This window comes from Silene latifolia, chromosome 11 (genome assembly GCF_048544455.1).
Source record: "Silene latifolia isolate original U9 population chromosome 11, ASM4854445v1, whole genome shotgun sequence".
NCBI lineage: Eukaryota > Viridiplantae > Streptophyta > Magnoliopsida > Caryophyllales > Caryophyllaceae > Silene > Silene latifolia.
In genome coordinates, this window is record NC_133536.1 from 133,444,273 (window position 1) to 133,516,361 (window position 72,089).

The window sequence follows — 72,089 nt, forward strand, 5'->3', positions numbered from 1 at the left end:
GCGCAAGTAGATGAGATAATAAAAAGATTATATAAAGGACTCATTAATTAAAAAAAATGATAGGTAAATCGTTAAAAGGCGAGGATATTTAACCTGAAACTTCTCAGTAGTTCTCATCTTTTTGAAAAGATCCCATTCTTCCTGCTTGATGGTGGGACACTTGTTTTCCGGTGGGCTCTTACGCATCTCCCCGTTGCCTTGTCCACATACAACCAATCCCTAGCAACGCCACACTTCCACCGCTCGTGGACATCCGCCGCCTTATGCATTAAATACTCATCATGGCTTATATCGGGTATAATAAAGCCTTCCTTTATACGAGCCAAGTATAACTCCGCCAATTTTGGATTCAAAGTTCTAACATCATCTAAATGGATAGGCACAAACTGTCTTGTGCAAGCACCAATCCAATTGGAGAAAAGACCCGCATTTGGACCAAAGAGGGAAACCCTTCTCACTCCATGTTATTTCGAACTACTGTTTAGCGGCTATAGCCGCAAGGACTCTCTTGCACTTCGTAGCACCCCTCTCACCAGGCTTATTATCACCAGGCTCATTATTCTTTTGACTTCTTTTACGTTTTTCACCCATGATAATCCTAAAACCCAAATATGAATGATATAAGAAATGAACAACTTAACAACGTACATGCAGAGTATTATCTAAAACCCTAAACCCTAATAGGAATGAAAATTTAAAACAACAGATTGAGCTTCTAAAATCCTAAACCCCGATAAGAGGAGTAAAGTAGATGATGCGGGATGATAAAGATAACAAAGAAAACGAAAAACAAACAGATGCATGAAAAAAGAAACAAGATGATCGTCTTAAAACCCTAATGACGAAACACAAAATTAAAGTGAACATACCTGTTGATGATGATGATAAAGAGAACGAGCAGGATGATAAGGGAAGGCAACGGAACTGGCTTTTAAATCGGGGGCGGCGCGGCGGCGACGAGAATGTAAAAAGCGAGGAAGAGAGAAGAATTAACACAGGATACCGACGGTTGGAGTAATAATGTTGTGTGTGTTTGTGTATGGCATCTTTGGATGGGTTTCTATATTAGTTTTTTTATTAAGACAAACTATTGACAACGGGTGCTCAAAACAAAACCGTTGTTGTATGTTAATTACAACGGGTCAATAAAAGTCAACCGTTGTCAAAAGTTTATTACAACGGGTAAAATATACCCGTTGTAATATATGTTCACCAAATTTGCGCCAAAATGAAATATGTCAAAAAAATAATTGACAACGGGTAGAGGTACTACACCGTTGTTGAAAGTATTAACAACGGGTAATTTAAATATAACCGTTGTTATTGTTGAACCTCTTTTTTTAAAAAATTATCAGTAATTCCATTACAGTCCAAACTGTAACAATACATACCGCAACATTATTCAAAGAATTTCAACACCAAAGATCCACATCTAATAATAAGATCAAGAAAATAAGACAACTTACACCAAAGATGCATGCATGCGTGTCCTCGATGAACTATCTCGGGATCGGGACGTTTCTTGGATGTCATAGTTTCTTCGTTAACCCAAATACCTTCACCATGGTCATCACGCATATAGATGCTTTCGGTGTCCTCATGATCAGTGTCAACATCGTCGAAATAAGATACGATGGTAGACTCGATCCATTCCCTCAAAAACGACATCCCGATCATCATCATCATTATCGGATGGACTACTCCTTCTTTTCCTTATAGACAAGACAATGACCACTTCTTATCCATAGGATCGGTGACATAGAACACTTGTTTAGCTTGGGATGCCATTATGAAAGGATCATCCTTATTATTGCCAACCTTACCAGATTGACCAACGTAAATCCCATCTTATCCTTTCGGACACAATGGATGTTGTTATCAACCCAGATACATCGAAACAAAGGCATTGTGAAATCAATGTAATCTAGTACCAATATTTCTTGAATAACACCATAATAAAGGCATTTTCCCCAAATAGGCTTTTTATCTTTTGAAGTAGCAAAGTGCATTGCCTCAAATTCAGAACTCACACCACTATTTTGCATTGTGCTCACCTCATCTTGCTCGCGGGTGTAAAAAGTATATCCATTAATGGCAAAACTGTTGTAAAAGGTGACCCTGGCATTTGGACCTAAACCAAGACGTAGTAACCTAGGAGAGATGTCATCACCAGTTTGATCAAGACAATCGTAAGACAATATTCCTAAACCACCACTGGAAACGTCTTCGTATGCTCGTTCGCAATCCACTTCTCGGTCTTGTTTTGGTGATCGTATTTGAGCTCATCTTTGTGTTGTTGAATATAAGGTTGCACCTCATCTTCGTTGTTTAGCACATACATGTGTGCTAAATGCAACATTTCACGTGTCACAATTTTTTCAACCCGGCCCCTAATACCTTTTCCGGTCATCCAGTCACTATGACGATTCTTAGAAACGCCAATCAACTCCTCAGGGAGAGATGAGCGTAACAATATGAAAGAGCTTCGTCTAAAATAGCGCGTTCAAAAATACAACCTTCCGGACGATACCGATTAGATGTATAGTCCTTGTAGACTTTCATCAATCTTTCGAAAGGATACGGGTATCTCAAGTACACGGGCCCAAGGTACAAAATCTCCCTAACCAAGTGAATGGTCAGATGAATCATGATAGTGAAGAAAGAGGGTGGAAAATACATTTCCAACCATGACAAAGAGAGGTTACAACGAGGTCCTGCAATGAATCCGCGTCATCGGGATCGATGGCTTTCTCGCATATGGACTGGAAGAAGAGACAGAATCTAGTTATAGCATATCTTACCTTTTCGGGTAAAATGGAACGAATAGCCACAGGTAGTAATTGTTGCATCAAAGTGTGACAATCATGTGACTTTAACCCGGTGAGTTTTAGGTCTTGCATCGACACTAGGCTTTTGATGTTCGACGAATAACCATGTGGCACTTTAATTCCATTCAAGCATGCACGTAACTCTTTTCTCTCATTCCGTGAAAGGGTAAAAAGCTGGCGGTAAAAATGTACGATTACTCTCTCTTCGTGGTGCCAACTCTAGCCTAATACCCATCATTTTCATATCTTCCCTAGCTGCGGCGTTATCCTTTGTTTTACCAGGAACATTGAGAAGGGTATTGATAATATTATCACAGACATTTTTCTCAATGTGCATGAAATCGAGGCAATGCTCGACCTCCGTGTCGGCCAATATGGAAGTTTATCAAAAAATATGGATCTTTTCTTATACCCACGAGTAGACAATTTAGAGCCGCTCTTCTTCCCATAATCTATCTCAATATGCTTTACTTTCGATAAACTTCATGCCTACTCAAAATTCTAGGAGGTTGACGAAGATCTTGTCTTCCATTGAATGCTTTCTGCATCTTGCGATAACAATGGTCATGAGACAAGAACCTCCTATTTCCCATATACACATACTTACGAGAAGACTTCAAGTATTCGGACTCGATATCCTCCCCACACAATGGACAAGCCTCTTTCCCATGAACTGTGTGCCCAGAAAGGTCGCCATAAGTCGGATAGTCAGTTATTGTACACAATAACATCGCTCTCAAATTGAAAGTTTCGTTCTTATATGCATCAAATACTTCTATCCCACTATCCCACAACAATCGCAAATCATCTAGAAGAGGTTCCAAATATACATCTATATCATTTCCAGGTTGTTTAGGGCCGGAAATTAACAACGACAACATCAAATACTTTCTTTTCATGCACACATATGGGGGTAAGTTATAAATAGCCAACACTACTGGCCAAGTACTATGTTGGCTACTCATGTTTCCGTGTGGGTTCATTCCATCAGTGGACAGCGCTAGACGTAAGTTTCTAGGTTCATTGCCGAACTCGGGATACTTAGCGTCGAACGATTTCCATTGCTTACCATCTGCCGGGTGTCTTAGCTTTCCATCATTTATTCTTCTGGTTTCATGCCAAGTTAACATTTTTGCATCATCGGGATTCGCATAAATCCTTATGACTCTTGGTATCAATGGAAAATACCACAACACCTTAGCCGGGATCCCTTCCTTATCCTTATAACGCCACTCCAAACATTTAGGGCAATTGGTTAAGTTTTGATATAATTTCCGATACAATATGCAATCATTTGGACATGCATGTATTTTCTCATATTTCATACCCACTCCTCTTATTAGTTTTTTCGCCTCATATGTCTTAACAGTTAGAACATTACCATCAGGAAGCAACTCCTTTATCAAGGCTAAAAAACTAGTGAAACACGTGTCACTCACCCCATTTGCCCCCTTGATATTATACAACTTCACCCACCGACATTTTTGTGAATTTACAACCAGGATAAAGAGGTGCTTCAGACTCACACAACTTCTCATACATGTTGTTAAGGTCATCCCAATTACTAGTGTCATCACCTACATCTTCAAAAGCAATGGACTCATCATCATTCTCTTCATTATCTATAGACCCAACATTCAACTTCTCTACTTCCAACTCTTCCAACTCAAAAAAACTCGGCAAACTCAGGATCATCAGTTAGCCTTTCGTGTACCTCAACATCATCTTCTTCAGAGTTATTCTCTTCCTCTAATGATTCCCCATGAAAAATCCAAAGTGTATAGGATCGACTAAATCTCCACTTTTCTAGGTGTATTTTAACGTCCGGAAAAGCCATATAGCTAATATTACCACATCTTTCACAAGGACATGCAATACTAGAAGAACCTTTCAAATTGTTCGAAACGAATTCATAAAATTCAGCTAAACCATCCTTGTAGGTGCGGTCACTCATATTTGCATCAATCATCCAAATTCGAGTCATTATTCTACATTCGTAATAATAGGCAACTAATTCATAAAATACAATAATAGGCAAACAAATAAACGAAATTCAGGAAAGCAATTAAGCTAAATTATCAACAAATTAGATAATAACCCAAAAAATCCTATATCTAGTTATAATAAGCGTTGCTAAGAAACATATATATACCTGATTGATAAACACGCGCGATGAGGGAGAGAAGACGTGACAACAGTGACGGAGATGAAGACAGAGAGACGATCAGGGAGGAATGGAGGATGATATAGTAGCAGTATTAGCTTGTGTTTGTGTTTGTAGTGTATAGCAGAATAAAGCAATATGTTGTTCTTAAGATTTTCATAATATTAATAACAACGGTTATTGAGTCTACAACCGTTGTTAAAACGTATTAAAAACGGGTTCTAATATAACCGTTGTGATTACTTTTCACTAATTTGGCGCCAAACCATTAACAACGGTTAAAATTTAACCGTTGTTATTAGTTTTTTCATTAACAACGGTTGTTTAAGTATGACCCGTTGTTAAAACCAATAACAACGGTTAGCAACACATAACCGTTGTCATTAAGTTTGGTAAAATTCGCGGAATAAATTCTACAACGTGTTTTGATGATTTTCGTGAATAAGCGTTGTTAAAGGGCCGTTGTGGTTGCCTGTATTTGTAGTAGTGAAGGGACTAAATGCAGTGCAATTTCATCATTGAAATACACCGTTCCGACTCAACCTAAATGCAAAAATGAACGTGAAATTTTTGATTTTTTGAAAATTATCTACTTTTTTTTATCTTTTTTTTATTTTTTGAAATAAATGAAAAACAATGCAAGCTAAAATGCAATAAACGTGAATGCAAAACAAATGCAAATGCAGACTCAAGTATGCATTACCCTCCCCAAACCAAAATGAACAATGCCCTCATTGTCCTTCAGCATACACCAGCAGAATAATAAGGAAAGGGAAATACAACCTCAAATGCAAAATAATATGAAACAAAGCTAGAGATAAAAAGAATAAAGAGTAAAAATACTTACAATGTAAAACTTCCTCAAACCAACTAGCAAACCGGGAAAATAAGTAGCCAGCAGCTACTTGTCAGCACCCTCCTCGTCAACCACCTGAAAGGTAAGGTCCTCCTCCTCCTCACCCCTCCTCCTAGAACGACCTTCAGCAGCAAGGTCCACTCTAATCGTCTCCTCTCTCTCGGCCGTTTCCTCCTCGCTCTCAGGCTGAGAGTACCCCTCCTCCGGGTACCTGTAAAATGAAGGATGTGACCACCCATCTGGCACCAGACGGCCTCGACGCATATGATACTTGTAGACGGAGAATAAGGCGAGAGCCTGATCCTTCTCCATCCGAGCTACCCTCCTGCACATATCCAAAAGCAGAGCATCATGACGCCCTTTTGATGCCTGTCGTTGTGTGCACCAAAAATAATATTTATAATCCAAACTACTACTATAGCTAGTGGTAGTCAGGGTCGAACCACAGGGAGGCGATGCAATCAATAGCTGTCTGATTTTAGTCTTTAAGGTAACAGGTATGGGGTTTGATTTGAGTTGGTCTATAGCTAAAGGCAATAAAATGAAAAATAAACGGATGAAATCAAATATTAAAAGGGTGCTAAGATGGTTGGTTCACTATAGTTTCGGCGGCAGTATAATAGGTAGGTCTAAAACAAACACGTGAGATGGGAAAATAAGAAGTCCTCTCGGTCCATTCTTACAGGTAGCATCTTTCGATATCGCTCCAGGTCCCTAATATCACTAATACTAACTTTCGTCCTGAAAAGTGACTAAAAAGGCTAAATTAACTCATCTCTCGATCTTATTAATCTAGTCGTCTTAATTAGATAGGCTATCTCCCTTCCCTATCTTTCGATCATTATTGGGTCGGTCAAATCCTAGGCATCCAACTAGTCGCGTGCACTCGATTCGTCAAATATATCAATTAAATTAATTAAAACGAAGGTGATCTCACGTGGCCGGTCGATCGACCAAGGCGCGATTCAGGTCTACTATTCTAATGCCGCCTACTTCTACAGATTCCCTACATCCTAGCACAAGGTATTTAGCTACTCATACTAGAAATAATAACAACAATAAACTTAACAATTAAAACATTCGAATTCATGCTTAAATTAACTAAACGAACAATTAACATAAAACAATAATTTGGCTTCGGGAGGTCTAACCTAGCAATCCTAAACTACGAACGAAAGCAATAAGACTGAATATAAGAACAGAAGAGTACCGTGTAAAGCACTTGTAAAGGAGAGATCAAAACCGATTGCCAAAAAGAACTTTATTAATGAAAGAACAATAAACTTAAGAACCCTAATTATCAATGATAAACTAAAAACTGAATAAAACTAGATGGTCATAGCATCAGGAATGAGTTACGTTATATAGGTAAACATACGTAACTTTATTCTAAAACCTAAAATACAATGGGCTTCCTAATTCTCGTTCTATTAATTCACGCAGGTTAGCGGTGTGGTCGATCGACCACTTTGACCGGTCGATCGACTGGACTGCAGTGTACAGGAGCTCCTGTAAGTCGTGCGTTGGTCGATCGACCATAGGCATCAGTCGATCGACTGAAGTAGCTGATACTTGACTTCTAACTTCTCGTGGACTTGTCTTTCGGGCCTCGAAATGCGCACGAAGCTCGTTCCTTGAGTAAATACTTCACGTCAAATGCAATGCAAGGTACTCGGGGACGGATTTAGCTTGATTTCCGCTGGATTCTTCACATTTCTGCAATAATGTACAAAAACGCGAAAGTAGACGGAAATAGGGAGAATAGTAGCATAAACTACATAAATGAGCTCTGAAATGCGTGTAAAATGAGGTGTAAAACATCATATAAATGACACGCATCAAACTTCCCCAAACCAAACCCTTGCTTGTCCCCAAGCAAGAACTAGACTCAATCCTAAAACCTAGTGGAACGAGTTCAATCTCATAGCGAAATGCAAACCGAATAGCCTAAACCAATTTAATGCAACTACTAACAATCAATTAGCAATATGAAACATGCAAACGAGTTATAAAGTCGTTAAAAACAGCTGAACCGTCAACTTTAGAGACTTTTCAAATTGGACTCTCACGGGTCGCTCGAATCACTCAATAAATACGGGTGAGTATATGTAAAAGATAGAAAGAAGTAATATTGTAATGACTCTCACCTAACTACGACCTATAAGAACATGCCTGCAATCTAATATGAAAATGATCTCTACAACCGTACATATGCATTCCAACCAAACAGAAGACCATGACACATGACGAGGTAAATATGGATATGTGAGGTAATGGGTAGAAGAGGCTAAAGTAAATTTGGATAAAAACAGAGTTAAAAGCCAAGCTAGTAACTAAGGGAACCAAATTAATAAATCATTCCAACTTCTTACTCAAGATTAAACGATAGAACGGTGCTAATAGTAAGCACAAATCTCACATTCTTCAATATAATCAACTCCCCAACAATTAGAAATAATACATAGGAGTACAAAATCACCAACTCATAACAATTGCAACATGTGATTTTGATTTTTCTCTTTTCTCGGGTTGCAGTCGATCGACCTGGTGTAACAGTCGATCGACCACCCTCTACAGTACATCACTCTTTGTTTTTCTCTTTTTTCGAAACATTTTTCTTCTTTTTTCTTTTCAATTCTATTTTTCTCTTCTTTCTTTCCTTCCTTTTTCATCTTCCCAACAACATCTCAAAATGAGCATATGCCACCAAAAAAATGAAGTAACAATCCCAAAAACTAAACTACTAGCTTGACAAGGGCAGGCTAAATGTAGGATGTAGTTAACGAGACAAAAAGGCTATTTTGGCTTTGTGAAGCTTATGGGCAAAATGAATAAGGAAACCTCTTCCACATGTGTCAACAAACCACAAACCGAATGCATACAGGTATTAAGCAGATTAAGTTCATATTTATGCAAATTTATGTAACATGTCTCATAAGGAGTAACTACTCACAATCCTAGATAAACTAGTCACAGATGACACCAGTTATAAGCTCTAAATCTCAGAAAATGATGTAGTTTGCCAAACTTTTAAGTCAAGTCTCAAGTTCAGCAAGCAATTTAACGAAAACTCGTAGACTATGCATATATGATTCTACTAATAACATGTCAATTAGCAAGGCTTAGGCATAAAACAGCCGAAAATGCAATGTCATCATTGAAATACCACCGTTCTGACTCGACCTATATGCTAAAAGAAACGTGCATTTTTTTGAAATTTTTTCAATTTTTTCAATTTTTTTTTTTGAAATTTCTGTATATATAAGAGAAAATAAACAACAATGCAAGACAAAATGTAAACGTGAATGCAAGCAAATGAAATGCAACGCAAAACCCTTCCCCAAACCAAATTGCACAATGTCCCCATTGTGCAAAATCATGTAATGAAGTAAAAGGAAAACGGGAATTTGCGTGAAATTAACTAAAAAAGACATGAAGTAAGGACTCGGAACTCACAAGACTTTAAGCGCAGCAAAAGGAAACCTCCCCAAACCAGCGTGAGCTAGGAGGTTTCAGTAGCTAGCAGTGCTACCATAAAGTACCTGAAAAGAACAAACAAAAGGACCGCGCATAAAACCGAGAAAACAATTGTTGAAACGCAAAATTATGTGTAAAATAAAGAAATGGAAGAAAACAGAAACGAAACGGAGAATAAAGTGGAGAAAAGACTCCCTCAACTCCGCAAATCGACCAAACTCAGCAGGGGAGTGATCGAAAACAGGTACATCAGCAAAATATGGTCGATCGACCATATCACCTAGTCGATCGACCAGGGTGAACAGGAACATAAGCTCCTGGAAGTCGCATCTCAGTCGATCGACCACACAGGCTAGTCGATCGACTGAAAAACCTGCTGTAAGTTCTGATTTCTTCGAATTAGCTCAATAAATTGAGCTATCAAGGTCTAAGAACCTGCAAATACACACAATAACGCGCCCAAAATTGCATAAAACCCAAAGCAATAGTCTAAAGTGTATAAAATCCTAAGCAAACTTATTAAAATGCGAAGTCTCGCGCACACGAAAAACGATAAATAGTCTTAAAAGCAATATAATGTTTGTAAAGTCTCAATCAACTAATAGTTGATCAAGAACGGCCACGGAATGGCCCACTTGCTCGGCTTCTGGCTACAAGAAGTAGCCTCTACAGTGCTCATCTTCTCAGCTGCACTCTTCTCAACTCCAACATCCGCAGAACTCAACGGATCAACGGCTTCAGCATCTCCCCAATCAATGACCTCATCCCGCTCATCAGAATCCAAATCGGACTCCGTCACTTTGACTGGCTCATCATCAAGCCCCTCATAAGTGCCATAGCTAAGACATCCTAGACCGTCTCTTTGAACGATTGGCTCCCTCACAGCTGGAGCAACATGCGGCTCTTTCTTCCCCAAACCAGCTCCTGCAACATCCAAAACAGAAGAATCTTCCTCCAGGTTGCTCCCAATCTGGGGTGGAGGTGTTACAGAAGAAACAGGCGTAGAGACAGGCATGTCAGAAAGCACAAAGTATGATTTCTTTTCAGAAACCGTATTATAAGTTACTGGCCACATGGGGTCTTTCTTTTTAGCTGTCTGGGCAAAGACAATGGAGTGTTTCCCTACCTTGAAGGTCAAAGTCCCTGAACCAACATCTATAACAGCACCAGCAGTGTGCAGAAATGGTCTACCCAATATGATAGGAATGTGGGCATCCTCGGGCATATCTAGTACAACGAAGTCAACAGGGAAAAAGAACTTTCCTATTTGCACAGGAATGTCCTCTAAGACTCCTATAGGCTGGACCGCAGATCGGTCAGCCATCTGTACTGTCATGCTGGTGACTACAAATCTAGTCAGTTTCAACTTCCTAGCAAGACTCAAGGGCATTACACTAATACTGACTCCTAGGTCACACAAGGCCTTCTCAATAGAAAAGGTGCCAATACTACATGGGACTGAAAAGCTACCTGGGTCTTCTAGCTTATGAGGTGCAGTATGGGTCAAATAAGAACATGACTCCTCAGTTAGTGTGACAGAATGCACAGTTTCAAGTGACTTCTTTTTAGACAACAATTGCTTCATAAATTTCATGTAAGCAGGCACTTGGTTAACTAACTCAAGAAAAGGAACTTGTACGTTTAAGCTACGAATAACATTTTCAAATTTATTAAACGATACATGTTCCTTCGTCGGCACTAATCTCTCTGGATAAGGGGATGAAAGAAGTAACTTAGCCCTCTCCTCTAAGTCTCTCATGCCGGCGTCGGTGGATTTAGGCTGAAAATCCACTACCTTCTCCTTGTTGAAGCTCGACCCTTCTTCAGACCGTCTTAAAATTGAACCATTAATCGTCATCGGGTCATATTTCGGAACTGGGACAGACCCATCAGCATTTGGGTCTTGCCTCTTTATTTTCGGAGTAGTCGTACCCCGAAACAAAGGGTCCCTCAAGTTATTTGGCATTGGAGGACGAAAAGATTCATGATCAGCAGCGCTGTCGGTCGATCGACCAGGCATGTCAGTCGATCGATCGACATCTGTGACGAAGCTATCAGAACTCGTGGACTGGTCGAACGACTGGGTATATCAGTCGATCGACTAATATACTTGGTAGACGTCTTTTTCTTGCCATTGTCCGTCACTGCTTTTGTCTTGCTCGGTTCCGCCTCATCTTTTTCAGCGACATCCTCGACCATAGCGGGTCCATCAAGGGTAAACCCACTCCTCAAAGTAATAGCATTAAGGGTCTCCTTTTGATTAGTCTGCGTCGGTAAATGTCCCGAAGCTCGAGTTGTATTCTTGCTTGCCAATTGAGCAATTTGGCTCTCCAACATTTTCTTCCTGGCCTCTCTAGCTTGAGACTCTTTCAACAACAAGTTTTTCAATTCGGCAAATTCGGAGCCTTGGGACTGCTGTTGCTGCTGAGGAACATACGGAGGCTTTTGATATGGATGCTGCTGCTTATGAGGGGGCACACATTTCCGCCTTTGTTCTTTGTGGAGCCGAGTCGGATTTAGGACATTTTGGCTACTCCACCTCAAGTTCGGATGGACATTCGGCTCAAAATAAGTGTTTGTCTGCCTATAATGTTGAAAGGCAGCACAAGACTCATAGGGATTAGGACAGTTGTCTGAAACATGTCCTTCTCCCCCACATCTCTTGCAGACAAAAGGACCGTCTGAAACAGCATTCACATGATAGATCCCTCCTTTTGAAGCTCCTCCCAACTCGTACTTATCAAATCTCGCCGTGAGAGCTTCTAATGAGGCTACAGAAGGGGATTCAACACTTCTCCTTTGATTTCCCCTGGAATTCCCATACTCAGCTTTATGGGTGGCCAAATCATCAATAATTTTTCACCCCTTAGTTTCTCCAACATTCTCCTGGAATCTGCCACTAGCTGCCGCATCCAGGATAGCCCTCTGATCGTCATAGACCCATTATAAAATTGATTGCATAAGGTCCACTTCTCAAACCCATGGTGCGGAATAGTTCGCACCAGCTTCTTGAAACGGACCCACGCCTCATGGAAATTCTCATCCGGACCCTGTTTAAAGCTCGTGATCTGAGCTCTAATGGCATTTGTCTTCGATGCAGAGAAATACTTCTTGTAGAATGCTAGGGCCAAAGAATTCCAGTCAGTGATCCCATTAGCAGCTCGATCCAGGTCACTGTACCACTCCCTTGCAGCATCACGAAGAGAGAATATGAACATAGTCTCCTTCACCTGGTCCTGGGTCACACCGGTTGGTGGAGGTATGGAGCAGCAGTAATCAATGAATGTCTCGATATGCTTGGTTTCATCTTCATTTGCAGCTCCCCCGAATTGGTTTCTCTCAACGAAGTTGATGTAAGACGGTTTCGGCTCGAATTTTCTGTCCTCCCCTGGTAATGCGAATCCCTTATAGAGATTCTCAGCTGTCGGCTCAGAGTGACTGGCTATTCTTGCTTCTTCAGCCATGTCTGGAGATGTGACGGTCTCAGCTGAAGAAGTAGAAATAGGTGACGAAGGTGGATCCTCCTCAAAAAGCCCGTTCTCGTAGTAACTAGACAGAGTACTCAGCTCTTCCTCTGATGGCAATACTCTCGATGATCGTCTCAACTCACGCAACGTCTTCTCAATCTCAGGATTGAACGGTAGTAGTTCACCACCCTGTGACCTGCGCATAAGAAGAAACTACAAGTAGAATATGAGAATAGTTTAAGGAACAGATGCCCCTTAAACTAAGAGAAAGACTAAAAATAGAAACAACTAAAAATTTTAAACAATTGCCTCCCCGGCAACGGCGCCAAAATTTGATGCCTGTCGTTGTGTGCACCAAAAATAATATTTATAATCCAAACTACTATTATAGCTAGTGGCAGTCAGGGTCGAACCACAGGGAGGCGATGCAATCAATAGCTGTCTGATTTTAGTCTTTAAGGTAACAGGTATGGGGTTTGATTTGATTTGGTCTATAGCTAAAGGCAACAAAATGAAAAATAAACTAAATAAACGGATGAAATCAAATATTAAAAGGGTGCTAAGATGGTCGGTTCACTATAGTTTCGGCGGAAGTATACTAGGTAGGTCTAAAACAAACACGTGAGACGGGAAAATAAGAAGTCCTCTCGGTCCATTCTTACAGGTAGCATCTTTCGATCTCGCTACAGGTCCCTAATATCACTAATACTAACTTTCGTCCTAAAAAGTGACTAAAAAGGCTAAATTAACTCATCTCTCGATCTTATTAATTTAGTCGTCTTAATTAGATAGGCTATCTCCCTTCCCTATCTTTCGATCTTTATTGGGTCGGTCAAATCCTAGGCATCCAACTAGTCGCGTGCACTCGATTCGTCAAATATAGCAATTAAATTAATTAAAACGAAGGTGATCTCACGTGGCCGGTCGATCGACCAGGTAGGCCGGTCGATCGACCAAGGCGCGATTCAGGTCTACTATTCTAATGCCGCCTACTTCTACAGATTCCCTACATCCTAGCACAAGGTATTTAGCTACTCACACTAGAAATAATAACTACAATAAACTTAACAATTAAAACATTCAAATTCATGCTTAAATTAACTAAACGAACAATTAACATAAAACAATAATTTGGCTTCAGGAGGTCTAACCTAGCAATCCTAAACTACAAACGAAAGCAATAAGACTGAATATAAGAACAGAAGAGTACCGTGTAAAGGAATTGTAAAGGAGAGATCAAAACCGATTGCCAAAAAGAACTTTATTAATGAAAGAACAATAAACTTAAGAACCCTAATTATCAATGATAAACTAAAAACTGAATAAAACTGGATGGTCGTAGCATCAGGAATGAGTTACGTTATACAGGTAAACATACGTAACTTTATTCTAAAACCTAAAATACAATGGGCTTCCTAATTCTCGTTCTATTAATTCACGCAGGTTAGCGGTGTGGTCGATCGACCACTTTGACCGGTCGATCGACTGGACTGCAGTGTACAGGAGCTCCTGTAAGTCGTGCGTTGGTCGATCGACCATAGGCATCAGTCGATCGACTGAAGTAGCTGATACTTGACTTCTAAATTCTCGTGGACTTGTCTTTTGGGCCTCGAAATACGCACCAAGCTTGTTCCTTGAGTAAATACTTCACGTCAAATGCAATGCAAGGTACTCGGGGACGGATTTGGCTTGATTTCCACTGGATTCTTCACATTTATGCAATAATGTACAAAAACACGAAAGTAGACGGAAATAGGGAGAATAATAGCATAAACTACATAAATGAGCTCTGAAATGCGTGTAAAATAAGGTGTAAAACATCATATAAATGACACGCATCACTCTTGGTCCATGACCTCAGGCACCTCAAAAATAGGAGGTGGAATAAAATTAGCCGGGAAAGCCGGCTGAGAGGTAAAGGGTGTAGGCATGGGCGTGGACATGGACGTGGGCATGGGCATGGGCGTGGGTATAGGCCCAGCCTATCGAGGTCCAGACCCCTCTCCAACCTCCCTAACAGCAGGGGAAAGCCTCTTCCGCTTCCTAGAAACGGGAGGAGAGAAGTCAAGGAGGTAAGAAGGTGGAGGTGGTGGTAATCAACCCGTCACAGTAGTCAAAGGTGAAAGACGGGGTAGAGAGGGTGAAGGTAAGCTCACGGAAGTGGAAGTGCCAATCTTCCACGTCCTATGGTCAGAAGCAAGCCAGTTCATTGAAAATATAACAGAAATGTCAATAACTTTGTCCTTATCAAAATATTTAAGACCACGGGAAAGTCAGGGAAAAGACGGCGGGCAATGCGATTCACTAGTCCACCAGACGCTATCGTACCCAATACTTTTACCCCAACAGTGTTAAAATGCTGAGCTGTCAAGTATGCAATGTTAAAAATAAGTGGGGTACCGCTATCAATGTTCAGGTACCTAGCTAGGATACACAACTCAGTAATATTAACATTGTTAGGTTCATGACGACCAAAAATAGTTTCTCCAAGCAGACGGAGAAAGTAACGGGCATGAGGTAGATGGACGTGGACACCACGACGCTGACCGTAGGGGATGTGTAAAAGTGTAGCCCAAATCTGAGGCATGAGCTTCCTAGGAGGCTCAAGGGAACCATCACTAACTAGACCTAAACGTTCCCCGAACTCAGCTAAAGTCTAGAAAAAGGTGGTGTTAAACATTCGAAAAGTGATGCAAGTGCTCCCATGGTCTGTCGCATAGGCCGCAGGGTAAAATTCGAAAGGGCTAAAAAACTCTAAGGTAAGTCCCATGTAAGTGAACTATTTTATAGAAGCTAATCCCTACGTTCCCGTCCCATTGAGCAGGTCAACAACGGGCGTTAAAATTCCTAGAGTCTCTAGGGCAGGTCGACACAAAAAATGGGTCGAGGTCATGTGACATTCCATTAAGTTTAAGAAACAAGTACGGTGGGACGGGGACAAAAATCTTACCTCCGGAAACTCAGGTAGAGATTCCGTAGAAGTATCAGCGACGTTCCTAGCAGGGACCCGTAGCACAGCAGCACGGTAACCCGTGCCCGTCCCAGACCGAGAACCAGCAACAGTAGTGACAGTAACCGTAATAGTAGCGGCAGCAGTGACGGGTGTCGACACAGCAAGGGTCGACTAGTAATAGCTGGCGTGGCAGTATCGGTAGTAGCAGTGAGAGTGGTGGCAGCAGGGACTACTTCCAGAGAAGGTGACGAAGTAGCAGCAGAAGCCGTCGACTGGGGCTTCTCGATTCCGGTGTCTTTACTTCTTTCCATAGTTAGATGATTACCCAACAATAAAATCATTAAAATCAAAGGAAACTCCAATTAATCGAGTTAAGTCGATTTTTTCGAAACCCTAGCTTGAAAATCTTCAAATTGCATCGAAAATTTGTGATGCAAATATGGGTAAAAGGGTTAAATTGATGCTTATAATGTATTTGGGTAATTAGGTTGGTAAATTTGGGGAAGAAATTGGGAGATTTAGGTTAGGGATTAAAGGGTGTCGAAGTAATTGGGGATGAAATAATAAAACAAGCAAATAAAACTAAAGTGAGGAAAATGAAACTCTCTTCTATGATATACGCCTGAATTGCTCGATTGAGTGGTTTGCAGTTGTTCGATCGAGAGCTTTCTTTCTCAATTTGCTCGATCGAGTGCTTTGACTACTCGATCGAGAACCCTTTAATTATGCTTGCTCGATCGAGTGTTTGGAACAGCTCGACCTAGAACTTCCACTTGGGTTTTTGCTCGATCGAGCACATAAAGTGGTCAATCGAGGACTTCTTTCTTGGAACGCTTCCCAATGATTCAAAATTCTCCCAAAACCTGTAATATACGCAATAATACTTCTCGGAAAAATACCAAACACAAAAATACGCAGTCTATATTCGTCCTAAGCTAATGAAATCTATCGAAGCTAATACTAAAGTCTATAGCTAATAACGAATTAAATGTCTAGCGAAAATTCAATTTACAAAATGTTTTCAAACGGGATATCGTCCCGTATCATCCTCTGAAGCAATTAAATAGCCCAAAGATGGGCTTCTGGCTCGACAAGGTCCCTTCAGCATTCGTGACCTCTGTCTTGATGTTTCAAACAACTGAGCCATCGGAAGGGGAATAGCACATCTCGTAGTCCGCAACCTTCCTCTTTGATTTATCAGGCTTCTTCTTTTCATGGCCCCCATGATCTTTAACGCCATCAGTGCTAGGCTCCAATTGCAATGCACCAAGTCCAGCAACGGGATCTCCACTATCCATTCCGCAAAGTTCTGTAGAAGAAAAAAACAGCATAATGGTCCTCCAATTTGCTCCCAGACTGGGGCGGAGGTGTCATAACAGCAATATATGACTCAATACTAGTACTAGAGAGATCCTTGCCGGGGTCTATAGAGGGAATAGCGTTGCAGGGCATGACTTGCATGGCCGCCCTGCGAACGCTGGACTGGGTGAATGTCAAATCCTCCCCACCCACCTAAAAGGTCAAAGTCTTAGCCCAGACATCAATTATTGCATGAGCAGTATGCAAAAATGGTCTTCCCAAAATAATGGGAGTTTATGAGTCCTCGGGTATGTCGAAGACTACAAAATCAATGGGAATAAAGAATTTCCCGATCCTAACAAGGATGTCCTCTAAGACTCCTAACGGCCGTGATAATGAGCGATCAACCATCTGTACGGTCATGTTTGTGGATTGAAATTTTGTCAAACCAAGTCTCTTTGCAAGAGACATAGGTACGACGCTTACGCTAGCTTCTAGATCACAAAGCGCACTATCAATCAAGTGAGTCCCAATATGGCAGGGAATTGAAAAACTACCTAGATCAGCTAATTTCGGTGGAGTCTTATTCAGACGAAGTGTGGAGCACTCCTCAGTCAAAGCCACCGTTTCAAATTCATCTACATTCCTCTTACGTAAAAGAATTTCTTTCATAAATTTTGAGTAAGAGGGTACCTGGGTGAGTAACTCGGCAAACGGCACATTAACTTTAAGACTTTGCAAAAAATCGAAAAATATGCCAAATTGTTGTTCCGTCTTTGTCCTCTGTAGCCTCCCTGGAAATGAAACTTGGGGTTATAGGAATTATCTTCCTTCGTAGATTTATCGTCCAAATTAGATTTAGACGACAATTCATCACTCTTAGCATTAATATTACTCAATCGAGCAACTTCACTACTCGATCGAGAGGTTTTCTCAGAAATGTTGCTCGATCGAGTAGTTTGGGATGCCCGATCGAGAAGCCTATTTTCCTCGATGCTCGATCGAGCACTTCTTCAGTAAACTTACTCGTTCGACCATCAGAAATCGGTCGATCGAGTACACCAGGTGAATCCGTTAATTTTTCGTCAAAAGACGCCTTCTTATGAACAGTAGCTTTAACCTCCGAGTCTGAATATTCAGCATTCCCCTTTGGCATTTTGGGTCCCTCATAGGAAAGACCACTCCTTAAACTGATCAGGTTTACCGTCTCATGTGGTTTCTTATCAGGTTGTGACAGTAATTGGCCCGGTTGTCGTGAAGCTTGCTTAGTAGCCAATTGAGCTAACTGGGACTCAGGCAATTTAATAGAAGCATCTTTTGCTTGGTCACTTTTTTGCATTTGAAGTGCAAGCGATTGCACCATCGATTTCAACTCAGCTATTTCATTATTACCACTAGAAGAGGCACCTTGCTGATGCGGCGGTGGGAAAGAAGGAGGCTTTTGTAAGCCTTATTGTTGATTCCGATGGGGTGGAACATAGGTTTGTTGTTGCTGCGGTGGAGGTGTTGGATTCAAGAAATTTTTGCTAGACCACCTCAAATTGGGATGAACTCCAGCTTTATTGTTAAAATAAGAGCCTCCTTGTCTAAATTGTTGAAAGGCATAGACTTAGTCCTTCTCAACTAAACAATCCACTGCAGTATGACCATCAGCACCACATCTCTCACATGAATCGGTCTCTTGTCTAGACAACAAGTGAATTCCTGTTGGTTTCCCGTAGCCTATCATTCTAACTTATCAAATCTTGCATTCATGGCTTCCAGTTGAGCCACAAGTGCACTATTATCTCCAGAAACTGTTCTAGTACCACTCCTTGGATTCTCATATTCAGCGCAATGGGTAGGCATCTCCTCTATAATATGACAGCCCTTAGCATCATCGATATTCTTCTGAAATATTTCATTGGCTGCACCATCTAAAACAGCACAGTGGTCATCATACAACCCATTGTAGAACTGGTTGCACAAAAACCAATGGTCAAACCCGTGATGTGGGACAGACCTAACCAGCTTCTCAAACCTACTTCATGCTTCATACAAGTTCTCAGTCAGATTTTGTTTAAAACTTGTAATCTGCCCTCGCAATGCATTAGTTCTCCGCGGAGGGTAGTACTTGTAGAAAGCAAGGGTTAGGTTGTCCCAATCAGTAATCTCTGTTGTAGTCCTATCCAAGTCAGTCAACCACGTTCGGGCTCCATCAGTAAGAGAAAAAGGAAACAAGACTTCCTTAATCTTCTCTTGGGTCATTCCCTTAGTAGCGGGAATGGTAGAACAATAATCTGTGAAGATCTCCATATGCATCCTTGGATCCTCACCAGCTACTCCTCTAAACAGGTTTCTCTCCACCAGATTAATATAAGAAGGGCGAATATCAAAGTTACTCCCCTCATTAGTTAAAAGCTTGAAACCCTTAGGAATAGAATCAGCTGTCGGCTCAGAATGACTAGCAATGTTGGGCATCTTCGCGGATTTAGTAACGGTTGCAGAAATAGAATTGTCGTCCTCTAAAGACTGGGCTTCTGCAAAGGTGAAATTTTCTAGAACTGGTTCAAGACTACTCAAGTCTTCCTCTCGACGAATCTCCCTCAATAAGTTCTATCTATGGCGAAATGCCCTCTCTGGTTCAGGATCAGCTGGTACTAACTCTGTCCTGTTGGACCTGGGCATAAACAAAACTAAGAGAAGAGAATAAGAAATGTCTCAAGAAATTAAAAATGCCTAGAGACTAAAACAAACTAAAATAAAACAAGTAAATAAACTAGTTGCCTCCCCGGCAACGGCGCCGAAATTTGACACGACCGTCGCAACCTATCAAAAATAAAGTTAACCGGACTAAACTTATGCAGTAGAGGTAAGCAGGGTATCGTATCCACAGGGAGGTGGCCACTATCTACTTGTTATCTAGTCTGTCTACGGTCACAAATTGCGGGGGTTTTGATTGATTTATTTTAACTAAACTAATGAACTGAATGAAAAGCAATAAAATAAAAAACAATGAAAAATATCAAGGATGAAAAAGAGTGTGATCAAATAGAGAGAACGATGCAAGGATGTCGGTTCACCATGAGAATACGCAAATCAGCTAAAGATAAGGTCAGTTGGTCTGATGTGAGAAGGGTAGTGGAAAGGTCCTTCCGGTCCGCTATCTGCCCTAAATTCTTCCTAAATAACTTCCGCTCTGATTAGGGTAGTCTATTGTTCATAACAGGTCTTTTCATTCCAATCTTCCGATCTAGGTCTGAATTTAACCGGGTTAATTAATATAGTCGCGTGCACTCAACCAAGTAATTACTGTTATATTGCTATAAAACAATTCTCACATTAAAACCTCCCAAAACTAATTATAGCGTCATTGTTTTACTATCATGACTCCCCTAATCCCAGCAATTAGGAATTTAGCTACTCATAACGATGGTAAAACTAATAATGATAAATGAAACTATATTAAACATGGTATAAAGATGAACTAAAGGAAATTGCATAAACCAAATATTAAATCTACTAAGCTACAACAATCAAGAGACAAGAGAATAAATGTTTACAAAAAGATTTAATACTATGAACTAAAGAGAGAAAGGAATTACACAAATCGAGTTCCGAGAAATAGCGAAGCAAGCGTCGAACAAGAGTCTGATAACTGAATGATTAAGTTCTGGAGTTAATGAATGATTCAAAGATACCTAAACCTAATTAAGTCTCTCCTATTTATAAGAGAGATATTTATTAATCTAAATACGATAACTAAGATATTAAGTAAACAAGTTTACGCAAGAACATCTCGCGTCAGATCACAGACTGATCGATCGAGCACTTTGAAACCACTCGATCGATTAACTTCCAGCAAAAACCTCTCGATCGAGCATGAAATCTACTCGATCGAGAAACACCAAAAATCCACTTCTCGATCGAACATAGCAGGAGTTCGATCGAGGACTTCTCACCATCAAAATGTCTCGATCGAGCAGTTAAGCCAACAAAAGCTCTCGATCGAAGAATCTACCACAGAGTCAGTCCATAAGACGTTGATTTAGCTTCCAAGACGTCTTCACACATCCCAAGGCAGAGGTATTTCCGCTCCATATCTACTCATCTCCTATATGCACACTTGGGAGACAATAAAAGGCTCAATTCCGCCCTCTTTGGTACATTCCTGCAAATAAGACAAAACAAACCAAAGTATACGATTCGGGGGACATTTGTAGCGTAATACTACGTAAAACACATAGAAATGCGTGCAAATAAGGCTTAAAACGACTATAAGAAATGCACGCATCAATAATCATCCTCTTAATGATGCGATTACCGCTAAATATATTATAATGCAAATGCCCTAATTATGTAAGTCTAACTACAACATCAACATAAACAACATCACATTATTGAAACCGAGTAGGATTAACCTACCTTTTAGCAATCTTCTCAAGCTACTCGAATCCGGACCGAAACCGTCTCAAGGAACCGTCTCATCCTATACAAATCACATGATAACTATCACATTACATCCTATACTAATATATGCTACAAAGCCCCTTTTTTTACCCCATAATCACCCCTATTAAACATACTAATTACTAATTAATTACCCATAACGAATTCCCCCAAAAGATAGAGTTTAAAAGTGTAGAAAAAGGTAGATCTTTACTTACAAGGTGAAGGAGATGAAGAGGAAGGTGGTAAATATTCTAATCCATGCTTGAATCCCAAGTAGTAGGTGTTTGTGAGGGTTTAGAGAGAAGGGAGAGAGTTTGGAGAGAAAAGTAAGAAGGTGGAAATGGTTTTAGGGTTAGGGAAGAAGAAGGTTTAAATCCCGTATTCTGAAAACAGCGTCACTCGACCGAGTGCTGAGTCCACTCGGTCGAGTGGACTCACTCGGCCGAGTAGAACTCTACTCGGTCGAGTATGCTCTTAACTCGACCGAGTTGACCCACTCGATCCGCTGCAACACCACTTGGTCTAGTGTAAAGTTATACCTCCCTCCCGAGTGATCTCTTATCGGTCTAAAGGTCTTTTCACGCGTCCCAAGGTCTAAGTATGGGCCCCACAAAGGCCGGGTATTACAGCTAATCTAGGTTACCAACAAATTTTCTGGATTATGATAAATCATCAATCAAATACCAACGGTATGATAAACAAGCATACTAACAGAGTAGAAATTGAAATAACTCACAAAATAACATATATTGACTTATATAATCTACCCTTACCTTCGTTTTGTTGATTCGCGCTAGGGTTTCTGCAAATTTTGGGCAAAAATTGACGATTGATGTGTGTATAAATCAAATAGAACGAAAATAATGAATTAATTGTGTTTTCGACCTGAATTACTCCAGTTTTTGTGATGATTTGATTGAAAAATTTTATTAAATTGAAGAAATTAGGAAAAAGAGAGAAAGAATGAAGAAAATAGGGTAGAAAAAAAAGAAGATGAAGAATACTGGGCAACGTCATATTTTGGAAGACTAGGATAATTTTTTTGGTCTAATCTCAGCCCTTCATCTTGTTAGATCCAATTATATATAAATGCGGGGGTAACTCACGAAAAATGGCAAACTCAGGATTTTGCCTATATATATATATATATATATATATATATATATATATATATATATATATATATATATATATATATATATATATATATATATATATATTTAGGATCCTATGAGAACCCCCTTCCCATGAGAACCATGAGAACCATTGTGCACCATCAGATCAACTAATTTAACGCCCTAGATCTGACGCACACACTTGTTTGAAGTTAGTATGTTTTTGTCTTTTCCCTGTCATTCACTTTTCCTCCCCATTCTTCTTTACTCATCTTCCTCAAATTGTTAATCGAAAATTTTTCCATGTCCATTCTCATTTTATGAATTCTCTTCAATTCCCCATCTTTTTGTGTTATATAAATTATGAATCATTCAATTTTTTTTTTTGTAAATCGGGATTCTTTGTCATCCCATCACATTTTTGCTATTTTTGTGTTTTATTTTCTAGGATTTTTATTTGATTTCGGGCTCATTTTGTCAATATCTCATGCTTATATTTATGTTTTCAACTTATATATGCTCTTTATAATCAACCTATTTTAGACTTCTTGTAAGTTGTCATCCATGCACGATGGAAATATGGAGTAACTTTCACTTTCTCATGGTAGAATATTGCATGTAGCCATCCATGTAAGTGTGGACAATGTAGATCAGACAAATGCAGTATCTTCAAGATCGATTTGATTCTATATTAATCTACACACACAATTCAAAAAGAGCAAAATTTAATACTCCCTCCAAATTTTAATGTTCTTCCCATTTCTCTATTATATGCGAGTAGTATTTTAATGAAATGGGAAGAACATTAAAATTTAGAGGGATTACTAAATTTATAACATAAATTTGTACAATTAAGTAGGCAGGACTATAGAGTACGGAGTACATTTGAAGACAAAGGACAATATACAATAAATAGCACAAATGTTTTTCCTGAACCTATGGTACAAGTGTTCTGAACCTTTGATACATGTATTCTGAACCTTTAATGTGTAAGACTTGTTTTTCCGTAAATATCATTAAAGCAACTCCTAGTCATTTATTAAAACCACATAAGATGATAATAAACTATAAGTAAAATATTAAAAAAAAAACGTAGCTACATTCTATTACTATTTGAGGTACAATACAATATACGTACAATAGGTATTTCTTAAGACGGATATAACCATGTTAAAAATAAAATGGGTCAAATAATACCCCACTTGCATAGATGGAACAAACCTTTTGCTAATCTCGATGCATTCTTTTTTTTTGTGTTATGTGTGATACTTGATCCGACATAAGGTTAAGACGAATATGTACGTCTTAAATGAGTACTTGTTCCAACCAACCTTACATTAATTGTAAAACACGAAAAACCTACAGTTAGAATCTATTAATTGAACCTTTGACGCAAGTTTTATGAACCTATAATACATGTGTTTTAAACTTACCTAATTAAACACTCAAAATTACCATCTATCTATCAAGTATTATTTTGAACCTATGATACATGATTTATGTACCTAGGCTACATGTGTTTTGAACCTTTGATAGATACGACATGATATAATATTTTATCAAAACCACATGATAAAATAAATCATACTATATTTATACAGCCTTGTTAGGTACATTTTGTGCCTACTTAAGATACAATACAAACACGAATCGTAAAACATGAGACACCCAAAATTACAATCTAATGCATTTGAACCTAAAGTAAAACTAACTAGTACAAATAAATTTGTAAATTTTAAAGATTCCAGATAAATTTGAGCTTAATTTGTTGTGTACCTGTTTGTTGCATTAATGAATTACTTGTGCTCCGTTTGAGTGACATTTCGACCCAGTTCTACCACTTGGTAGGCGTCATCGTGGTCAAGTAAACTTGTCGGAATCGTCATTGTGGTTGTGTGAGTGGTGGTCGTGGTCCGTGGAGGCGATTTTATGAGGTGGTTATGGGTGTGGTGTTGTCGTTGATGCCGGCAGTAATGGTGGCTGCCAATGATGTTTATAGTGCAGGCGGCTGCCGGTGATGTCGAAGGCGGTGGTAGCTGATGGTGAAGAGACAACAGTGTAACACCCCCATTTATTCAGGAGCCTTTAGCTAGACATTCCCAAATAAATAGGACCGTTACCATCTCGGTTTCCCGAGGTAGTGAATAAAAAAGTCCAACTCACCAAAGTACTTTAAATTAAAACTTAGCGATTAGATGTTCATTACAACTTAACCAACTAAAACTCAATATAAAATAATTACAACTCGCAGCGGAAATAAATAAAGTGATTAAATATTCTATGTGGTCTAGACTTCTAGGTAGATTGGCTAAGTCCTCACGCATTCCCATAAGCTCCCAAGTCAGCTAATCTTTAATACCTGTCAAATATGCTCCCCATTAAGGTTCACCACAGGTGTTCACGAATACACTGTCAACCACGAGGTTGAGTAGGAATAGCCAAACAACCACAATAAATGGATACAAGAACAATATTAAATGCAAATGCAATGCATGCTCATGATCAATCCTCCGACGCTCCCGTTCATCCCGCCAATCCCTGGCCGGGGTAGTCTCATCATCCCAACCGAAGTTGAGGTAGTCTCATCATCCCAGAAACAAGTCTTGCAGAACCTGTTTTGAGGTATCCAATACAAGTGCTCATGATATGAAAATGCAAACAATTGAGCAACACAATTTCTTACCATCTCGGACACGAAGCTGAGGAATCCAATAATCAATATAATCATCTCAGTCACGAGCTAAGGTAGTCAATAGTCAAATAATCTTAGTCACGAGCTGAGGTAGTCAATAATCAAATCATCTCAATACAACCAACCAACAATCATATATCATCCCATCACAATTCCAAATAATTCAACCAATACAATAAGATAATATCATTCAAGTAAACAATAAAGTGATTGAGTAGCTATCCTACCTTGATAGCAAATTTCCAACTGAGCAGCTCAACAAGAATCCGAATAATTAAAGAAACCAAACCCGATTATAATTTCTTCACAATCGTCACCTAACATAAATATTATAACTTAATTATTTATTATTTAACTCATTATATTAATTCAGCTAATTTAATTATTTATTATATTCAAAACCCGATTAACTTATAAACCCGAGTCACCCAACCTCCCAAATAAAAACCCGTCACAAACAATTAGTAATGTCCCGTCTAAAAAGTAAAACTCAACCCCCACAATATAATAATACAAGTCAACCTATAATTGTAATTACCCAATACCCACACCCATAGACCACGACAACCCCGTACTCAACTCACCCAACACCAGCCACAACCCATGACAGCCTACCACCCCCTCACCACCGTGGAACACTTATCTAGCTCGCTCTGCCCAGCCACGGTGGTCAGCACCCAAAACAGCCACCATACAATCGTTCAACGGCAGCCCTAGAAACAACAACAAACGATGGCAACAATACCGAAAACCCGACATATACCACTCAACGTTTAACCTCTATTTACGACCACCACCAGCCTCCATCGACTACACCCTACCTAGCCACCACTAGCCCGCAACCCGACGTCCCCAAGTACACCCTCACCACCAACCACAACCGCCCCAATCCGCCACAACCTCGCGCCCTATTACTCACGACCAACAACAAACAACACAAAAAATAACTTACACAACCCGCCAACTCCCCCACCAATACCCACCACGATAGCCACCCATCACGCACCTGACATGCCACGAACCCCCGCATAAAGCCGACCCATTAACAACACCCCTGTAACAACCCTACACCGGCAGCAATAACACAAGCATCCCTCCCTGTTTTCGCGTAATTCCGGCCACCACCACCACGAAATAACACCTACTGCCACTCTAAACCACCCAACATGGTCGACTACCCTCCTAGGTCTCACCCCTAGCACAGGTCTGGTCCAAGATACACGAAACAGGGTCACAACCGTGTCCATGGTTCAACTTCCAACAAACATCAATATAAACACCAGTCAAACCCCCCTTCCCCGACGGTCAACGTTAGTCTGACGTGGGTCCGGCTACTCCCTGATGTCCCATGGTCAAGGTCACGGTCCTAGCATGTCCTACGGTGGTCTAATTATCGAGTTATAATATGGCAAAGTATATACATGAGACGAAGTATTACCTTGAGGCGATAATAAAAGTTAATTCCTTTACTTTTCTCTTCCTTAATTCTTTTCTTCTTTTCTTTAGATCTCTTCCTTTTTATTTTATGAATTATTTTTCAGATTTAACATATGGTATTTATAGTCTAAGATTAGAGAATATGTGAGACCAATTAGGAAACTATTACAATTACCATATTCTAATTATTTTAGGAGGTGCCATTATTATTATTATTATTATTATTATTATTATTATTATTATTATTATTATTATTATTATTATTATTATTATTATTATTATTATTATTATTATTATTATTATTATTATTATTATTATTATTATTATTATTATTATTATTATTACTATTATTATACTAGTCTTACCATAAGTAGGATTTCCTCATACTATCTTTACTAATTTACTATTGCCATAACCTTATTATTATTATTATTGATATAATTTTTTTTGGTAGAATGTGAGTAATATATATATCAAAAATGTAGGATTTACATGTAATGCAAACCCTTAGTTACATAAGATGTCTATGACATAACCAATTTACATCATTATCATTCTTAATCTCCTTCTCTCGTCCCCTAGTTCTGTTTCTCACACCTCTATAACCCGCAAAGCAACTCGATTTGGGTGCACTAAGACCGCATCAATCCTGCATTTATTTCGTTGATACAGATAGAATAGATTGCCCCCAAGAAGAGAGCAACCGCACCCCTCATTTGGACATTAGTGCCTCCCCTACTAGACCACCAGTCAAGATCAATCACCAAAGGAAAGTCGCATCCCGTATCCTGCTGCAGAACATCAAAACTCTCCTCTTTGTCATCGAGGCAAAGTACAAGTGATTTAAGGATTCATCTGTCTGTCCACATAACAGCAACCAAAGATCAACATCCATCCCATAGCCGATCGGTTTGTCCACAAGTATTAAGAGCCTCATGAGCCACTAACCATCCCATGAACTGGTGCTTTGGCAGAGCCCATTTGGTCCAGATCACCTTATTCCAGCAGACAGGTGGTCTGGACACCCTTAGCCATTCATAACAGCCACTAGGTGTATACCCAGTTGGTTGAACTTGATATAGAATTAGTAGGTTTTAGGCGAATTCTATAGGTTAGAAATTATGCAGTGGAATTGTTATGATCGATGTGGAATTGACGTAAAAACAAATGAAATAAATAGGCAAACGAGAAGGTAAAAACGTGAATTGACAAAAGAACAAGATAGATAAGTGAATCTCGCTCAATACCTCGCAAGGTAATCACTCGAAGCACTCAGGGTAACCTCGCAAGGCCTGGTTCGTGTATCTCGCAAGAATGACGAATAAAGCATAAAACTGGAAGTTTTATTGTATTTCTGTAATCTGAATATTATTAGGTTACAAGGCTTTAATTTATAGTAACCTAAAACCTAATCATACTTGGACAACAAGCAAACTAGTTTCCTTAACTAATTAGGAAACAAATAATCGGAAAAAAAAGAACAACTAAGACTTCAGCTAGGATTAGGAAATATTAGGCTTTCCTAATTTTATTTGTAATAGATTAATTAGCTAAATAATACTAATAATTTGGACCAGCTAGTACACCTACACGGTTGGATTAACCGTGCACTTCTGGGCCTTTATCCACCCAAGTGAGCATCGTCAAATAACTTGACCCAATCTTGAAGCCTTCGACCAAATGAGTTGCATTTCGACTAAGTAGCACTTCATTTTCAGTTTCCATCAATGCTCCTGCATCATTCTCTCCCTCTTTTTGAGAATTTGACCTCAAATTGTCGTCGTCGAGATATGGGGACAGGTCACCAACATTAAACGTTGCACTCACACCACCGTACTCACTTGGTAATTCCAACTTGTAAGCATTCGAACCGTAGCATTCTATGACCTTGAATGGGCCATCTGCTCGCGGCATCAACTTGTTCTTTCGCTTAGCTGGAAAACGCTCCTTCCTTAAATGAAGCCACACGAGATCCCCTACTTTGAACACGGGCTGTTTTCGATGCTTATTGGCCTTCTCTTTGTATTTAGCATTCGATTTCTCAATTTGGGCTCTCACTTGCTCACAAGTCCTTAGAAATGTAGCCTGCCTCTCCTTTGCTTCAAAGCTCATAAGGTCTTTCTTCGGAATTGGAACTAGATCAATAGGCAAAAATGGATTAATGCCATACACAATTTCGAATGGAGCACGCCCGTAGTCACCGATGGAGTCCGGTTATACGCAAATTCAGCATGTGCAAGTTTAGTATCCCAATCCTTCGTAGTCTTGCTCACTAGGCCACGCAATAAACTCCCCAAAGTACGATTAGTGACCTCCGTCTGCCCATCTGTTTGAGGATGGTGCGAAATCTTGAACAAAGAACTTTGTACCCATCAAACGCCATAAAGTCTTCCAAAAATAACTAAGGAACTTCACATCACGGTCTGAGACAATAGTAAGGGGAATACCGTGTAAACGAACTACCTCCTTATAGTACAAATCAACAACATTCGTAGCATCATCCGTCTTGTGACAAGGAATAAAATGAGCCATCTTTGAAAACCGATCAACAACAACCATGATCGAGTCTTTACCCCTTTGTGTTCGTGGCAAACCAAGTATGAAATCCATGCTCACTTCGCTCCAAGGTCTGTTTTGGCACGAGGTAAAGGCGTGTCTGACCCTTTGACAAACGAGCTCTTTGCTTTTCTCGACACACAACGCACTTGCCCACAATTTCTTGGACATCCTTACTCATCTTGGGCCAATAGAAATGTTCACTTACAATGTCATAAGTCTTATTCGAACCGAAATGACCAGCCAAAGCTCCTCCGTGAGCTTCTCTAATAATCAACTCCTGAATGGACCCTTGTGGAATGCAAAGGCGATTTCCCTTAAACAAAAATCCGTCTTGCATTGTATAAAGTCCAAGAGGTTCAATCACCTCTTTAGCAAACGCCGGATCAGCCTTGTATAATTCTTTAATATGCTCAAAACCCAACAATCTTGCATCTAATTCAACCAACAAACAAGTGTCTTCGGATAACGACGCTACAATATTAGAATTACTGTTTTGTACTTGGATGAAAACGTGAATGATTGTAAAAACTCGACCCACTTCGCGTGCCTTATGTTCAATTTTTGCTGTCCATGAATATGTTTAAGAGCTTCGTGATCGGAATGTAGCACGAATGGTTTTGACGCAAATAATGACTCCAATGCTCCAATGCTCGTATAATAGCATAAAACTCTTTGTCATAGGTTGAATAGTTCAGCCTTGCACCTCCAAGTTTCTCACTGAAATAAGCAATGGGTCGTTTCTCTTGGATAAACACGGCACCAATCCCAACACCACTCGCATCACACTCGACTTCAAATAATTTCTCAAAGTTGGGCGGCGCTAAAACAGTCCGAACACAACTTTGTCTTCACTTCTTCAAATGCCTTTTGAGCACTCGGAGTCCAAACAAACTCCCCTTTCTTGGTTAGCTCGGTAATTGGAGCCATAATTGAGCTAAACCCCTGGATAAAACGTCTATAAAACGATGCCAAACCATGAAAACTATGGACTTCAGTCGTGGATTTAGGCACTGGCCAGGCTTGAATAGCTTCGACCTTGGATGGGTCCATGCTTACTCCTTCTTTTCCTACAATGTAACCAAGAAAAACAACACTTGACACCATAAAAGTGCACTTTTCGAGCTTACCATACAGCTTCTGCGTTCTCATGACTTCAAATACAGCTCTAAGATGGAACTTGTGCTCTTCTTCACTCTTGCTATAGATGAGAATGTCATCAAGATAGACAACAACAAACTTGTTAAGGAACGGCCTTAACACTTCATTCATGAGTCTCATAAACGAACTAGGTGCATTACACAATCCAAACGGCATGACAAGCCACTCATACAACCCCTGTTTCGTTTTGAAAGCGGTCTTCCACTCATCCCCTTCACGAATCCGCATTTGGTGGTAGCCACTCCTCAAATCCAGTTTAGAAAACACACATGAACCGGATAGCTCATCTAGCATATCATCAAGTCTTGGCATAAGAAAACGGTATTTAATAGTGATGTTATTCACGGCTCTGCTATCTATGCACATTCGCCAAGTTCCCTCATTTTTTGGTACCAAAAGAGCTGGTACAGCACACGGACTCAAGCTTTCTTTCACATATCCTCTGTCTATCAGTTCTTGCACTTGTCTCTGTAATTCCTTAGCCTCTTCAGGATTACATCGATAGGCTGGTTTATTAGGTAACGCAGCCCCTGGAAGTAAGTCAATTTGGTGCTCAATCCCTCTCTTCGGTGGTAACCCATCAGGTAACTCGTCGGGAAACACATCACTGAACTCAACTAATAACTCCCGAATCCTCGCATCATTACTCTCCATTTTTGTCACCTCTCGAACAACCAATAGGTATCTTTGGTTCCCCTCGCGCCACAACCTCCTCGGCCTCGTTTGCATCTAAAAACAAACTGTCTTTTGCAATAGGTTTGTTATATTTGGTTGGTGACAATGGTTTCAAATGATACTTAGCTTTCCCTTTAGAAACAACATAAACATTACTTCGTCCGTCATGTTCCACCTTCCTATCATATTGCCACGGTCCGCCCAAAGCAAAATATGGCAGGCATTCATCGGGATTACGTCACATAATATCTCATCTTTATACGGTCCCAATTGCAAAGAAATTAAAGCCTGTTTCTTTACCATAACCCCATTATTCCCATCAAGCCAATGTAGTTTATATGGTTTAGGATGGTTCTTAGTAGGCAATTTCTGTTTAGCAACGACATCCTTAGCTATAACATTGGTACAAGAGCCACTATCAATAATAAGAGTGCAAGTCCGGTCGTTTACCTTACAACGGGAATGAAACAATTGCTCCCTTTGCTCGTGCTCGATTTGAGCGACCTCGGTGTGGAGGTTTCTAAGCACCAATGCTCCTTTCTCCTCGTCACTGTAAGGCTCCACCTCATGTACTTCTTCCCCACCACTCTCATCTTCGACATCAATAGGCCCCGATTCGAACTGGGACAACGAAATTTGGAATTAAGTTAATCAATTCTTGAATTGTCAGAGCTTTCTTTTGCGGACATTCATTGGCAATGTGCCCATATCCCTGGCACTTGAAGCAACGCCTCAACCGTGTCTCCTTAGCTTCCACCACCGTGCCTTTTCCTTTATCTTTAGGATCCTCATGTCGTGGTTCCTTGCTACTAGATGTGGTAGCCGCCGATTTCGAGTATGTGCTCGAATTCTTTGCATAGTCACGAGTATAGGACTTCTTGCTCTTATCCTGCTTCTCAAATTTAAGAGCCAATCTGCAAGCATCATCAAAGTTATCATAATGTTGAATTTCCACCCTTTGCGCCAAATTAGTGTTAAGACCACGAATAAATCGTGCAGTCCTCAACTCTTGCTTTTCCTCTAGATCACATACGATACTCATCTTTTCAAACTCATTTATGTAATCAGAGACACTTGAACTCTCTTGTGACAGAGATGTTAGTTTCGGATAATTGTCCCGCTCATAGTCTCTAGGAAGGAATCTCTTTGTGAGGTGCTTCTTGAGTTTCTCCCATGTTTCAATTTTTGGCTTCCTATCCTTCTTACTTTGCCTCTTCATGTTTTCGTACCACAAAGATGCGTATTTGGTCAATTTTAAGGTAGCCACCTTGAATTGCTTGTTTTCATCATAATTTTTGTACTCAAAGATCCTCTCTCGCCTCGATTTAATCCAATCCAAGAATTTTTCAAAGATCTCCATCTCCGTTAAACTCGGGAATGTCGAGTTTCAGGCCTCTATCATCATCATTCCTTTTTTTGGTTGATTTTGGTGTCCGTCATCTTGATTCAGATTGGGTGTCCGACTCGACCCGTTCAATTTCTTCTTCTTTTTCTGGCTAAATCCGTAGCTATGCTCTTTACTACGTAAGAAATCGGCCAATCTCGCCCTAATTGCATCCATATCTTCCTTCCATGGTTTATCTCCTTCTCCATTCACCATCTTCTCCCAAGACTGATTTATTAAGCAATAAATCGAAAACCTCACTCCGGTAACACTTTGATATAGAATTAGTAGGTTTTAGGCAAATTCTATAGGTTAGAAATTATGCAATGGAATTGTTATGATCTCGATTTGTGGAATTGACGTAAAAACAATGAACTAAATAGGCAAACGAGAAGGTAAAAACGTGAATTGACAAAAGAACAAGATAGATAAGTGAATCTCGCTCAATACCTCGCAAGGTAATCACTCGAAGCACTCAGGGTAACCTCGCAAGGCCTGGTTCGTGTATCTCGCAAGAATGACGAATAAAGCATAAAACTGGAAGTTTTATTGTATTTCTGTAATCTGAATATTATTAGGTTACAAGGCTTTAATTTATAGTAACCTAAAACCTAATCATACTTGGACAACAAGCAAACTAGTTTCCTTAACTAATTAGGAAACAAATAATCGGAAAAAAAAGAACAACTAAGACTTCACTAGGATTAGGAAATATTAGGCTTTCCTAATTTTATTTGTAATAGATTAATTAGCTAAATAATACTAATAATTTGGACCAGCTAGTACACCTACACGGTTGGATTAACCGTGCACTTCTGGGCCTTTATCCACCCAAGTGAGCATCGTCAAATAACTTGACCCAATCTTGAAGCCTTCGACCAAATGAGTTGCATTTCGACTAAGTAGCACTTCATTTTCAGTTTCCATCAATGCTCCTGCATCAGAACTCCCCATACCCCACCCACAAAACCATGGGCAATTTCCTGCTTAACCTTACAAATCCTTCTCCATACCCAGCTAGAATTAGTTGAGGGAGTGTATTCAAACCAGTCTCTTCCTTTGATATGATTCCACTGTACCCACTGTACCCATATGGAGTCCCTATTCTCTGCAATCCAGTTCACCAACCTCCCCACCATAGCCTTATTCCAAACTTCTTGATTCTTCAGACCTAAACCTCCTTCTTCTTTTGGCAGACAGACTTTTTCCCATGCTACCAGAGGAGCCCTCCTATATTCTGTGCCATTATCCCACAAGTAATTCCTACAAATGGCTTCTATATTTCTTATGATGCCCTTGGGTAGAATAAACATCGAAGCCCAGTAGGAATGCAAAGTATTCAGGACTGATTTGACCAACACCAACCTCCCTGCATATGAGAACTTCCTAGCTCCATAACTGTGAATCCTCCCACATATTTTCTCAATGAGACAAGTACAGTCTGAAATTTTCAGTCTGGTGGTTTGGATTGGCATTCCCAAGTACCTAAATGGAAGAGTTCCCTCAGTAAACCCTGATATCCTCAAAATATCAGTCTTAATATGCTCAGGTACTCCTCTGAAGTAGGCATTAGATTTAGCAGGACTAACTTTCAAGCCAGAAGCTTTTGAAAAGGTAGAAAAGGACTGTAGCAAAAGCATCATGGACCTAGTGTCACTTTTACTGAACAATAAGACATAATCAGCAAACATAAGACAATTTAACCTCTGATGTTTACACATAGGGTGGAAATGGAACTCATACTTAGCTGCAGCATACTTCAATGTTCTGGTCAAGTATTCCATACACAAGGTGAAAATTAGAGGAGATAATGGATCACCCTGTCTTAACCCTCTCTGCCCCTTAAAATAACCAAACATTTCCCCATTAAGAGATAGTGAGAAGGATGCAGTGGTAATGCATTGCATAACCATGCTTTGGAACTCAGCTGGAAACTTCAACATCCTCATTAACTTCTCCACAAACTGCCACTCCACAGTGTCATATGCCTTCTGCAGGTCTATTTTAAATAAACATCTAGCTGAAGCATTAGGTCTCTCATAGAGTCTAATGAGATCCTGACAAATCAAGATGTTCTCCTGAATACTTCTATTCTGAATAAATGCTCCCTGATTCTGGTCTACTATATGGGGAAGTACTGTTGCAAGCCTAGTACACAAAATTTTAGAGATAACCTTGTATACAACGTTGCAGCATGCTATAGGCCTGAATTGAGTGACATTCTGAGGTCTCTCACATTTTGGAATCAAAGTAAGAGTTGTAGCATTGATTTGACTGAGCAATCTTTTCTGTAAGAAGAAGTCCTGAACTGCTCCAATCACTTCTCTCCCAACTTCTCCCCAGGCATCCTTAAAGAACTTACTTGTGTACCCATCTGGGCCAGGAGATTTTATATCAGGAATGCTAAAAAGAGCATCCCTAACTTCCTTCCCACTGACAGGCCTCATCAGAGCAGCACAGTCCTCAGGACTACATTTAGGACCCTGCCCTATTATTCTCCTGCGAATCCTACCAATAGCCTGACTAGAACCAAGTAATCCTTTATAGTACTCTAGAAATGCCTCTTGGATCTGATCAGAAGTATCACAAACTCTTCCAGCTGTGTCCTCAATCCTGAATACTCTATTCCCATTTTTCCTCTGCTTAAGCAATCAATGAAAGAAGGCACTATTCGAGTCCCCATCCTGCACCCACTTATGTTTAGCTTTCTGAACTAGAAAGCTATCTCTTGCTGCAGCAAGCTCCTTCAATATTGCAGCAGCTTCTGATTCAGCTGCTCTTTTCTGCAGATCTGAAGGGTCCTGGCCTAATTGCTCCTACAACTCCTCAATCTGCTTCTGTTGAATATCAGCAGCTTGCTCTATATCACTGAATTTTTCCCTGTTCAGCTGTCTCAGTCCAGACTTCAGCACTTTCAATTTCTTAACCAGTTTAAACATTGGAGTTCCATCTACCTTAGTTTGCCATGCACTCCTTACAATAGGAAGAAACTCCTTGGAACCTCCCCACATATTGAAGTATTTAAAGCTTCTCTTGCCCCCGCACCGCTTATTACTACTCACAATACATGGCGTATGATCATACATCCCCTCAGGAAGAAAATGTGCATACAAATCCTGCAAATGGTCACACCAATCCTTGTTAACCAAAACTCTATCCAATATGCTATAAATCCTCTCCTCAGGTTGCTGTTTATTGTTCCAGGTGTAGAGGGCACCAGTAGCTGCTATGTCCAGGACTCCACAATCAGCTACACAATCTATAAAAGGCTCCATCTCAGAAGAGGGCACATTGCCACCAATTCTTTCATTTGCTGCCAAAACACAATTAAAGTCTCCTGCTATAGCCCATGGTCCATCAATAGACCTTGCAATTCTCTTCAGATGACCCCAAAGAGGAGCCCTATCATTAATACCATTGAAGGCATAAACCATAGTCAAATAGAAAATATTCCTACCCACTAAGGATTCCACCTTCATGTGAATAAATTGAGCATTGTATTCCAGAAATTGAACCCTGAAAGACCTAGGTTGCCAAAGAATCCATATCCTTCCTCCATTATGATACCCATTATTAGTAGTTATGCACCAATTATTAAAGTTATTTACAACCTTATGAAAAGCCTTACTCTTTATTTTGGTTTCTAACAGGCCAAAAAGACCTACACCTTTATTCTGCATAAAAAAATTAATAGCTTTTTGTTTTCCTACTCTATTCATACCCCTCACATTCCAGAATCCTATACTATCCATTTAATAGAAGAGGAGGATTTTCACTACCATTTCCAACTGCACCAGATTTGCCAGGAGAATTGAGTACCTCTTTGTAAGAGTGTGCACCAAAAGACTCCCTACTATAACCATCCTTTGCCTGTTCCTGCTCATTCCCTCCCCTTCTCAAAAGTACTAGTCTCTTGATTGGAGTTTGCACCTTGGTAGGAGAAGTCACCTGCTTAGTAGTCAAGGGCAAAACAGTTGTAGCCATCTTCCCTTTATCCTTAGCAACTGGTCTCCAAACTTTCTTGATCACAGGTTTTTCCTTATTTATTTTATCCTTCCTGTATTGTTCCTGATCATGACCCATACCTTGACATTTCGTGCACTTGATAGGCTTCCATTCATATTCAATTTCAGTGTGATTCACTAATCCCTGCTCATCTTTGAAACTAATTTTAGCTGGCAACTCCTGATCGACCTCCAACTCTACCATAACCCTCGCAAAACCAAGCCTTGTTCTCTCCACTGTAGCTGTGTCACTCTTAACATATTTTCCTACAATTCCTGCAATTTTTGGCAAACCCTTTCCCCAGAATTTCAATGGTAGACTATGCAATCTAATCCACGCTGGTACACTTTTCACATCAGCTTTTGTCATCTCCATATCTCTTTCCCAACTCTTCACTATCATTGGCTTATTGTCAAAGAGATAGTGCCCTGAACCAAGGACCTTCTCTTTCATTTCCATAGTTTTAAACCGAACCAAGAAGATCCCATTGGGCATGAACGAGATCTTATCAATGTTATACCTCGTCCAAATTCGCCTAATAAACCCTTCCACTATTTCCCATGGTGGGTTAGCACCCAATATGAAACATACTACAGCTTGCTGCCAATACTCTATCTCCTCTGCTACATCCTCTGGGTCTAACTGCAACATTTTCTCACTCCCTGTTTCAGGGACTACTACAGTACATCATTACTCGTTCATCGTCCTCCCGATCCTCCTCATCCTCACTCATCTTAGTTTCCTCTCCTTCGTCTACTACATCGTCTTCCTTTTCCCCCTCGCCTAACTTAAGTTATTGTCCTCTTCTCGTAACATCTTTTCTTCCTCCGATTCGACACTGTCTCTACTATCAACTCTGGTATTCCTACCACTTCATGGATATTTTTAGTCTTACCTTCCATCTCAACATTAGGTCCATTCCTCATACCATTAGGGTTTTCTGTAACCATCGTACTTTCTGCATTTTCCTCCAAACTCTCCCTCTCAGACGTAGGAGGGATGCTCCTCCCACGCAGAGTCATCTCTCTTTGCCTCTGCTGGACTGATTTCCTGGCCATGAGCTCGAAAATCAATGGCGGCACGGCATGACGTGCATGGATTCTCTAGGTTTTTCTTTTTTCTCTCTAGGTTTTTTTAATTAGTGTGTTACCCAATCCAAAGAAGTTTATTATTATTGATATAATTATTATTACCTTTATATATTATTATTTCCATATTATATTATTATTAATTCCCGATACAAATCCCGGTCACACTCATACTAAATTAATTATTTTCGGTCCAATTAACAATGGCACACGGCCTAACGCTCAATTACTAGCTAAGCCCAATTCCCGATTTGGATACTTAATTTATTATTTAATTAACGTCTTACTTGTAATTATTATTTAGAAATACCTTTAATTAATTATTAAATTACATAAATTATTATCAAAATACGGGGTATTACAGTCTTCCCCCCTTAAAATAAACTCCGTCCCGAAGTTCGCCCACAACTACTACCACAACATTTATAAACATGCCCATAACAAAGCACCATCCCACACAATTATGCATTTTACGATTATCAATGATGCCAAATCTCATCACAAGATATCACAACAATAATTCAAAACATTCATAGTATTACATTCCTTCCCCCTAAAAATAAACATCGTCCTCGAAGTTCGAGATAACAACCAACGGAAATAATTAGACCTTTTATCACCAGACCATATAATACACATTGTAACATAAGACGACTATTATTTTCAGCAGAACATCGATTGATGGCATAATTAATTTTAAATAGCAAAACCACATTGTATAGTATATTCGAACCAATCTTTATTTAAACTCAACTACTTTACTTAACTACCGACTAATACATTGCCAGAATAAATAATAATCTATAACAAAATACGCATAATTGTTTAGTTTTTTCTTAATAATGATATCTAACGTAAACATGGATGCAACTAATATAAATATTTAGGCTTAGGAAAACACATTCCGCATATAACTAGACATGTCATCCTACTTCACATAATTCAATAAGAAACAAAACTTATATTTTTCAAGGCTAGGAAAACACGTTATAACTTATAAAAATAATAAATAAATAATAACATAGTTAATTCTCGAGAACTTATACTTTTTAGAAAATATAGAGAGTTAGTAAACCATGAGAAAAAGAATCAAGTCAAAAACTCATAAGGTCAATTTATAATGCATTTTACAAATTATTTGGTCGAAACAGAAATTTTACAGCAACTTGTCAGAAACTTAGGTCAACTTGTAAAAATCACCATAAATTGTCAAGATATCTTCCTATTACGTGATTTCTCAATTTAGAAACATATATAAATCTTATAAACAATGGAGGTTTAATTACACCAAATCGACAAGTAGTTTTTAAATGATAAATTTTAGAAAAATATGGCACGAAATCATCACTGTACATGAATATTCTGACCACTGTCCACTAAAATATTTCTCTCTCCCGTATATTATTTAAGCATGAGATCAATGGCATATGAAATCTAACTCACAAAGCTATTACCCATAAAATTGTCGTATAAGGATTTTAAACAGGCAGTAAATGGCAACCAAAAGAATCAAGTGATAAAATTTCGAGAAATCAACCAAAATCACATTTTTTTCAATTCCATCAAATTCCTTAATACTTCACATATTAATCATACTCACACCTTCCACATACATGTCATCATACTTTCCTCATATCAACATGCTTAAAACAATGCTTAAAATCATATTACATTCCGATCACCTTAACAACAAGGTTACGTCCCCGTAACCGCAATCCTCAACAAAATTAATATTCAAACAAGGCAACCAAAAACTCCTAAGACAAAATAAAGACCATAAATTTCCCCACACTATAACATCTCTCAAGGTAACCGGCTCAAAACTGGAAGGGCCAAGGTACGAATTAAGGACGTCTCCTTAACCGCACTAAAAAGGGCTCCTAACAGTGTCTACCCGGGGTTCATTTTATTAGACACATCTTACATTCATTATCGTTCACTGGTTTAGGCCTGAGGATCGTTTTGCTCTGATACCACTTTGTAACACCCCATTCGGGAGCCTTTAACTAGACATTCCCAAATAAATAGGACCGTTACCATCTCGGTTTCCCGAGGTAGTGAATAAAAAAGTCCAACTCACCAAAGTACTTTAAATTAAAACTTAGCGATTACATGTTCATTACAACTTAACCAACTAAAACTCAATAAAAAATAATTACAACTCGCAGCGGAAATAAATAAAGTGATTAAATATTCTATGTGGTCTAGACTTCTAGGTAGATTGGCCAAGTCCTCACGCATTCTCATAAGCTCCCAAGTCAGCTGATATTTAATACCTGTCAAATCTGTTCCCCATTAATGTTCACCACAGGTGATCACGAATACACTGTCAACCACGAGGTTGAGTAGGAATAGCCAAACAATCACAATAAATGGATACAAGAACAATATTAAATGCAAATGCAATGCATGCTCATGATCAATCCTCCGACGCTCCCGTTCATCCCGCCAATCCCTGGCCGGGGTAGTCTCATCATCCCAACCGAAGTTGAGGTAGTCTCATCAGCCCAGAAACAAGTCTTGCAGAACCTGTTTTGAGGTATCCAATGCAAGTGCTCATGATATGAAAATGCAAACAATTGAGCAACACAATTTCTTACCATCTCGGACACGAAGCTGAGGAATCCAGTAATCAATATAATCATCTCAGTCACGAGCTGAGGTAGGCAATAATCAAATAATCTTAGTCACGAGCTGAGGTAGTCAATAATCAAATCATCTCAATACAACCAACCAACAATCATATATCATCCCATCACAATTCCAAATAATTCAACCAATACAATAAGATAATATCATTCAAGTAAACATTAAAGTGATTGAGTAGCTATCCTACCTTGATAGCAAATTTCCAACTGAGCAGCTCAACAAGAATCCGAATAATTAAAGCAACTGAACCCGATTATAATTTCTTTACAATTGTCACCTAACATAAATATTATAACTTAATTATTTATTATTTAACTCATTATATTAATTCAGCCAATTTAATTATTTATTATATTCAAAACCTGATTAACTTATAAACCCGAGTCACCCAACCTCCCAAATAAAAACCCGTCACAAACCATTAGTAATGTCCCGTCTAAAAAAATCCGCCACAACCTCGCGCCATATTACTCACGACCAACAACAAACAACACAAACAACAACTCACACAACCCGCCAACTCCACCAGCAACAGCCACCATAACAGCCACCCATCATGCACCTGACATGCCACGAACCCCAGCACAAAGCCGACCCATTAACAACACCCCTGTAACAACACCACACCGGCGGCAATAACACAAGCATCCCTCCCCTGTTTTCGCGTAATTCCGGCCACCACCACCACCACGAACTAACACCTACGGCCACTCTAAACCACCCAACATGGTCGACTACCCTCCTAGGTCTCACCCCTAGCACAGGTCTGGTCCAAGATACACGAAACAGGGTCACAACCGTGTAACATCCATGGTTCAACTTCCAACAAACACCAATATAAACACCAGTCAAACCCCCCTTCCCCGACGGTCAACGTCAGTCTGACGTGGGTCCGGCTACTCCCTGATGTCCCACGGTCAAGTTCATGGTCCTAGCATGTCCTACGGTGGTCTAATTATCGAGTTATAATATGGCAAAGTATATACATGAGACGGTCTTAAAGTATTACCTTGAGGCGATAATAAAAGTTAATTCCTTTGCTTTTCTCTTCCTTAATTCTTTTCTTCTTTTCTTCTTTTCTTTAGATCTATTCCTTCTTCTTTTATGAATTATTTTTCAGATTTAACATATGGTATTTATTGTCTAAGATTAGAGAATATGTGAGGCCAATTAGGAAACTATTACAATTACCATATTCTAATTATTTTAGGAGTTGCCATTATTATTATTATTATTATTATTATTATTATTATTATTATTGTTATTATTATTATTGTTATTATTATTATTGTTATTATTGTGATTATTATTATTGTTATTATTATTATTATTATTATTATTATTATTATTATTATTATTATTATTATTATTATTATTATTATTATTATTATTATTATTATTATTATTATTATTATTATTATTATTATTTTTATTATTATTATTATTATTATTATTATTATACTAGTCTTACCATAAGTAGAATTTCCTCATACTATCTTTACTAATTTACTATTGCCATAACCTTATTATTATTATTGATATAATTATTATTACCTTTATATATTATTATTTCCATATTATATTATTATTAATTCCCGATACAAATCTCGATCACACTCATACTAAATTAATAATTTTCGGTCCAATTAATGATGGCACACGGCCTAACGCTCAATTACTAGCTAAGCTCAATTCCCGACATGGATACTTAATTTATTATTTAATTAAAGTCTTACTTGTAATTATTATTTAAAAATACCTTTAATTAATTATTAAATTAAATAAATTATTATCATAAATTATTATCAAAATACGGGGTATTACAAACAGCATCCCGTCTATCCAAGCAGGGAGTTATTTAGTCTGTTTTAGTATTATTTGGCTAGTACATATTGTGTTTTGAGAGCATTTGATCAATGGTATCTTAATTTGAATATGATGGATGTTGTTACTGTATAGTTGTATTTTCAAAAAATGGGAGCTTTTGGTATTAGACATGATGGATTTGATTTTTTGTTTTGTTTTGGTAGTAGTTTGGATGTTTATAGGAGTGATTCAGAAATGGGTGCCTTTTATTGGTCATTTTGGTTTGGCAATTGAAATTCTAACGTGTTACTTAGTAGTCACTTCTACTTGCGCTTCTGTACTCTCTCATTTTAATTCTTTTTTTGCTTTTTGATTTAATTTAATCTTCCGACTAGTTGGATTGAACTTCGATTGTTTTGATTAATTTATGTTCTGAAATTATTTTATTTAATTCTGGTTATGTTATCATTACTTTAGTTTTTGTCTTTATTTGCTTGATTAAAGTCATAGATTAGCTGAAATTTTAATGTAACTAGATGGGTTTCTAAGTGTATCTATTAAAGTTTATTGTGTACAGTATCTCTTAATTATATTTCGTAGAAAGTATACATTCTTCAAAAGTATATATATAATTCATGTAAAAAAGTGTACATAGGATAGAAAAAAGTGTATCTACATTGTTAAAAAGTGTATATACAATTCAAGTAGAAAGTGTATCTATATTGTCAAAAAGTGTATATAAAATTCAAGGAAAAAGTGCACCTAACATAGAAAAAAGTGTATATACCCTCGTAACAAGTGTATATAGGGTTCATGTAAAAAGTGTATCTACGATAGTCTAAAGTGTATCTAAGATTTGGTATAAAAAAAGAGCACGTGGTATACATATATATATATATATATATATATATATATATATATATATATAGGTGGGATCCGGTGAGAACGATCACTCGGTGAGAACGAGGAGAACGAACTACCAATCAAAGTATTAAGACACGACATTATCAATTTATCATTACCCACCAAATTTGTAACACACAACATTATGAACCCCATTGTTGACTACTCCAAACTCAAATCTGATACATTTACCACCACCAGAATCCGGCGAACCCCACTCACGCCGACACCGACCTCCGACACATAACGCTATTGACAAGACGCCGACAAAGACACGCCCACTGTTGTCGCCCCTATTCCATTTGAACGACCTTTTGACCCAGATCTACCACCTGACAGGCGTCACCGTGGTCAATTAACTGGTCAGAATCGTCATCGTGGTTGTGCGAGTGGTGGTGGCCGTGGTCGTGGAAGCGAATATACGTGGTGGCCGATGTTGGTAATGGTGTGTGGCGTTGTCTTTGATGTCGATAGTAATGGTGGTTGCCGATGATGTTGATAGTACAGGTGACTGCTGGTGATGTCGAAGGTTGTGGTGGCTGTCGGTGATGTCGACGGTGGTGCCGGTGATGCTGAATTTGTAAATTTATTTTTATCCCTCAATAGACGATTCTCCATTTTAATTCATCAATATCTTGGCTATGGCTTCAACACTCTTCTTATTTCAATTTCTTTTTTGCTTTTTGAATTCCGAGTTCGTTGGATTAACTTCGATTGCTTGGATTAATTTATGTTCTTAAATTATTGTACGTAATTCTGCTTATTCTCACTAACTTTAGTTTTTGTCTTTTTTCTCAATTATATCTCGTAGAAAATATATTTTGGTTAGAAAAAAGTGTATGTACATTCTTAAAAAAGTATATATATATATATATATATATATATAGAATTCGGGTAAAAAATGTATGTAGGATAAAAAAAGTGTATTTACATTCTCTCAAAGTGTATACAAAATTTAGTTAAAAAGTGTACCTAACATAGAAAAAAGCGTACCTACGATAGAAAAAAGTGTATCTATACTCCTAAAAAGTGTATATCAAATTCACGTAAAAAGCGTACCTTCGATAGAAAAAAGTGTATCTATACTCGTAAAAAGTGTATATAGAATTCAGGTAAAAAGCGTACCTAACATAGATAAAAGTGTATCTAAGATTTGGTAAAAAAAAAAAAAAAGTTGCACTTGGTGTATATTTCAATGATTTTAGTGCGTTCTCACCGAGTGATCGTTCTCACCGGATCCTAAATCTATATATATATATATATATATATATATATATATATATATATATATATATATATATATATATATATATATATATATATATATATATATAGTGAGGATACACTATCTTTTTAAGGATTGAGGATTGAGGATTTCGTTACAATATCACAGGTTGTTCAATACAATATCACAGGTTGTTCGAAACAATATCACACGAAAAAAAAAGCTACGAAAAAAAAAAAAAAATTTTTTTGGACAAGTCTTATTTTTTTCGAGATATTCAATACAATATCACAGGTTGTTCGAAACAATATCACACGAAAAAAATAGCTACGCAAAAAAAAAAAAAAATTTTTTTTTTTTTTTTATAAAAAAAATTTTTTTTGGACAAGTCTGATTTTTTTCGTGATATTCAATACAATATCACAGGTTGTTCGAAACAATATCACACGAAAAAAATAGCTGCGCAAAAAAAAAAAAAAATTTCTTTTTTATAAATTTTTTTTTTTTCGGACAAGTCTGATTTTTTTCGTGATATTGTATTGCAATCCTCAAATATTTAGCCGTCCTCACCGGATCCCGCTCTCTTTCTCTCTCTCTCTCTCTCTCTCTCTCTCTCTCTCTCTATATATATATATATATATATATATATATATATATATATATATATATATATATATATATATATATATATATATGGGCGGGTTCAGTACGAACCGCCTTAACGTACGAACTAGCTTAATTAGGCAGTTTTTTTTTTTTTTTTTTCAGATACACTTTATCTACTTACCATGTACACCTCTCATTCAGATACATCTTATAACATATCTAGATACATTTTTTCTACACTACAATTCTAGATGCACTTCTACACTTTTTTTAACACTATTTTTTTTTGGAAGGTTTAAGACTAACTCCTAGATACATTTTATACTATTTCCGGATACATTTTATATTATTAGCGGATACACTTTGTGTAAATTGTTACAAGTTTTAACACTAACTCTCGGATACGTTTTATATTTTTTTGCGGATACATTTTATATTTTTTTCGGATACACACGACATTAATGCCAGATACACATTATAATACTTCTGGATACACAAGTTCATACTTACGGATACACATCGTATTAATACCAGATACACATGGTTATACTGCCGGATACACATGTATCCCGTATTAATATCGTGTGTATCTGGGGTGGTATTTTGTGTATCCGCTGCCACCACCATCACCGTTGCCCCCACCACCGCCACTACCACTGATAACGACACCACTACCACCACAACTACCACCGCTGCTGCCGCCACCACCACTGTCACCACCAGCACCACTGCCAGCCTACCACCACCACCACCACTGTCACCACCACCCCCACGGTGTCGGCCACCACTACAAAGATACACAAACACAACAATCAGATACACAAACACCAATTCTAGATACACAGCCCACCACCGCAGACCAAGCACACACCACGACAAAATTTCGATGTCGGTAAGGACGATTTCAGACTCCAAAATTTCAGATCTGAATACTAGATTTACAAATTGGAAGTAAAAATATCAAAAAAAGACCGAACCAGCGACATTAACTCGTCGGAAATTATCCACAATTCCGATCTGAATACTAGATTTACGAATTGGAAGTAAAATATCAAAAAAATACCGAACCAACGACATTAATTCGTCGGAAATTATCCACAATCGTCAGATATGACACCAAAATCGTTGAAAAACTCTAGTACAAAGATGGAATGTGGCGACATTATCAGGACTTTCCGGTGACGACTACCGACGCCAGCGCCGACGAATTTCAATCCAAAATTTCAGATCTGAGAATTAAGTATTGATTTTCTTTATGTATGTCGGTTTTGTCTTGTTGGAGTGATGGCTGTATGGAGGCGAGGTGGTGGCGGCTTGGTGTAGACCGTCGATGGCGTCAGAAAATGAAGAGGTTGGGACTAGAGAGGAAAGTCGCATGTGTAGCATCTCGTCAGAGATCATGAATATGAACGGTGGCCGGAGGTTTGACGGCCGCCGGTGATAGTTGTCGGCGAAGGGTGGTGGTGGATGGGGTCACGAGGAAAAGAGATTGAGGGAGAAAGAGGATAAGTGATACGGAGTTTGGGTGCATTTTTTGTTTGAGAGGATAAAGTGAGTGTAATCTTGGCCGTGGTTTATTTGATCTGAGGGGTTATTATTCAGTTCGTACGGTTCGCACGCTAATTTGGTTCGTACAGGATCCTGATTCTATATATATATATATATATATATATATCAAGATCCGGTGAGAACCACTAACATAATGAGAACCCTTACTAAATCATCATCAAATCTTGTTCCGAAAGTTTTGTTGGATCATTTACCCTTAGTTTAGTTTATTCAAAAACATTTTTAGTATAGCTAAACAAAATTTATTGATTTTATTAACAAATATAAACTTAATGTACAAAAATACAATAAGGTATACTAAAATGGCTCTAGATGCACGAAAGCGAATACCAGGTGCATGAAAATGATTACTAGATGCATGAAAATATCAGCCTCTAGGTGCACGTAAACGAGTTCTAGGTGCATGAAAATTATTAAATACATGTAAATGAGTAGTAGGTGCATGAAATTTAATAAAATGTTTCTCGTCTGAATTTTCGTCAATACTTTATACTTCTTGGACCGAGAAATATGTTATTTAGCCATAGAATTCTATGCTGAATTCAAATATGTCGTTATTTTTTAGAAAGAAAATATATAAGGTGGAGTTCTCATGGTTCTCACTATGTAGGTGGTTCTCACCTAGGATAGCAAATCTATATATATATATATATATATATATATATATATATATATATATATATATATATATATATATATATATATATATATATATATATATATATATATACATATATATATATATATTATTTCTTTATTTATTTTTTCGAGCGATATTAGAGCGTCTACATCATCTTTTTTAAGTTTAGAAAAGTATATTATAAGATCTTTCAAGATTATGATAAAGATACTATTTAATATTTTTAATATCAAAGCTATATTTTACATAAAAAAATTGTTTGATTATCAATCTAACAAAAAAGTATAGGGACATGCTAAATCCGGCACACCATTTTGCTAAATCCCACACATTTTTATCTCTTATACCGAAAATACCCCTCTCATTTTCCACAACCATTGAGAGACAATTGACAAAATCCAAAAAAATAAGAGAACACACTTCATTCTCCTCTTCGTCTCACTGGGTCAACGCCAACCGAACAGGCGAATATCGTACTCCGGTGATGGCAAATGCCTGCCCACCACACCAACAGACGAACACCTTACTCTGAAAATGGTAGTCGACGATGATGAATTTGATTAAAGGTATAACTTAACATTGTTTTGCTTAATCACAATGATGTTAATTGAAATTGGGGAATGGTGTGGCAAATACTTCGGTGTTTAGACGAGTTATTGATGGCTTAGTTTGTATTCAACATCTTAGATGCAATTTCATGTAAGTTCGAAAATCTAACATCTCAGTGAGCAATATGAAGTTGAAGGAAGATGACAAACGAAAGAAACCCTAATTACAAATATCTTATTTCTTTAAATAAATATTCATTAAATGAATATTAAGGCGTGTACTAATAAAGTTGTTGAGAAAACAGCAGAATTACACATGATATGTGCGAGTTAAGATTTATAATTGACGAATTATTGGTGAATTGACTTAGTTTTGCGAGGGAGAGAACTTTTAAAATTTTTTTTTAAGAAAAAGGGTAAAATTGGAATACTATAGTAAAGTGTGCGGGATTTAGAAAAACCTCGTGCGGGATTTAGCAATTGCGGAAGTATAATGCAAAACATTTCCAAACTTAGAAATCTGGATTCGTAGCGAAAAATGCTTTCATTTGAGTATAAATTTCTTATGATTTACTACTTTTTGCACAAATATTAAGAAAATGGGATATGGCTACTTTTCATATGTTTACTTACACAACTACTCTCATATAACCCCTCATATTTTGGCAACCGAAAGGTATAAAAGTAGAGAAGGCCGTGTGGGTCATTTAATTGATCAAACAATATCCATATATAGAAACGTAGACAGTCAAGTGGAATGGGGTAAAATTGAAAACATAAACAATCCAATGGTATGAACGAAGTATTATTATTATCTTCTCATATTTTAATTATGATAAAAGATGGTGTACTTCTTAATATGTTATTTGTCCCACATTGAAGAATTATGTAGGTGTGGTGAATATATTACATATAAATAATAGAATTGTCCCACATTAGAAGATTGCCATTAGGTGGGTGATCCAATGATTATAAATAGGAGTCATCTTTGAAACTTAGGTATCAAACAAAAATCTTTTGAGTCTCTTAAGAATTGTCTTAGAAGACTCTTAAGAGTTTGTGCTATTAAAAATTAATTAAATTAATTTAGGAAAGTATCCTAAATAATATTTTTGATATAAAAAATATAGTGGAAAATATTTCAATTATTAATATAATTATAATATAATATATATTTCCTATATTATATTCAATATTTATAATTTTTATATAAAAATTTTTACATTTCATTTGACAAGAAAGTATCGTAAAAAAATTACAAAAATAATATAATTAAACTGGTGGTAAAAAAAATGCTATTATTAGAGTATAAATTTCATATTATTTGCACATATTTTAATTATGATAAAAAACAGAAAAAACTTACGAATATTAATAGATGGTATATAACTATTACATATATTGAAGTAGCAATTGCACGTATTCGAAATTTGGGCTAGATGTCGAACTAGGTGCGAAAAAGATGGTATATTTTTTGGTATATTATTTGTCCCACATTGAAAAATAATGCAGATGTGGTGAAATTATATTACATATAAATAGTAGAATTGTCCCACATCGAAAGATTAGTATAAGATGAGGCGATTCTATTATTATAAATAGGAGACATCATTGGAACTTGGGTCTCAACCTAAAATCTTTTTAGTCTCTTAAATATCGTCTTAGAGAGCTCTTAAGAGTTTCTATCATTCATTCCACAATATGTTACAATTTTCTATATTATATTCAAGTGACGATGTTTATAATTTTTATTTATATAAAAACTTATACATTTCATTTGGTAAAAAAATATCTTAAAAAAAATTATGAAAATAAAATAATAAGATTCAAATAAAAAAATGTTGTCATTAGAGTATAGGTTTTATATCATTTGCATATATTTTAATTATGATAAAAAATGGTACGCATATTAATAGATAGTATAATATTTATTCATTATCAAATAGGGTGGATGTCGTATTAGGTGTGAAAAATATGGTGTACTTATAAATATAGTATTTGTCCCGTGTTGAAAAATAATGTAGGTGTGATTAATATACTACGAATAAATAGCTGAATTATCCCACATAAAAAGATTGTCATAAGGTGAACTGTCCCACATTAAAATATTATCATAAGGTGGGGGTGATCTTATGATTATAAATAAGAGTCGTCATTGGAATTTAGGTTAAACACAAAATCTTTTGAGCCTCTAAAATATTGCCATTATACAAACAATAACATACAAATATTAAGCACGTAAATATTTATAAAGGCGATTATATATTAGTAATATTATAATTTGTTTATTTAAAAAAAATTATGAAAATAATATAATTATATTCGTGGTAAAAAAATGCTAATATTAGAGTATAGATTTCATATAATTTTCACATATTAAAAATTGTGTACTTCTTAGTATTTTATGTCTCACATTGAAAAATAATGTAGGTGTGGTGAATATACTACTTGTAAATAATAGAATTGTCCCACACCGAAATATTAGCATAAGATGGGTGATTCTATGATTATAAATATGGGGTATCATTGTAACTTAGGTATCAATTCAAAATCTTTTGAGTCTCTTCAATATGTCTTAGAGAACTTTTAAGAAAGTGTATCATTATCTCCATAATATGATATATATTTTCTATGTTATAGTAAACCGGGTTTGATGTTGACTTAGGTGCATGGTGTTTTTATAAGTATAATATTTGTCCCACATTGAAAAATAATGTAGATGTGATGAATATATTGCATATAAATAGTTGAATTCTTCCACATCAAAAGATTATCATAAGATAAGGTGATCTCGTGACTATAAATAAGAGTATCATTGAACTTAGGTATGAATCCAAAATCATTTGAGTCTCTCAAGTATTGTCTTAGAGAGCTCTTATAAGAGTTTGTATTAACGGCACGCGTCAGTTACAACAATAACATATAAATATTATGTAACACCCTCATCTACCAAAGTGCCTTACCAAGGCCTACCTTAGTAAATGGAACCGCTACCATCTCGGTTGCCCGAGATAAAGTACATCAAATGGACCATAATGGAACGTTATTAAAAGTACAAATTGTTTAACCAACCTCAAACGGTTTACAACTCCGAAAAGAAGCCAAAGAAAAGGCTAAAGTTTAAGCCAACATCGGAAGCTACCTAAAGAACATGTGATGACTCTGCCATGTCCATATCCTGCGAGCTACATTCACATCCAATACCTGCTAAACCAACTGCTCACCATCCCCGAATGGATCACCATAGTTTTGAAAATGATGTGTCCATTTTATATAGGATTTTATCCCTCATTTTTGCTCGGTTTTTATTGAATATCACACTTTTATTAGTGTTTCTATGAGCTAATCTTGTGTTCTAGGTGTGTTCCTTGTATTTGTTGCATTTTGTAGGAAATTGAGTATTCGGTAGCTTATTCCCGTCATTATAGCAAACACCGAAGTTCACTAAGCTAAGTGGAAGCAACTATGATGACAAGTAGAAGATTGGAGCCCAAAACAAAGGAATGTAAGTCAAGCCCAAAAGGAAGTCCAAAGACCAAGTTAATTGGGAACTTAGGATGCCAAAGAAAGCATTTATCCAGGTGAATTAAGGGACATTAATCACATACATTGGATCCCTTTGAGCATTTAATCAAGAATTGAAGAAGAAAAACTGGAAAACACTCGGCTCCGATCGGGGTTTGCTTGCCCAAGGAGTTTTACGTTATGACCCTATTTCACTATTTAATAGAGGCCTGAATCCGTCATTGTAGGATATATTTTCTTACATCATTATACACTCCTTTAGCCTTAAGCACACAAATTCTCTCTTAGTTTTCATATTGTTAAGCATTTGGTTCTTTGTTAAACAATTTGTTTTAAGCATTTGGTTCTTGTTTTAATATAATCTTTCCTTTGAAGTTCATTTGGGTTTCATTTGTTATTCTTGTTCAAGTTCCAAGTTCCTTTTGTTACGGTAATTTAGATCCTTGTTAATTTCGTTATCGCATTCTTCATTATTGTTATTTCATAGTTTTCGTCATTGTTTTTAGCATTACAATATTAGTTGGTTATTACATTTTATTAGCACTAGTTCATGATTAGCATTCCGTTTTACATTTCTTATATTCACCATTTCACTAATTTACATGTTATTTCTATTTAGTTCATTTATAATTTCTACAATTTTATTTAGTTATATTTACATTATTATCATGTTTATTATTTCATACATTATTAGTTTCATTTCCAACATGAGTGAGTAGTTCCATTTGTCTAGGGATTAGGGAAGCCATGCATGTTTAATATTTGTAAATGTTAAATTAGGTTGATGTAATATTGTCTATTTGTTTCTATTATATGTTTGCATCGTCATGATTAATCTTTATTTAGTGGCCATATTCATCGATTAAGTTTGTTAATTCGTTCTATAAGTCGAGAGACACGGAATCGAATTAGACTAAGCATGTGTTACTAGGACAATCTAGTCATAACGAGAGTTTTCTTAGACCCGGTCTATGGTTGACAATAAGGTCGAGAGGTGGTTGTCTTTAAGCCTAAACAATTGACAATGTTATTTATTCCAAGTTTAACATGAACATCTATATACAATTGCATGTGTGACCCGACTCCCCAAGACTCCTTTGTCATATATATTTACATCGTTTTATTTGCTAATCACCAAACCAATCAAACAAACAATCGTAATCGACCTTGATAGATTTCTATTCATAGCATTTCATAGCGCAATTCTAGTCTCCTTGTGTTCGACCCCTCGTACTACTTTAATTCGTGTCAAGAAAAATTTATCTTTGATTAGGTGTGCGACAAAGCCTATCAAATTTTGGCGTTGTTTCCAGGGAGCAAGGTTTTATAGCGTTTTGAATTGTTGATTTCTATCTTGTTTTCTTTTGTCTTGAGGAACACATGTTCCTTGAGACCGTTACTTACGAATTTCTTGAGATTTTTGTCTTATGCCCAGGTCTTCTCGTATTGGAGAATTGCTTTAACCGGATTCCGAGCCCGAGAAAACCTTGCGTAGAAGACGACGGTTTTTAAAAGAAATTAAAGAAGTCGCTTCTCCCGTGCAAATTGAAAGTGCAAGAAAGTCCTACTTAAACGATCTTAAAGCTTTTGAAGAGGAGGAGGTTTCTAGTTCATCATCTCCACCACCACCCCCATCTCCAAGTAAAAAGATGGTGAAACTTTCCGATCATTCCAAGCCCACTGCGGTTATGCTTCCGGTCGATATTACTACTACTCAAATTACCACCCCAGAGTTCGAGATGAAACCGGCTTTCAATAGCCTTGTGGAGAGGAAGCAATTTGGGGGAAGTCCTTTGGAGGATCCCAATTTGCATGTTCAAAATTTTTGTGACTATTGCTCCATGATTCGGCAAACGGGAGTCACTCAAGCTCAAATTAGGGAAATACTTTTCCCTTTCTCTTTAAAGGACAAGGCAAAGTTATGGATCAATAGCCTTGATCGCACCGCCATGGGAATCACTAATTGGGAAACGTTGGCTCTTGCTTTCTATCAAAAGTTTTTTCCACTGGAGAAAACTCAAACTTTGAGGAGCCAAATCAGGGGATTCCGCCAACAAGCTCTGGAGAGCTTATATGAAGCTTGGGAGAGGTACAAGGAGTTGCAAAGGCGATGTCCACATTATCGGTTGGATACTTGGTTCTTAGCTATAACATTCTACAATGTATGTTGTGCCGATTCCCGAAGAATTCTTGATTCCGCCATCAATGGGCAGTTTGATCAAATTGACACGGATATTGCTCATGCCATGATTGAATCCATGGCGATTGAATCCACTTTGTTAATTACACGATATTTATACTTCTCTAATCACCTTAACCAATACCGCGGAAATTAACGTAATTGAACCGGGCACTCGGTCAAGTACCTGACATACTCGACCGAGTACGCCATACTCGACTGAGTACCAACAAGCTTGGTCAAGTGCTAACACTCCAGAAGCCTAACTCAAATCACCCGATGACCCACTCTATCGAGTTCCCTATACTCAGACACCTATGGTATTACATATTAAGCTTTACAACCTTTTTTTCATTAACAAAGTGTCTTATCTTTTATTTTATTTAAAAAAGATATTTTAATCATGATGCGTGCTTCATTTATACATTTTATCTTGCCATTTTGCACGCATTTCTATGTCATTTTGAGTAGCGTAAGCTACTATTCTCCCTTGTTTCGGTTACTTGCCGTGTTTGCTTAACTTGTTAATTCGGCCCATTAGTCGTTTAATTAATAAATCTCAGCTATTTCTATATAAAGAAAAACTGAGAAAATTATTAGGTTATCTTGATTTTAATGTTAAACACTTCATACGTTGCTTTTGCTTTGGGATTCGGATCGGAAAATTTGTAATCATTTCTTTTTCATTCGGTAATTTAACTAACCTTTCGTTCTTCAATTATTATTTCCTCTTATTCGTTTTACTCTTCTTTTTCTTGCTTTTATTGTATGCTTGATTATTATTTACATCTTATTATCATGTTTAATTTAGTTTTCTTTATTATTGTTAATTTCATCAGTTCGATCATGAGTAGCTAATTTCTTTATGCTAGGATTTAGGGGATCCATGGTTGCATGACGGTATTTAATTAGGTTATTAGATCTGGAATATTTATTTGTCTGAATTGTTTATCGTAACAATTAATTCTTATTTAATTAGTTGAATGCATGCGACTAGATATTTAATCAGGTAAACTCCGACCTAGATCGAAGGATTGGAAACAGTGAGATCTCCTACGAACAATAGAATACTTTAAATAGAGCGAGAGCATACTAGAAAGGTTCTAGGGTGATTAGTGGACAGAGAGGACCTTATCAGTGCCCTTCAGACCGTAACTTGACCAGTCTTTGACCCTACCTCTGACCCTTGTTAGACCATGGTGAACCGACAATCCTAGCTATCTCCCCTTATATTTTAAAACTTATTTTCTACACTTTATTTCTTTACTTTGCGTTACTTTAGTTTAGTATTCAACCAAATCAAACCCCTCAAACTTGTAACTTAGACGAACTTATAATTAGCCAATAGAAAAATTTGTCTCTCTGTGGATATGATCCCGACTTCCTCTACTGCATTAGTTTGGGCCAGTTGGTTATTTTTGATTAGGTGTGCGATTTAGCCTATCAAATTTTGGCGCTGTTGCCGAGGAGGCAACAATTCTCTGTTTGCTTATTTTAGTTTGTCTTGTCTCAGGGAACATTAGTTCATTGAGACCGTTCTCATTCCTTTCTTTAGTGTTTCATTTATGCCCAGGCCTAACGGGTCCGAGCTTATGCCATTCGACTCTGAACCAGAAAAGACTTTTCGAGCTAGACGAAATTTTTGGAAGGAAGTCCTTCAAGCAGAAGACTTGAGTACGCTTGATTCCGCTTACGCCAGTTTTATTGCAGAAACTCAGTCTTTGGAAGAAGACACCTCAGTTTCTGCCACTACTACAATCATGCCTACTTTAGCAAGTCATTCAGAACCTACCCTTAAATCCATTCCTAAAGGTCCCTACAACAGATAATGGGACTTTCGAGATAAGGCCATCCTACATTAACTTGGTAGAAAGAAATCTGTTTGGAGGGGGAACTACGGAAGACCCTGCTACACATATGGAGAGATTCGTTACTTACTACTGCTTCATACCCTTGACTGTTGGGGTAACCCAAGACCAAGTAAAACAGGTGCTCTTCCCATTTTCTCTACGAGACGGTGCTGCAGAGTGGTTGCGTGATTTAGACATGGCAGATCAGGGGGTTACCGAACGGAACAACTTAGCTCTTGCCTTCTACAAGAGATATTTTCCGCCCAGAAGACAAATGCCTTTAGAAATCAAATCACTAGCTTCAAACAAGGTCCTACTGAGGACTTAAACGAGGCATGACTTCGTTTTAAGAGACTGGTACGTTCAGTCCCTCACCATGGGTTTGAGAAGTGGTTTCTCTGCAACCAGTTCTACAATGGACTATATGACGACCATCGGGCTCTACTTGATTCTTCAGCTAACGGGAGATTACAGGACAGCACGAATGATACCTATACCTGGAAACTAATTGACCAAATAGCTACCCATACTGCCAAATATAGGAACCCCAGAGGTAGTACGAGAGGGGGAAGTTCATCCGATGGAGCTGTTGCAGCTCAGTTAGAGGCATTAACTGCTCATATTGCCGAACTAAAGACAACCCAGTCTTTGGGAAACCAGCAGACAGTTCATGCCATGACCCAATAGGAAACACCTTGTGAGCGATATGGTATTGCAGGACATGATGCAGTTGAATGTATGAGTTCCTTGGAGCAGGTCCACGCCTTTCAGTCCTTCAAACAAGGTACACTATACTCTAATTTCTACAATGAGAGGACTAGGGAGCATCCTAATTTATCTTATCGAAGTCAAGATGTTCTCAACCCAACTCCACCACCGCCACAAGGTCCGAGTCCGACATACACTATTCCTCAGAATCAGGGAAATCAACCATAGGGTGGTTATTAGAGGAACAATTAAGGAGGTCAACAACATCAAAACAATGACCTTTCTCACATAAAGGCCATGTTACAGCAATAGATGGCAGCCTCATGATGTGATTTTTATATTTACTCCTCTCGCAAGTGAACGAAAATTCGTTGTAATATACAAAAGGTTCGAACCCAAAGGACGGAAATTGAGGCACTAGGATTACTCGTTTATGGACTAGTTTAGTTCAATCTAAAAAGGTGGTTTGAGTTCTAAACTAATGATTAAAATGCAAACTAAAACAAGTAGGAATTAGACAACAATTAAGATGGTTTAAAACGATGATTAATAAAGACTAGGATGGTCGGGTTCACCCAAATAGCATGGAGAAGGGAAATAGGCATGGACTAATGGTTATCTAGGTTGTCACAATATGTAGGCTTTAATCTCTCGATGTAAATTCTGCACTTGAGCCAAGATCAATCAACTTACTCATTCAATTAATCTAACTCAAAACTTGTTATCAAATCCTAGTTACTACTCAGGTTACTCACTCAAATAGTAGATAGATTGTTAGAAGAATTACTCAACTTACTCATTTGGACAATTCATCAAACACCTTAATTTCATAACAAGTAGTAAATTTAAACAACCCAAGAATTACCATTAATCCATACCAAATCCCTCTCCTTAATACTACAAGGGATTCCCCTACATCCTAGTAAGGCACTACTCACACATAGCTATGATAACAAACACAAAAGATGGAGAATTTAACATAAAACAACCATGGAGAAACATATTTGCAAATTCTAATAACTAAACAATTCAATATGTAAACAAATGAAAGATGAACAACAATAGAGAAGAGATTATACCAATATTGAAAACAAAGTTGCAACCTTTGATTAAACAGAAGAATAATCTTCACCAATCTCCAATTAACAACCCAATACTAAATGTAAACAATCCAACAATACTATTTCTAAGCTAGAATAACAAGTAATTAATGATTAATTAGGGACAGATTAAGATTTTGATTAAGGGTTTGCATAAGATTAAAGTAGTAATTTCAGATCTAGGGTATGTGTTTACAATTGATTAGGAAATGGGTATTTATACTATTTCATTGGATTAGAAGAAATGAGGAAATAAATCCCAAATCTCGCAGCTGACATCCTGTGCCGGCACACCGGCTGCCGGCCACCTCAGCCGGCAGCGACATCTCCAATTTCTGGCAAAATTGTGGCTTTGGGATCTCTCTGCCGGTGGACCGCCTGCCGGCCTGCCGGCAGGGAGTACTCATTCTTGGATTTCTTCTTCATATCTTCAAAAGGAGAAGCCTGTGCCGGTTGACCGGCTGCCGGCTACCTCTGCCGGCAGCGAGCTCCTGTAAATTTTGCTCCAAAAGTTTCCTCAGATTTTGGCTAAGTATGGCGTGTGTTCCCTGCCGGCAGAGAACTCTTTCTCAGCTTTTTCCTTTCATCTTCTCACCTGGCAGTGTTCCCTGCCGGTGGACCGGCTTCCAGCCTGCCGGCAGAGAGTACTGCTTCCGCTTTTCACTTTCCTTTTCTTCATGCTCGTTCATCGAACCGCCTCTCTTGCCCCGATTTCTCTATGACCGCCTCAAATCCTGCAAGAAAGGCACAAAATCATAGATACGGGTATCGGGCACAAAATTCAAGGTAAGGCGCACAAAACCGACTCGATAGGAGTCGAAATGCATGAAAGAAGAAGGGAAATTGGTGCAAATGAATCATATATCAAACCTCCCCACTCTTGAACTTTACTCGTCCTCGAGTAAATCCAAAATCAATATGTAAGACACTACTATAATAAGTATCAAGAGTGCGTGCACAATATAAGCATCACTCAATTATTCTACTACATAAGCCGATCGAGTATTAGCGCACTCTACGCCCTTTCAACTCACGTAGTTGTGCTTATGAGGTAAAGCACGACTCATGAGTCAAGTGAGGTCTTGCAAGAAAAATGCGATGCATCCAACATGTAAGCACAAAAGCAAGTAATAGAATGGATCTAGCAAAAATGGTCCACTTCCTCATCTAAGTGGCCGAATTTTCAGCTCAAAAACATGGTCTCGGTCGGGAAATACCGTCTGAGAGTCTCAATGGAGGTGCCAACCCCTAGGCATGGCCTAGGCAACCCTAATGTGTCCAATAAAGCTCAAGAAATGGATTCTAGAACGGGAAAGGGGAAATAAGGACTAGACCTCCAAGAATTACAAGGCTAACACAAGATTCAACCAAAAGACCCATGACTAAGGGGACCTAAGTCAACGACATCCTCACGGTTTTCACTCGTCTCTCATTAGAATGCCGGATGTTTTTGTACAAAAAGGAACCAAAACACTCTCCTACTCCGACTCGTGAGAATGTGCCCGCAATCTAATGTGTAAGACCGTCCTATGTCCAAATGAGATGCAAAATGTAACAATGCACAAGCCATGAAATAGGGGTTGTAACGGGGCTAAGGAATAGGACGAAACGGGATTGGTGCAAGCACCGTTTGGACATGTAGAGTTCAAATCAAGAATTGTCGACACATCACATCCCACTTCTTATTGCAACATATGAGACACGTCTATGCCCTAGCATAGAATTGAGAACCAACACTATGCAGAAATTGCATAAACCCAACTCAAATTGGAAAAATTTGAAAATACTCCTTTTATTTCAACAAATGAGCAACGTCTACACCCTAACAAAAACTCGGTTTCCCAAATTATGCAAAAATTGTGTAAACCCGACTCACTTTGGAAAAACATCAAACTACCCCTTTATTTAGCAACGGCTTTTGCTACCCCTTTAAATGATGAGGAGGGGTGTTGCTTGCCTTTTTCTTTTCCTAACACATATATATACAACACAACTAACTCTTTTTGGATTTTTCAAAACTTTTTCACTTTTCTATTTTGTTTTTCATTTCAATATTGACACCTCTTATTCATATACAATGCCAAATGCATGCCAATTTCCGACCCAAGTGGATATGTACACTATCCACCATTATGACCCAAATCACCTCCTAAAACACTACTACAAAACCGACCCATTCTTGATCAAGGAAGGGTGGTTATGGAATGTAGCTATTTTAGTGGGTTTGCCAAATAGAAAGGCTAAGGCTCAACGGGGTGAATCAAAAAGGGAGATAATGTAAGGGACAAAACCAGGCTATTTGGCTATGTAAGGTTCATATACATGTGAAAACAAATTTTATTTCATAACTTGTGCACAAAAAATGAAATGCAAATCATGGTCTAAGGATGGAATGACACACTTATGCGTTTAGACATAACACGTCCCGCGAGGAGACCTACTCAGAATCCTAAATGAGGGTTGGGTATGAATGTACCAACCCTAGAAGGCTCTAATCCTCACATATGAGTAGCTAGGTCGAGACTTAGGTCTAGCCTATGGTCAATGGTCTCTCAGGGCGGCCTAGACTCGTTAGTCGGGTCCCAAATTTCCCACGGCTAACCTATGGACACGGGTGCAAGCCACGGGTAGAGGGAAGGCACGATTGGGACTTGACTCATCCTTGGGGTATATACTTCCCTCCCTTGACCACATTTCAAGCACACCATTATATACAAACTAAGTGAAACAAGATGGAAACACGATATATATATATATATATATATATATATATATATATATATATATATATATATATATATATATATATATATATATATATATATATATATATATATATATATATATATATATATATATATATATATATATATATCTACGTGACAATGCATGCAAGAAATGGAAATGACATAACGGAGACGTGCAACAATTTGACTAAACCTAGCAGCATATCAACACCAACAATCCAATAGTTCCCAAAAGGAACATCCAAGACACAAAATCCCACCCTCCTTCAAAATTACAAAATATAAAAAGAAAGAACGGTAAAGGAGCAAGAGATTAGAACGAGTTTACCAAGCGGTCTTCTAGCTCCTTTTTGCCTCAAATGGTCAATGCCTATGCCAAAGGTTAGCCAACAAACAACATATATATACAATGCAATATTTTTGTGATTTTTTTTGAAGGTTTTTCTATTTTTTTTTTTTGAATTTTTTGAAATTTTGCCACATTTACAATTTATTAACAAATGTACATTATTTACAAATATATACGAAGTAGATATTTTGCTCCCCACACTTAAGATTTAAATCGTCCTCGATGGAACGAAATGTAGGGAGGAAATGAAAAAGAAATAACATATTTTTGTATTTTTGATAATTTGTTTCAAAATAAAGAACTTGTTTTTGTATTTTTGGTTTTCTCAAAACTAAATAACATGTTTTTTTTTGGGGCCTCCTCCCCACACTTGCTATATACAATACCCGGTGAAGGGGGAAGTGTGGGTGGGAGGCAAGAAAATGAAGAAGAACGTATTTTTGTGTTTTGTTGATTTTTTTGAAAATAAAAGACATGTTTTTGTATTTTTTGAATGTATGGAATCTCCTCCCCACACTTATCTATGTACATAGTGTATGGAGGAGATTAGGAAAATAAGATGCGTATTTTTGTGAAATTTTCAATTTTTTCAATTTTTGTGTGTTTGTAAATGGGGATGCAATGCATGAACTAGGCTACATGCAATATGGAAATAACAATGCAAACTATGCTAAATGAATGCAATTCGTATATGTGACAATATATTACAAAATTAAAATCTAATGCAAGCTTAAATGAATGCAACTACATAATTCTATGCTACATATTATATAACTAACTAAATGCTTACAAAATGGAAATATGAATGAAAAGGTTTGGATTTAGGAAATCATACTTGTCTTTGGATTGGAAAGAGAGCAAAGGTAGGCCAAAGACTAGGCCTCCTAGGACTCGTTTTCCTCATCATCATCATCCTCTTCCCCGGTTCCGAACTCGAACTCCCTAAGGAAATCATCGGTGTTCATAGGGGCGGAGCTAGGGGTCGCCAAATCCCCTGGTAGATTCGATGAAAACCTCTGTGCCCCCTCCCGAACCTGTTGGAATAAGTGTCTTCCGACAATAATGCGATCACAACTGTTGATCATGATGATCACATGTTTAAATCTCATATTTAAGAATACATGTGGGAAGTAACATTTTACAGTCAACTGGTCCACACATATCGGTAATGATTGGCTGACTAGAGTTTGACATTACTGTCGTGCGACGGTGGTGATCAGTTGATCCCGTAAGGTCATACCTATAGAATGATACTCTTAATTGAATATTTAATTGATCGTATGACGACACGAGTTAATTAAATTACTTAAAATTGACGAACGATTTAGGAAGTAATATTTACGTGTCTCATTGTAATTTGATTAAATAAGATACGGTCTAAGTGATCGAATTGTTTTATTACTTAGATGAAATTATTGTTTACGGAAACAATTGAAACGGAATGAATAAATTATTATAAATACATAATGTTGTAATTTATGATTCGGAAACCCATTACGGTACAAGTAATTACGAATTACTAGGTTAATTTTATAAGTGACATATTTTATTAATATGTTGATTTTTAATTGTTAAAAATACATTTTATACACATAATGTCATGGAACATGTTACATGTGACAAATTGACAAATAAATTGTAAAATGGACTTTCCATTTTACAATATATGTACCGAAATAATGGGGTGGGTTGGGGTTTGTATTATGTTTTATAATATATAAGAAGCATAATCATTAAACCTAATTGATAGCCATGCACACCTAGTTGCTTTTTTGAAGAGCATCTTGGTCATGCATTGGCCCTTGCCACCCCCCTATACCCGGTTTTCCAAGAGCAAAGGCAATGGGTTTTCTACAATTTATATTGTGATATACACTAAGACCTTCTCTAGTGTATTATTCATTCTTTACACAACCAAAAACTTAGAGAAGTTTAGAGAAATAAAAACTCCAAAATCTTTCCTCTCTATACCGAAATAATAGAGATCAAAACAACAGTTTTGGGTCATTTTAGTAAGATTATAATTATTCTAGATCAAATAATAATAGTCTTTTAAGGGTCATCTTGGGTATATGCTTTAAGGAGGGATTCTATCTTTGAATCCTTGTTCTTCCATTTGTAAGGAAAGCTCAAGAACAAGTGAGAAGGACAACTCACTTGTGCCCTAAATCCGAAACTACCATAGTAAGAATGACGATTTATTCTCTTGTCTATTTTAGTTTGCATGCATAAGATCTAGTTTTAATTTTATGACTAAATTAAAATGTAACATATATGAATATGTAAATTAATGAGATTAATAATTTCTAACAAGTGGTATCAGAGCCTTAGGTTGTTTGCATGCAAATCGGTTATTGTTTTTCCGAGTTATAAGATTAACAAACAAAACTTATAAATTTGTGTTTATTATGAAATATCACGAAATTTATTTGTATGTTAAAGTTTCTGGTCCTAAAATGTATTTAGGATATTTTGGTTTATTTATGAATTTTATTGTTCATTTTATATAATAATGGCATTAAAATGTGATTTTTACGATAAAAATGTCATTTTTGGACTAAAAATAGCTAAAATTTGACTTTTAAAGTGGTTTTTGGATATGTTTTCACATATATTATCTAATGATGGCCTGTAAATTTTCATAATAAAATGAGTTGTATTGCTCGAAATATGGATTTTTCAAGTTAAAATCGTATTTAAATTGGAAAATAGGTTAATTTGAGTTATATTTCGAATCTGGTCATAGAAATTTAGTATGTTGTCACATGAAATTGTACAAGATGTGTATAAAATATTTGGCTATAATGAAGTCTTTATGCATGATTTATGAATTTTTAATGAAAAATCACATAAATAGTGACTTTAATTAGTAAAAATGCTAAAACATACTTCATGACTAAAGAAAAACGTCACATGTTGAATTTTATCATATATTTCAGATCTAAAAGTGAAAAGTTAATAAAAATAATTTTTCTCATATTTTTATGGTGATAATTGTTAAAATCGATAAACCGCAACATTGTTTTTTCTTGATAAAGTTTCGAAATTTTTAACCTAAGTTTTGAACATTATGAGTGTCATGGTATTTTTCCACAATGTTCATGAGTTTAAATTTCAAATTTCAAATTTATTTAAAAATTTTATGATTTAATTTGAAGTTTATGACATAATTTTGGATTTTAAGTCCATTTATGAACAATATTAAGAAATATTGGTTAATTATTGCCAATATGTTAGTGGAGACTAATTTTGAGTCCTAAGTTGGTTAGAGTAATTAACTTGTACATAAATATGAATTTATGTATATATTGTGATTTTAAAAGGTTAAATCACGCAAATCCGTAAAAACCGATTAATATACGATATTGGCTCCTTAAAGGCAATTTAGCATAAAATTGGGCATGTTCATACATATTATAATGCTGCATTTTATTTATGATTGTCATATTTTAATTTTATGTAATTTTTGAATTATGTAATTTTACTTAGTATGGCCTTAGTTTTTAATTGATATTACCCGAAATGTATGGGAATATCGATTCGGTTGTAATTTATTGTGATCTCGTATCACCGTTTTGTAATTTAATAGATTTATTTTTATTTTTAATTACAAATGTATAATAGGAAATTATGTAATTTATTATGTAATTTATTTATTCCGGAGTTCCTTGAAGACGGTGCCACTCGAGAAGGCGATTCATCAAAGAAAGTGTTGCCTTGAAATGCGTGCCAAGACCGAAGTTCAAGGGACCAAAGGAGTTGGTTTCCGAATTTGTAATAGTTTATTAGATTTACTATTTTAGGAAGGCCATACTAGGAATTTATTTATGCTTTGCATTTTATTTATATGTTGTATGCATCGCTAAATCGCCATAACTAAAACATGCATTATCATTTTATCGAGTTTATCGACCGTGTCAATTACAATTATCGTAGTTCACCGCTTTAGTTCACTTAAAACGTGATAGATAATAAATTGACATGACCTCTCGCTAAAATAAACAATTGAGACTTAGCCTTACCAAAAAGTAGAAACCATGAAAACCTATTTCGTGAGGGAGTGCACTCCGCCTTACCGGGGTACAAACCTTGCTACGTAGGGGAAGTGGGTGATAAATGTCTATCCACCGAATTTATGTTAATAAAGGGTATTTCGGCACACCGTGCCCTAAGTTAATATGAGTTTGGATCATGGACACATTTATTCAAAATTTGGATTGAACTCAACGAAATTATTCACGACGATTTCCGGATGTGTTTCGGGCTAGAGATAAATATTAATGTAATTTTATCGACCAAGAGTTCTAAAAGTAGAATCGATTAAAGAGTTAATCCACCAAGTTATGTTAATAAAGGGTATTTCGGCACACCGTACCTCAAGTTGATATGAATTTGGGTCTTGGAATCATTTATCAAGTTGGGTAGAGGTCACTAGATAAATGCAATAAAACTTGTTTAAATTAAATTTACAAGTATTATTATTATTGTGAAAACGACAAATGTTTTATTCCTTCTATTTTCGTTTTATAGACCACTTTTATTTCTCATAAAAAATGGCCGCACCAAACACCAACGCCGCACCTCTCACTAATGTTTCATGGCTCCGATCCTTCATGGATCGTTGTAAACTTGAAAAGAATGGGTCAAATTTCTCCGATTGGGATGCCCAACTCAAATTAGCCGCCCAAGGTGACGACAAGCTTCGTTACCTCACCGAGGCCTCTCCACCCGAACCAAATGCTAGGTCGAGTGCCGCCACTAAGGAAGCATATGAGGCTTACCACAAAGAGTCCGCCGCTATGAAAAATGTGTTGATTTTTGCTATGGAGGCGGATCTCCAAAAGAGAGCCTTTAAAATGGGCACCGCTAATGAAATCTATTCCAAACTTATGACAATGTTTTCACAAACTCCGAGGATCGTCCAATATGAGGAGGCCTCGGCATTCTTTGATCTCGATTTTAAGGAGGGCCAAAAGGTTAGCCCTCACGTGCTCAAATTGTTGGAGCTAATCGAGAATTTGAAGATTCAAAAAGTTGAAATCCCCAAAGAGCTCATTGTAGATAGGATTCTACACTCCTTATCCAAAGTCAAAGCGTATGTTCAACTCAGGGTGAATTTTAACATGCAAGACAAGGACATGTCTCTTGAAGAGTTGCACAAGTTACTTGTGAAAGCCGAAAGAGACATGGGGTTAAATGTTAACCCACCTAAGGACGTGCTTAATATAAGCACTAAGAGCAAAGGAAAGTTCAAAAAGAATGGGAAAAAGGGTAAGAGGCAAGCTCCCATGTCCACCAAGGCTAAGACTTTTGAAGCTAGCACTTCCAAGACCAAGAAGGGTCCTCTTGACAAATGCCATTATTGTAATGGTGTTGGACATTGGAAAAGGAATTGTTCCAAGTATCTTGGTGACATCAAAACTGGAAAGATCACTCCAGTAGGTAAATGACTATCCTTTCTTTTATGTTTCTAATTCAACTATGGTATTTTGATACAAAGTTGTGATAATGTATCCCCTTTTTATTGTAAATAGGGCCTCCTCCAAGCAAAGACAAGGGAAAGGAAAAGCAAGTTTGAGAAATCATCAAGGAGCTAGGAGTAGCTACCAATGAAGCTTGGCTTTTATTATTGTCTTATTTTAAGTTGTGTTTCGGATTTTTAGAACTATTTTGATTTCCGTGTTCGACATGGAAATGGTTGATCCTTTCTAAACAATGGTTGTATTTTGGATTATGGTGGTTTGGTTTGCAACCCAAGTCACCCCTTTTATCGTATTTCTTTGTTCTAAAAATTCGTCTTTATATGCTTGCACATAGAAACATATGATCATCTACTTAAAGTGATCCAATAGACAACTATAATGATGGGATTCATTATATGTCCACAAGCTTAAAGCTTGTGTATGATCAATTATAAAGTGATGTTGAGTTGATGAACTCTCCTAAAGGAATGTCAATTACCAACCACGCTCATCTAATCTAAAACTATTAGTCAATCTATGAGATAGTCCTCCTTATACTTCAAAATCATTATTTGTGTCTCATAAGCTATCTTTGAATATCTAGTGTATTTATTCTAAAGATAGAGTGGGAGAAAAATGAAGACACAAAGAATACAAAGAATAATTTGTATACTTGAGTAAATGAGATCTACGAAAGAAAGAATGATTTGTATACCTAAATAGATAGTATACACGAATAGATGAGATCTATGGTCTCGAATAGATGAGATCTACATGACAAAAGAGACCAAGTGAAATAATCAAAAGAATATGTTCTTAAGATAACTACACGAGGAGACCAAAAGAAAGTTTTGATAGAAAATGACTAAAGAAGATAGAAAATGGGTAAAGAAAAGTCTTAACAAGAGATTTGGCTAGTTTATGAACAACATATGACCAAAAGTTTCAATAGTAGAATTTACTTAAGAGCCTAAATGAAACAAAGTTGCATCCTTGAAAATAAATGAGATTTATGACTAAAAGTTGCAAAGAAAGATATGCCGATATCTACAAGAGCTAAGTTAATTGTTAACCACGCTAGTGTCATTACTTAACCTTATTTTGAAAATGAAATGGTTAAACCTCCTTCCGGAAAAGGGTATTTTGAGAAGGACTTGTATTAAATGAAATTTCATATTTAAATAATGACATTGCTACGCATCATTATAAAAATGAATGAGTTAGATATTAAAAATCTCTTTCCATAAGTTTAAGATTGAAACCTTTTCAAAATAGGTATTTTAAAAAGATATGTTGGGAACATATTTGGTTTTATCTTAATAACTTGGCAAAGCAAAATGTATTTCAATTCTTGAAATGTTTCAATTGGAGTAGTCAATTACGAAACATGTGGAATTGAGTGGGAGTTTTAAATTATCATGTGAAAACATGGAATTTAGGGGGAGCAATCATCTTGTAAAATTTATAACTCATTACTCATTGAGAATGACGAGCTAGTATTATCTTTCACAAAGAAGTATTTGAGTTTTCAATTCTGGAAGAAAATGGACTATGATGAATCCAATCACATCATGGGATGTTGGATAGGTATTGAGATATACACATCAAATCAACGAGAAACGTAGGTTATTCATATCGATGAAAATGGAATTACCATAAGCAATCATGGTCATTCATTGAACCCAAGAATGGTTGATCATATGATTAAAAATTACTAATGTTTCCGCCATTAGAATATTCATGCACATGTCCAATAATGAATCATATGCTTAAGAGCATAATGAGTCATTGGTAAGCCATAGAAGAATCGTCATGAATTCTCGAGGAGAACTAATGAGCTATTCTAGTGTTTAACAGAACACTATATTATGTGACAAGAAGTTGCACATGTTGAAGTTTTCAAAAACCATATAAGCTAATTAAGCTTAAAGAGAAATAAGAAGTTGGAAAGATTCTTAGTTGTAGTAAGAAGTTACTCAAAACTAGTATTTTCTAATACGCTAGGACTTATGAGAAGTGCTAGGCTAATCATCTTGACAATTGTTGCAAGACCCTACAAAACGTATACCTAGTGCATTGTGAGTTGGTAGAACACTTGACCAGTGCAAGTTATATTATCCACCACAATTCGTTGGTTATGTGATAAACAACAAGAAAGTTCTTTCAAGATAAAGAACCTAAACCTAGGTTGGGAACCTAGATGTGTACTTGGTAAGGTTCATGCTATGATAGATAACATGAATATAAAGGAAAGTGCAATACAAGAAGTATGAACACATGGACACATGGTATGTTAAACTTCTATTGCAATTGACTAGTGTTTACACACTTGCGATATACATCACAAGGTTGTAATATGGTATTGACTACCCGAATGTGATGTCGACATTCGTCGTTTGAGTTATTATTAACTCGCCCATAGTCACGTACATGAGGTGACGTCTCGAAGTGACTAGAATGTGATGCGATTGATGGCAAGTTCAAGTGACATGGAGTCATGTGAGAAGACTAGTCGATCACATAGGCAAATTGTTGGGAACACTTTGTCGGGCTAATGACCGCTTATAGAGTTCTGGCAAATTTATATAGCTTGGTCGTGGCGAGAGCTACTATAGTATTCTAATGAGTCGATTCTTTTTACTAAAGACTGTTTGCCTAAGGTGGCACAGTTTCAGATTAACTTTGATTTATGTTACTACGACCTTCGTAAATGGGGTCAAATGGGCATATTTTGGGTTATGATGGTTGTGGCTAATCGAAGGGAATAAGTGCGATAGGAATTGTCCACCCCTTGTCAGGGTTATAACAATATCTCAGGGCCACTCGAGGAGTAATGAACTGCAAATGCATGGCCACGCTCGGAAGGTATCTATCGTAGATAATTCCGGTCAATCAGTTATTCTCCAGATCGAGGAAACCATTCTCGGTATGATCACTTGCAAGTACGGCCCGAAAGACACCTTGCATTGAGTGGGAGATAGTAATAGGATAAGAGAATTGGTGACGCACACTTGTCGAGGATAAGTGGGAGTTTGTTGGAATAAGTGTCCTCCGAAAATAATGCGATCACAACTGTTGATCATGATGATCACATGTTTAAATCTCATATTTAAGAATACATGTGGGAAGTAACATTGTACAGTCAACTGGTCCACACATATCGGTAATGATTGGCTGACTAGAGTTTGACATTACTGTCGTGCGACGGTGGTGATCAGTTGATCCCGTAAGGTCATACCTATAGGATGATACTCTTAATTGAATATTTAATTGATCGTATGACGATACGAGTTAATTAAATTACTTAAAATTGACAGACGATTTTGGAAGTAATATTTACATGTCTCATTGTAATTTGATTAAATAAGATACGGTCTAAGTGATCGAATTGTTTTATTACTTAGATGAAATTATTGTTTATGGAAACAATTGAAACGGAATGAATAAATTTTTATAAATACAGAATGTTGTAGTTTATGATTCGGAAACCCATTACGGTACAAGTAATTACGAATTACTAGGTTAATTTTATAAGTGACATATTTATTAATATGTTGATTTTTAATTGTTAAAAATACATTTTATACACATAATGTCATGGAACATGTTACATGTGACAAATTGACAAATAGAAGAATAGAAGAATAATTTTCACCAATCTCCAATTAACAACCCAATACTAAATGTAAACAATCCAACAGTACTATTTCTAAGCTAGAATAACAAGTAATTAATGATTAATTAGAGAAAGATTAAGATTTTGATTAAGGGATTGCATAAGATTAAAGTAGTAATTTCAGATCTAGGGTATGTGTTTACAATTGATTAGGGAAGGGATATTTATACTATTTTATTGGATTAAAGGAAATGAGGAAATAAAGCCCCAATCTCGCAGCTGACGTCCTGTGTCGGCACACCGACTGCCGGCCACCTCAGCCGGCAACGACATCTCCAATTTCTGGCAAAATTGTGGCTCTGGGATCTCTCTGCCAGTGGACGGCTGCCGGTCCCCGGCAGGGAGTACTCATTCTTGGATTTCTTCTTCATATCTTCAAAAGGAGAAGCCTGTGCCGGTTGACCGGCTGCCGGCTACCTCTGCCGGCAGCGAGCTCTTGTAAATTTAGCTCCAAAAGTTTCCTCAGATTTTGGCTAAGTACGGCGTGTGTTTCCTACCAGTGGGCCGGCTGCCGGCCTGCCGGCAGAGAACTCTTTCTAAGCTTTTTCCTTTCATCTTCTCACTTGGCAGTGTTCCCTGTCGGTGGACCGGCGTGCCAGCAGAGAGTACTGCTTCAGCTTTTCACTTTCCTTTTCTTCATGCTCGATCATCGAACCGCCTCTCTTGCTCCGATTCATCTATAACTGCCTCAAATCCTGCAAGAGGGGCACAAAATCATAGATATGGGTATCAGGCACAAAATCCAAGGTAAGGCGCACAAAACCGACTCGATAGGAGTCAGAATGCATGAAAGAAGAAGGGAAATTGGTGCAAATGAATCATATATCACCTCACAGAAGCAAGAGGCTCTTATCACTCAGCTAATGGCACATAACAAGATGTTGGACAATCAAATTACCCAATTATCCACTTCAAATAGACAACCAGGTACGTTGTCGTCTCAGCCTGAGAAGTCACATGACACGGCTAATGCGATTCATCTTCGAAGCGGTCTCACTTATCATGGACCCGTGATGCCTGAGAATGTTGAAGAGATCATAATTGAGGAGTTAGATGTGGATGCGAAAGGAAAAGGAGCTGACGAAGCTGCTGTAACGTCTGAAAAAAGTCGATCGACTGAAATTGATGGTCGATCGACTAAAACCGCAGAACAGAACATTGACAAAGTTGAAAACAGTCGAATCGACTGAAATTTATGGTCGATCGACTAAAACCGCATAACAGAACATTGACAAAGCTGAAAAAAGTCGATCGAGTGGGCAAAGTGGTCGAGCCACTGTTCCTGTTAGTCGATCGACTGGTTCAGTTGGTCAATCGACTTTTTCGCCAGAGGGGGTTGCTGATCCGTCACTGGTTACCGATGAGACTTCTTCTACTTCTGATAAGGCGCCTATTTCTGATAAAGGGAAGAGTAAAGTTGCTGACCCGCCAATCGTTATCAAGGTTCCTTTTCTAGGGCACCTAAATAACACAAAAGTCGAGCAGCAATTCGGTAAATTCTTGGAGGTCGTCAAAAATCTTCAGGTAACTATACCTTTTACCGAGCTAATTACGCAAGTACCCTTTTATGCTAAATTTATGAAGGATCCTGGTAGTTTTTCAATTCCCTGTACAATAGGCACTCATGTAATAGATAAAATTTTATGTGACTTGGGTGCCAGTGTCAGTGTCATGCCCTATTCGGTTTGTGAGAAATTGAATATGGGGCATCTTAAAGTTACCAATGTCAGCCTACAAATGGCTGACCGAACAGTTAAGCGACCTCTAGGTGTATTAGAGGATGTCCCTGTTAAGATAGGTAAATTCTTTATACCTGTTGATTTCATTGTATTAGATATGGCTGAAGATACTCAGATTCCTATAATCTTGGGTAGGCCATTTTTGCATACTGCAGGAGCTATTATTGATGTCAAACAGGGACGTTTGACTCTCGAGGTTGGGGATGATAGGGTTACTTTTAATTTGGCTAGCACGCTAGCTAAGCCTATGATAGAGGATACATTTTATGCTGTAGACATTGTAGATGAATCTATGTTTGATTATTAGACGGGATCCCTTCTAGGGGACCTGTTATAAGCTTTGATAGCTCTTGATGATTTTGCAGAGGATGAACAGGTTGACTACAGGACGATGAAAGCTGCTCTAAAAGGTAAGGAGTTCATTATTGAGAAAGGTGAGACGGTAAACGCCATTATGGACACCTCCTATGCTGCTGAGGTAAAGATACCAGAGCGTAAACCTCTTCCTTTTCATCTTAAATATGTGTTCTTAGATGATTGTGAGCAATATCCTGTTATTGTTAATGTTCAACTTGATGATAACCAACTTTCTGCTTTGTTGGTAGTTCTTAAGAAAAACAGGAAGGCTCTAGGATATAGTTTAGATGCCTTAAGGGCATCAGTCCTAACATTTGTATGCACAGAATTGAGCTAGAGGAAGGACGTAAACCTTGCCAGCAGGGTCAGCGTAAGTTGAATCCGAAGATGCAGGATGTTGTTATGACAGAGGTCATGAAAATACTTGATGCAAGTATTATTTACACCGTTGGCAACTCCAAGTGGGTAGGTCCAGTTTAGGTAGTCCCTAAGAAAGGAGGGACTACGGTGGTGAGAAATGAGAAAAATGAATTAATATCAACTAGAGTAGTAACAGGTTGGCGGATGTGCATTGACTACAGACAATTAAATGCCGCCACTAAGAAAGATCACTTCCCCCTTCCTTTTATTGATCATATGGTAGAAAGATTAGCCTCACATAAATTTTTCTGTTATTTATATGGATATTCAGGTTTCTTTCAGATCCCAATCCATCCTGACAATCGGGAAAAGACTACTTTTACTTGCTCACATGGTGTTTTTGCTTATCATAGAATGCCATTTGGATTGTGTAATGCCCCAGCTACCTTTCAGAGGTGTATGATGGGGATATTTTTCTGAGTATATAGAGTCTATTATGGAGG

General features: G+C 37.5%; 2 protein-coding genes and 1 non-coding gene across 3 annotated transcripts; all 3 read right to left on the reverse strand.

Moving 5' to 3' along the window:
• Positions 1-18,653: 18,653 nt before the first annotated feature.
• Positions 18,654-19,504, reverse strand: LOC141614013 (uncharacterized). Its single transcript, XM_074432765.1, has 3 exons — positions 19,158-19,504; positions 18,853-19,064; positions 18,654-18,748 (listed from the first exon to the last, which is right to left on the reverse strand). The coding sequence occupies exons 1-3, from the start codon at positions 19,502-19,504 to the stop codon at positions 18,654-18,656; spliced, it is 654 nt and encodes a 217-aa protein (XP_074288866.1).
• A 135-nt stretch (positions 19,505-19,639) lies between these two features.
• On the reverse strand, positions 19,640-31,090 carry LOC141614014 (uncharacterized). The gene is made up of 6 exons (XM_074432767.1): positions 30,609-31,090; positions 30,406-30,476; positions 30,106-30,345; positions 29,336-29,749; positions 28,488-28,854; positions 19,640-19,703 (listed from the first exon to the last, which is right to left on the reverse strand). The coding sequence occupies exons 1-6, from the start codon at positions 31,088-31,090 to the stop codon at positions 19,640-19,642; spliced, it is 1,638 nt and encodes a 545-aa protein (XP_074288868.1).
• Positions 31,091-53,080: 21,990 nt separating this feature from the next.
• Positions 53,081-53,187, reverse strand: LOC141615759 (small nucleolar RNA R71). Its single transcript, XR_012530162.1, has one exon. It is a non-coding gene; the product is annotated as a small nucleolar RNA R71 (small nucleolar RNA).
• Between the last annotated feature and the right edge of the window lie 18,902 nt (positions 53,188-72,089).

Excerpts from the sequence above, each read along its gene's own strand:
- LOC141614013 (XM_074432765.1), bottom strand. The coding sequence starts at position 19,504 with ATGCCCAACATTGCTAGTCATTCTGAGCCGACAGCTGATTCTATTCCT. Across the intron at positions 19,065-19,157 it reads CTAACCCTTGCTTTCTACAA|GTTTGAGAAGCTGGTTAGGT; the intron begins GTACTACCCTCC and ends AGCATGAAGTAG. Across the intron at positions 18,749-18,852 it reads ATATGAGAATCCAAGGAGTG|GAATTCACTTGTTGTCTAGA; the intron begins GTACTAGAACAG and ends GGAAACCAACAG.
- LOC141614014 (XM_074432767.1), bottom strand. The coding sequence starts at position 31,090 with ATGGAGAGTAATGATGCGAGGATTCGGGAGTTATTAGTTGAGTTCAGT. Across the intron at positions 30,346-30,405 it reads GAGAACGCAGAAGCTGTATG|GAAAAGAAGGAGTAAGCATG; the intron begins GTAAGCTCGAAA and ends GTTACATTGTAG. Across the intron at positions 19,704-28,487 it reads CTCGACGACGACAATTTGAG|GTCCAACAGGACAGAGTTAG; the intron begins GTCAAATTCTCA and ends GTTTATGCCCAG.